At 47.6% G+C, this 72,089-nt stretch overlaps 1 protein-coding gene and 2 long non-coding RNA genes across 3 annotated transcripts in view; all 3 read left to right on the top strand.

Annotated features, from left to right (window-relative positions):
• Nucleotides 1-12,987, top strand: part of igsf3 (immunoglobulin superfamily, member 3) — a 46,245-nt gene extending 33,258 nt beyond the window's left edge. Inside the window, exons 5-9 of the mRNA XM_029258176.1 lie at nucleotides 1,095-1,499; nucleotides 5,326-5,739; nucleotides 6,820-7,260; nucleotides 9,085-9,501; nucleotides 9,666-12,987. Of these exons, the coding sequence (XP_029114009.1) occupies nucleotides 1,095-1,499; nucleotides 5,326-5,739; nucleotides 6,820-7,260; nucleotides 9,085-9,501; nucleotides 9,666-9,916 (1,928 nt within the window). The 3' untranslated portion in view covers nucleotides 9,917-12,987. The remainder of the gene's footprint in view (nucleotides 1-1,094; nucleotides 1,500-5,325; nucleotides 5,740-6,819; nucleotides 7,261-9,084; nucleotides 9,502-9,665) is intronic.
• A 27,049-nt stretch (nucleotides 12,988-40,036) lies between these two features.
• Nucleotides 40,037-45,827, top strand: LOC108926842 (uncharacterized). The gene is made up of 3 exons (XR_003798159.1): nucleotides 40,037-40,069; nucleotides 41,022-41,063; nucleotides 45,795-45,827. It is a non-coding gene; the product is annotated as an uncharacterized LOC108926842 (long non-coding RNA).
• Nucleotides 45,828-50,281: 4,454 nt separating this feature from the next.
• On the top strand, nucleotides 50,282-51,799 carry LOC114912233 (uncharacterized). The gene is made up of 4 exons (XR_003798163.1): nucleotides 50,282-50,358; nucleotides 50,523-50,567; nucleotides 50,870-50,911; nucleotides 51,730-51,799. It is a non-coding gene; the product is annotated as an uncharacterized LOC114912233 (long non-coding RNA).
• The last annotated feature ends 20,290 nt before the right edge of the window (nucleotides 51,800-72,089 follow it).

Raw genomic sequence — 72,089 nt, 5'->3', positions numbered from 1 at the left:
GGAGGGAAAATTTTTAAAAAATCAAATTGTTCAAATGTGAAAACCTTATAGGAACCTCTCGGTCTTTGCCAGAACAGTAGTCATTGATTCAGACCGTCAAACAGGTGGATCTTCTCATCTCATAAACACCTGATGTGAGAAGGGTAAGCAGAACATCAGTAGATACTGCGCTGGGCGAAACCTTTATACTCGTCACTGGCTTCACATCGTCTTCACAGACCATCTTCAGGCAGATCAAGGTAGAATCGCAGACAAGAATTTTTAAAAGCAGCGTAAACAGCGTTTCTGCACTGCAGCTTTTGCGATGGCTTCTTTATCACAGAAACGCAAAATTGAAACCGCTCTCCTCCCTGAAGGGGCATTCAGGTCAGCTGCACCGATGGGGTATCATGTGGTTGACCCTTCCGGAAGCGCAACTTTAATATTTCCTCCGGTATTCTCAGGTAAACCCATGATTTTAAGCTTAGTGCGCCGTTCTTCTTCTACGGCTTCTCTACTCTCACTTGGTGCAACCGAGCTTCTCGCTCCAGGGCACCTATTGATTCAGTTTGTGATTCGTCTGAATCCTCAGCAGCAGAAATCTTGTGTTCGGACCCAGCGGTCGCGTTTTCAAAACTACCCATGTGATCGGTTAAACTGCTACGTTCCGTCTGTGTTGCCGCAGTGGTGGATGAGCTCAGATTCTCTACCATGTTGCTGTCATGCGCGAGACCAACTCGTCTCTGGTGGTCACTTGGTTCTTCTAACAGCACAAAGAGCAGCCAGAACAGCAGTTTCTTCACATGTGTCTGTTGCAACCGGTCTGGCCTTGAAGCCCCGAGTCGGTTTAATTTCCACGACTCGTCCTTGAGCTTCTTGAGCCTGTCAGAGTGAGGTGTACAATGAGTTGGACGGTCCTTGTCCCCCTTGGAGCGAGACGTGGTGAGCTCTCACTATTGTCTTCTCAAAATCAACGTAGGGGAAAAAAGATGAAAATTGTGGGTTCCTCAAGCGGTGCTACAATTTAAGTGTCCGTCTTTGATCAGGTCATGTGATGTAACTAACTGCGGTGAAATAAATGTAATCTCATTGTGTGTCCCGTCCCCTCCGCACAGGGAGCAACATGACCGTCTCCTTGTCCAGTAACTCCACAGAGGTGGAGGAGGGACGGACCATCCAGCTGACCTGCGAGGCGCACTCGGTCTTGGACAAGGCGACCGGGCTGTCCGTTACATGGCGGTGGGCGGACGGGAAGGGCGGAGCCAAACAGGACTTGGCTGCGCTGGACGGGGAGGGTGTGGCCAAGCCGGGCCCCGCCTACTCCGAGCGCGCCGCTTACGGGGAGATCCGAGTGGAGCGAATCGGGCCGAGCGCCTTCCTGCTGGCCGTCCACAACTCGGTGCCCGGTGACGAAGGCCAGTACGAGTGCGCGGTCTCCGAGTGGGTCCAAGGCACCAACCGCTCCTGGGAGAAGATGGGGGAGAAATCAGCCACCAAGTCCATGAGTGTGAAAGCAGTAGGTAAGTCTGTGCGCCACGGACGACTTGAGCCCCATATCCGTTGCTCTTAAACGCTGCAAGAGTGTGTTTGCAACTGTTGCGTAAGGGAGGAAGTTCATTGAAAATGTCAGCGTTTGTTGTGCGGTCCTTTCGTACGTCGACTTAATGACCGCGGCTCCTTGGGGCTCTTTTCTTCATCATATGTTTACTGACTTAAGAGAGGTCCGAACCCACAGAGGCTGGTAGCTGTTACAGAACACACCACTCGTGTGTAGCGAGGCGTTACGAAGAACATTTGAAGTGGAACGGAAGGTAACGAGTCCAGTGTCGCTAAAGGCAGAACACGGCCGGTTCCCTGTGCGGTCGCGGTTTAAACTCCAGTTACTCTTCGGTGGTTGAGCCTGTAATACCACTGTTGAAATTGTGCAATTAAGGGAATCTGTCGGGTCCTAAAAATGAACGTTTATTTTCATAGGAGAGTTTAATAGGAGTTCGACTGCGCAAGGTTTTGTGTTCGCGTTGACCGTCCGAGGTTTTGTGTTCAGTCTGATCCCCCGAGAGCTCTGCTCACGATTCTCCCCTCCAAATGCTTTGTGCTTTCTGCCCCAGAATGATTGACAGGCCCTCCTGCCATTGACCAATCTTTATTCAGGGGTCTTTCCTGCACCACAGCTGGGGGTTGGGGGGGGGTGAGTTATACAGCATTCCATTACAAAGTCATCAGACGGTCATTCCTTTCACTGGGCGCCGCACCAGGCCCGTGACTGCGGCCTGTTTTTTCATGAAACACAATTCAAAAAGCCTCTATAATTCATAACCCATCTCCCCCTGTGTGTGAGTGTTTATTATAGGAAACTGTATAACAGACTCATTACTGATTGGGCTTCACACTAAATATCATGTAATATTTCTGAATTGAGGGGGATGTGGTGGCGCAGTGGGTTGGACCGCAGTTCTCCTCTTCGGTGGGTCTGGGGTTCGAGTTCCACCTGAGGTGCCTTGCGACGGACTGGCGTCCCGTCCTGGGTGTGTCCCGTCCTGGGTGTGTCCCCTCCCCCTCCGGCCTTACGCCCTGTGTTGCCGGGTAGGCTCCGGTTCCCCGTGACCCCGTATGGGACAAGCGGTTCTGAAAATGTGTGCGTGTGTGTGTGTGTATTTCTGAATTCTCACGGAGGTCAGAATACGTGCGCCTGCATGCATGTTTGTTAGAGGTACGTGTGTGTGTGTGGAATACACTGATTCCTCATGTTACAAATGGCAAAGTTTTGAATTTTTAAAGATACTTTCCAGTTTGTTGATTTTTTTTAAATTTTAACATTTTTCCACCACCAGTGAACAGAACCCGTGTTTAGCCTCCAAACTGCTAGATGGCGGTAAAGAGCCCCAAACGTAAGAGGAGCGTGGTACAGTACCGCCTCGATTCAACTCGCGTCCGCAGTGTTTACGGCTCCCGACTGCTGCTCCTGAGGGTCGGTGATCAGTCACAAGATGAGGAACATATTAAATTCTTACAGGGCAAATCAATCAACAATCAGCAGTTTTGTGGAATGATACATTGTTATTTTCAGTCATTTTAACACACACACACACACACACACACACACACACACACACACACACACACACACACACACACACATTTTCAGAACCGCTTGTCCCATACGGGGTCGCGGGGAACCGGAGCCTAACCCGGTAACACAGGGCGTAAGGCCGGAGGGGGAGGGGACACACCCAGGACGGGACGCCAGCCCGTCGCAAAGCACCCCAAGCGGGACTCGAACCCCAGACCCACCGGAGAGCAGGACTGTGGTTCAACCCACTGTGCCACCACACCCCCTACAAGGAAACAGCGTTGGAGTAATACAAATGGAAACAAGCACAGGTCACATTACATTCCCCAGAACAAAGACTATTACTCTAACTACTGCAGTGAAGCCCTTTTACAACCCAGTGTTATCAGAGGTGCTCTGAACTAATGCCTCCATGTTTGTGCTTTAACTGTAGTGTAAAGCCAGATTTGATCTAGAGGTACTTACGGTATCCATCACCGTGAGTGAGTGAGTGAGTGAGTGACAGTCATTTTAAATTACTTCTAATTATAATGGAGCTCAAATTCGCTTACAATATAGAAGAAAAATTTCAGGATTTTTTAAAAATTTATAATAGCTAAATCCAGGATCCTTGTGCGAGCTAACCTGTGAAGAAGTGAACCGAAGTGTTTACTACCGAGTGTTTATTAATTGTGATTTTGTGGTAAAAGTGACTTTGATGTACAAACAAACAGTTTCACACAGAGTTCAGTCCCAGGTGTGTTTGCAGGCGGTGGAGTCGCTGCACGGAATGAAAGGGGTCTCTTAATGTTCTCTCGCTTTCCTGGTGTCGCATGTTGAGGATAAGCATTAGGTGGGGTGTCGCTCTGAGTGTGTGTGAGCGTGTGTGTGCGTGTGTGTGTGTGTGTGTGTGTGTGTGTGTGTGTGTGTTTGGAGCCCCTCTCCACCCACTTAATCTCCTTGAACCTGACTTTAAAGCAGAGCACGGCTTTCATCCAAAGTCCCTCCAAACAGGATATTCACTGCACAGCAAATTCCAGGCCAAGTACACCCCCCCCCCCCCATGGTGGCCGAGCCTCCGAACCCGGGACCCCAGAGTCACTGCTGCACTTCCTAAACCGCCGTGCGTCGGTCTGTTTACTGACAAGCCCGCTGACCATTTAGCTGCCTGGAAAGGGATTAATTTCACCTCCATCTACACGTGAGATTCATGATGAGTGCAGGAAGGTTCCGGAAACGTTGAAGCAGAGAAGAGATGAGTGAGTAAATGGGCAGTCAGAGCAGCGCAGAGTCACACGTTCAGGGGTTTGACTGCTGCAATATTCACATTTATAAACCATTTGTGCACGATGAGCACGATGGGCTGTTTACTGATGGGGTGGATGGGCCCCCCCCAGTGATAATCCTCCCGTTTCATCCTCCTCTGCGGTAACGCACCTTTTCCGTCACGTTGCCGTTCAGTTTTTTGGACCCAGTTATGTCTGCAGTCTGATCTGATATGATTTAAACAAGATTTGTTCCAGGGAGGGAACCGGCACATTCCGGATGGTTCCGTTCCATCGCGCTGGGACAACGAAAGCCACTGCCTAATCCGCTTACCTGTTACCTGAACTGAGTGCTGCGGGCGGGTGGGGGGAAAATTCCATTTCAGGTCATGCTGACCAGGTGAAAGGGGGGAGAAGTATTTATGTACTGTGTTTACATACCTGGAGCAGCAGGGGGCGCAGTGGTTAGAGGCCCTGGGTGCCAACCTCATGATCAGGGTTCACACTTTGTAGTGATACAGTAAAAAATACCCAGCTGTGTAAATGGGTAAATAACAGGTAAGTAATGTAATGTAAGTCATTTTGGAAATAATTATAATAATAATAATAATAATAATAATAATAATAATAATGTTAAAGAATTCCTTAATGAACTGCATGACTTGGCCAGCAGGTGGTGTGGTATTTAAGGAGCCATGCATATATAAGTAACACTGCAGGGAAGGAAGACTTTATAGTTATTGTTTATTAATATGTACGGTGTTGGATGCTCTAAATATCCATGTCGAATAATAGTCAGAGCCATCAAACTGGAAAAAATGCGTAACAATATGCGAGATATAATGTCCTTTATTACACAAACTGCTGCTGCTGCTTGTGTTACTGTTTATTACCCTGTTTTTCTCATTACCCTGTTTATTTCGAGGCTGAATGTTGCTGTGCCTCAGCGTGCCAGATCCACCCGGTGGCCCATGACCGCCCTCCTCAAGTGCTCGTCTCTAACCGTGACCGTCCTCTCCCTTCTCGTCCCAGAATCCTCCTTCTCCGTGTCGGCGTCGTCACGGAAACCCAGCGTCACGTACGGCGACTCGTTCGACCTGCAGTGCATCGTAAAGCCCCGGCACAACCCGCGCGTGCCCGCCGCCGTCACCTGGCGCTTCAAGTCTTCCGAGGGCGCAGGCGACGCTCCCTTCCAGGACCTGGTGACCTTCTCGCACGACGGGACCCTGCAGTGGAGCAAGGCGTCGCTGGGCATGGGGGCCAGGACCACGGTGGACCGCACCGGCAACGTCAGCAACTTCCGCCTGAGCATTAGCCGCGCCGGGCCCGGCGAGTCGGGCACCTACCGCTGCTTGGCCCAGCTCTGGAGGAGAACCTACAACCGCACCTGGGCCAAGGTGGCCGAACGCACCTCGAACCCGCTTGGCATCAACGTGGTCAAACCAGGTGGGTCTACAGGGTGAACCTGGCACGAGTGGCGTTCACACTGATCCTCCCAGCTGCTCCCTCTCTTCGAGGGTCCTGTGACTCGCACGTTTTCCCAGCAGCCCCCAGGACTTCCACCCATGAGCACCGCGGCTCAGGGCCGTTGCCGTGGCGTCGGTTGGCAGGGAAACCGGAGCTAGAGGGTGGATCGCACTGCCCCCTGCTGGGCTTCTGTGGCACGAGCCTCCAGCCTGCATGGAGAGGACCCTGCTGTTAGTACGACTGTGTGTACACACACACACAGAGAGAGAGAGTTACACAGACACAGTCGCTCTCACACATTCACCTGCTGATTCTGTAGCTGAACGATTAAAATTAATGTTATAAATGCATTTAAATATATAGTAATTTAGTATGTGTGTGTGTATAGCAGGGGCGTGGTGCTGCGGTGGGTTGGACCGGGTCCTCCTCTCTGGTGGGTCTGGGGTTCGAGTCCCGCTTGGGGTGCCTTGCGACCTTACGCCCTGTGTTGCCGGGTTGGCTCCGGTTCCCTGCGACCCCGTATGGGACGAGCGGTTCTGAAAATGTGTGTGTGGCATATTGTAGTTCAAATATAACTGAATACACAGTAAATACATGGTACATGTAGAGAACTGTAGTCGGGTCCTGGGTCTTTAGCGGTAATTAGGGACCGCAATAAAATGATTATTTTCTCATTTTCCATGTTGTATTATGGGATGGATGATCAATTAGGTTCACATGATTCTGAGAACCGTTTAGTGTTAAATGCCGCTGATCTGCTCTGTGTTCCCAACACCTGGCTGTTTACATGGTTACATGGTAACGTTGAAAAAGTAGGGTATCGAGGCACTGAGCTGTGAAAACACGGTAAGTCAAGTTGTCGGATGCCGGCCGCTGAATATTAATGGTGAGGAGTCCTGGTTCTGCGTGTGTGTGTGTGTGTGTGTGTGTGTGTGTGTGTGTGTGTGTGTGCGTGTGTGCGCGTGTGCTGTGAAACGGACATTTTGGCAGCAACTCGCACAAGTGGACAGACTCAGACGCACCTCTCTCTCTCTTCCCCCCCACCCCCACCCCCCGCAGCGCCGAAGCTACGGCTCCACCAGAGCAACCAGAGCGTGGTGCTGGTGGAGGACGGCCGGGTTCAGATCAACTGCTCCATCTTGGCGCAGACGAGCGCGGAGTCGCAGCACACGGTGCTGTGGTTCGCCCGCCGGGGGGCCCCGGACGAGGCGGGGGGGCCGTCCGAAGGGGGGGAGGCTCAGGCCGAGCTCCTGCTCAAGATCAACCACAACTCGGCGTTCGAGTACGGCGCCTACGCCGAGGAGGAGCGTCTGCAGAGCCGCGTGCAGGCGGAGCGTCTCTCCGCGCAGCTGCACCGTCTCACCCTGCACCGCACCGAAGCCGCCGACTCCGGGACCTACTTCTGCCTCGTGGAGGAGTGGCTGCCCGACCCGAGCGGCGCCTGGTACCTGCTGGCCCGGGAGGCCTCCGGCTTCACCCGCGTGGTGGTGAAGCAGCCAGGTACAGGGGGGCGGAGCCGGGCCGCGTGCAGGTGTGCGTGTGCGGGTGTTGACAGGGGTGCGAGCGAGAGCGCGGGTCCGCGGTTGTCCGGCTGCGGTAGGACCCGAAGAAGGAGGGGGAAGAAAACCGGGAGCCGAGTCTCCCGTTCTCCCTAATCCCTAATCCTGGACGAGGTCCACGGTCACCTTCATCGACACCTTCGCCGTCATCATCAGAATCGGAGCCACAAAGTCAGACCCGTTACATATTTTTACCGCCATTTCTGAGCTGCCTGTGAACCTCCACCCGGTCCGACCCCCCCGGTTCCCGACGTCCTGGAGTTCAGGTGACGGAGCCGACCACGCCCGGTCCATCTGGTCACCCAGCCGATGCGCGTGCGGTCGGAACTCCGCAGCCAACGCACGGGGAGGCCAGCCGTGGACACGACTGCACCTGAGCTCCGCTCGAGGGACTGTGAGCGCAGCGGAGGGACAGGGGCCCTTAACCGCCCGCCGGGAACCACTGCACCCCCCACAGGGTCCGAAACACCTGACTGGGTTCAGAGAAAGTGCATCGTCAACATGGGAAAGATGACGGTCCTTTAGTTAGTGTCCTGGACCCCAGAAGTGGTGAATGTGGCAACAACAACAGTAATAATAACAGTAGTAATAATAATAATAATAATAATAATGATGATATTGATAACAATGCGAATGCTGTTACTTTGCTCAGTCTCATCCTGCTCTCTTGGCTCAGATCCAACCGATTAAAGAAAAACACTCAAACATTCATGGCTCTTTTCCTCCCTCTTTTCTCGAGTTTTTTCTCATTTTTGGTAAATATTCCCACCCTGAGTGCGGAACAATAATAAAGGTGTCACCGAACGCAAAGGAAAGGGGACTTTTGAAGATGATGTCGGTGACGTGCAAGAGGTTCAGGTGGGGGTCGGAGACCATTAACGGGAAATGGGGGCTCCCAGGTCGTGGTCATGGAGATGCCGCGTAAGGTCACTGACCGCATTCTGACTGAAAGGAGCGATTGGGGGGGGTCGTCAAGCCCCCCACCTCCTCAGTGTCTGGGGACTCCTTCCACGCTGCAGTACCAAACGCGAGGCAGCAGGTGGCACAGCGGTTAAGACGAGAAGTTCTGGGACACTTTGGTACCCAGCAGTGCAGAGGAACACAGTGCTGTACCGTAGTAAAGAACCCTGTTTCGAAGAGTAGTGCACAAATGTCATATTTATAAATTGTCCCCTTCATAGAATCTCCCCCAAACAGGATCATTTTGATTATTTATTTTAAACTGGATTTTAAATTTTTTGTATAACTTTTTTTGCTACCAGAAACTGTAGAGTCGAGAGAAGAGGGTGCGAAGGAGCGTCGCCTCGGTGCGCAATCCGGGACCGTTTTCCCACAATCCCCTGGTACTGAGGCGACCCCTCCCTCCGTGGCTCTTTTCTGTTCCCGGAAATCAAAGCAAAGCTCAAAAGAAGGAGACGTGATGATGCTGTAAACACTGCAATGATGGGAGCGCAGCACTTGCCCGCGTCACAGCCGAGGACCTCGAGCGCCAGGAAGGGTGGAGCCGGTGCGCCTCGTCCGGGGGGGGGCGCACTGCAGCACCCTGGAGGGTACAAACGGACATGCGGACGCGATTCTCTGAACCGAAGGCTAGGTCTGAGAACTTTTCGACTACACCCGGTTAGCGCTACTGAACACACACTGGCTCTCTCTTTGCTCCGTCTTCGTCGTCTCGGTCCAATGATTCCTGGTCTCTGTGGTTCCGTAGAGCGAGAATGAAACGGCCGATCGGTTCGCTCATCGCTGTGCGTCTCTGCCCCCCCAGAGGTCCGCCTGCAGGTGGAGGAGACCGAGTCCAACGTGACGGTCCAGGAGTCCTCGTCCTTCCGCCTCGGCTGCAGCATCCCGTCGCAGTCCAGCAGGGAGTCCCGCTTCTCCGTGTCCTGGTACGTGGCGAGGGCGGGACGCGACGGCGCCGAGGACTGCGTCTTCTCCATCGGCCACGACGCCGTCTTCGGCAACGGCAACTGCAGCCCCTCCGAGGCCCCCGGGCCGGACTCGCGGCTGCGGTTCGAGAGGACGACCTCGGACCTCTACAGCCTGACCGTCCAGCAGGCGCGGTCCGGGGACGAGGGCAACTACTCGTGCCTGGTGGAGGAGTGGCTTCTGAACCCTCGCAAGGCCTGGTACCGACTCGCCGCCAGCCGCTCCGGCGTCACCGTGGTTGCCGTGCTCCCCCAAGGTACGTCCGCACCTGAGTGTCTGAGCTGAAGCGCGGCGGGTTTTCATTGGGCCTCCTGCTCTTCCGCTCTCGTACGTGATGTCCTGCGTGAGGGTTCGAGTGCGGCTTCCGTTTGGTTTCCTCACACCCCCCCCCCCCTCTCTCTCTCTCTCGCCCACCCCCAGTGTCCACCCTCATGTCGGTCGTCTGCTCCAACGAGTCGCTCTTCTACTTCGTCTTCTTCTACCCGTTCCCCATCTTCGGGCTGCTCCTCATCGCCGTGCTGCTGGTGCGCTACAAGGCGCGCGGCTCCTCCAAGAGCCAGGAGGGCAAGAACGGCGCCCCCTTGCTGTGGATCAAGGAGCCGCACCTTAACTACTCCCCGACCTGCCTCGACCCCCCGACCCTCGGCCTTCACCCGGGCTCCGTGGAGTAGCCCCGCCCCCTCGTACGCCTGCAGCCCCGACACCCCTCGCTGATGGGGGAGGCAGGGGGCAGGAGAGGAAACCGCCGGGAAGGATTTTCCAGCCGTCTGGCCTGTCCAACCCCGTCTCGCTGTGTCTAAACTGTCCAAGTGTCTGCACGTCTTTGTCACTTCTGTCCTGGGCTGGACTCCCCAGGCCAAACTGCCCCCCAACCAACAAACACTGCCCCCCCCTCCCCGCCCCAGATCCCCAGGACCTACCCCAGTCAGACTAAGAGCCCCCTTGTTTACTGTTTACCTTCATGGATGGAAGAGCATTTCTCGACCAGCAGAAGGTCCACAGCAGACCACAGGACCGAAACCTGCGCTTACATGTTGCCATGGCAACGGTTCCTTGTTTTGGGAAGCTTCCTTTTCATTTTTCTCCATTTCCTGTGCAGTTTGTACCATTCGGACAGTTTGTCTGCAGTGATGCCCTGCTGTTTACTCTCCACACACAGTCCTTCTTCAGAATGCTTTCAGCACAGAGCGGGGAAACGAGCGCGAGAACATTCCGGTAAAAAGGGTCGATTCCAAATGCAGAGTTGCTCCGCGGCAGAAACCGCAAGAGAACGGGGTCGAACCCCTCCGTATGGTCACTCGAACCCTGGCCCCAGGACTGTGAGAAACATCAGTCTGAGTCTGGAGCCTCGGAATGAAAGCTGAGGATGCGGTGGGAATTCTCGAAATGACTCTGGCTCCCTGGGAGTTCAGTGACTGAACCCTGGTGTCTGTCGTTTCTGGCAGAACATTCCGGAGCGGCTATTCAGGAGAGACTTCAGCATATCATCGGGGTTAAAGCTGCCCTTTCAGACGCAGGGCCTGGTCCGTGTTGCTGCGGTGGCTCATGGGACACGCAGCCCCGCTCTCGGAAAACACGGTCCTTCACCCCAAAATGGATGTGGCGCCGGAAGCACTTCGGATCGAGAAGACTGAGCGCTTGTCTTTGTCGGCACGGTGCTAAAGGCGAAGGAATGTTAGAGGGGGACACTGAGAGCCGTGCCCTTGCGTGTGCAGCGACACGTGTGTGGCGCCGTCTTGAAATACAACCGCAGGTGAGCAGCGGGGAAGAGAAGAGGACGCAGAGCGTTGGGTTGTAGTCGACCGGGACCCGAACGCTGCCAGCAAGGACTGCGGAGGAGCTGTCGGTCTGCCACAGGGCGGCGCCGTTTTATTTATTATTAGATGTGGGTTTGGACTTTAGTTTTTATCTGCAGTTGCAGTAGAGCTTCACATAGTTGTGTGACACTTCCAGACTGTCCATGTACTGTGAAACAAAACACACACAAACACACACACACGTGTACAGTATGTCCTCGATTTAACGACCAGCTGGGGGAGGGGTGTCCAACACCGCCAAAGGTCCATTAGACCCAAATGTCCCTAAAATAGTGTCGATATGAAACTAAAAGTCCATTAAATTGTGTTTTAATTCACACCACTTATATTTATATCATAAACTACATATATTGAGGACCATGAATTGGAAAATAATAATAAACCTGTGCAGCAGCGCTACTGATGAAGAACATATATACCGACATATGAACCAGGCTGTTGCAGTGAAATATTCTCATATGAATCGTAGAATTTTGTCCATTCACTCCGAAAACCATTAAATCGTGGTCCATTAATCGAGGATTTACTGTACTTACTATAGTGCGGGCGAACAGGTTTACTTTGATCCGCAGTGAGAAAGTGTCACACGGGACGTCTTGGAATGGGTGCAGTGGTGGTGTTTTTAGCAGTGTATTTACAAGTGTGGCGTCCGATATGTTTGCGGTCACACTCAGCAGAGCAGCGGTCATGCATGTCTTCAGACTGGACCAGTCCGGCCATTGAGAAGCTGCGGTGATGTCCTCCTGTGGACACTGCGGTGGACGTCCTGCACCCTCATGTTCGTCCTTTACAGGTGACGGAAGACCTTCTCAGAGCTCAGCGATCCATCCTCTCCTCAAACGTGACTCGGGAAGTTGGTGAAGCCGGACCGACCGCGTGTGGAGTGTGGGCACGACCGCATCCCAGTCTCACTGTTCGAGACACAGGTGTGTCAGGTGGTCAGGAGAGCAGAACCTCGCTGAGATCCTGTGCTCACGGACACTTACGGCTCTCCCCCAACGAGGTGTTGTGTGACTAGAAGGAGACCCTTCAGTTGTACCATCGGACTCCGACCACCCTGTTCATGAGCCGCTGCCGTCCCAGGACATCTTACAAGATCAGCACCGACCCCTGCGGTTCCTTAACCATCCAGAGAGCTCAAACTGGGGGTTTAGGAATCGCTCATTTGGGGGATGGAGGGAGGTCTTCACACTGCCTTCGTGGTCTTTGGAGGTCTTAAAAGTGCAGTTAGTGTCATGCTGATGGTCCAGGTGTGAGAATGTTCTGGAAATGCTGAGTACGGCTGCAGCACGTTGTTGCGCCCTACTGCGGTAATTTTGAAGTAGTCAGTCTGGCCTCCAGTAGAGCGTTGACTTCTTCCTCGGTCCACATTTACATGGGGAGCCGTAGCATCGCGTTCCTGTTCCGGTTGCTGTAATAAACAGTGTAAAGCAGCAGGTCGACTCCAGACACCGCCCTCTGACTCCAGTCTGGTCCACCTGTGGTCCTGAAACGTGTACCTGGAGATGGTGATCAGTGGTGTCACTCATGGGTTTGTGGACCTTGGAGCAACGCAGTGTCTCAAGCAGCCTGTCCCTTTGGGTGACGCAGCTGTGTAACGAAATGCACGTCTTACTACGGTAAACTTAAATGCATCACGGAACGGCGGGAGAGCAGGGTCCCCTCGGTGCGACTGCACCCATTGGTTCTGAGTCGTGTCTCTGTCCCACTGTAGGTGCCCGGCGAACTCCTGACAGTGGTACCGCGCTGTACTGCGCTGTACCACGCCAACGTTGGGTGTTTGCTGTACGTGTGAAAGCGTCGTGGTCGTGTTCTCAGTTCTGCAGGAGCCGCTTTCTTAGGTGTTGTGTTTTCTATTTTTGTTTCGATGTACTTTGTACAGTGCACTGCGCTCCAATAAAACGTACAGGATCACATCTTCTGCACGTCCTTTCTATACATTTGTCATGGGGGGGTGGGGCATGGTGGAGCAGCGAGTAGCGCTGCCACTTCACAGCGCCTGGGTGGCGCGAGGGAACGTAGGCTCGATCCCCACTCGGTCTATATGGAGTTTGTGTGTGTTTTTGCTTGGTGCTCTGGTTTCCTCCCACAGTCCAATGACATGCAGTTCAGCTGGACTGGTGATGAGAAAGTGACTGGGGGGGCTACCCTGTCATGGACTGGTGCCCTGTCCAGGGAGCACCTCCTCAATCTTACCCCCCCAGGATTCCGGGATAGGCTCCAGACCCCTGTGACCCTGATCAGGAAACGTGTTTAATGAAATTGGGGAAAAAAAGAAAGGAAATTCATGGGTTGGGGGAAGGGGGATTGGCAAATTCAGAGAGTGCAGTTTCTCTTAAAAACAGTTTCTCGTGTAAAAGTAATGATCCAAAAATGTACTTGAGTAAAATAATCAAAGTACTGATGTGTGAAGAAACTTTGATTGAAATTGTGCTTTTTAATGTTCTGAAGCATCAGAAGTTTTTCAGCTTAAACAGACAGTTGGGAATAATACAGCTCTCTTTATACAGTATATCTTTATATTCATACACTATATTATTGCCAGCTGTCTGTTTAAGCTGTTAAAGCTGCTCGTAGTTCAGAACATTAAAAAGCACAATTTGAATCGATGCGTGTGTGTGCGTGTGTGTGTGTGTGGTCAATAAAGTCAATAATTCAGTCAGTTCAGTTTCCTCCCACTTGTCCTGTGAGCGTCACCATGGTAACAGGCTGAACATCCACCGTCTCTCAATGTCCTGTTCCCTTTTCCATCAATCCTCCACTGGGACACTTATTACAGTGATGATGATGATGATGATGATGTTTGGTGGTCGGATGGTAGTCAAACCACTGAGGCCCACGTGCCCTTAGCAGTCAGTGTGTCCCTCTGCCTGTTCTGGGACAAGTGAAGGTAAGTGGGTGACAGAAATGTGACCAAGAGATGGTACTTTTTCTGTACAAATTTACCAGAGAAAAAGTGAAAAGTATCGATTCCAAAAAGTTCCATTTCTCTAGAGTTACTTTAAGTAGAAGGAACAGAGTAAATGTAACCCATTCCCACCCACCTCCCGTACTGTTACTATGGTACAGCTGATGTTTTAGACAAATGTAATTTAACAAGAAATTTTTAAAGGATTCCTTGCACATGAATTATTGATTTTAGTTGTGTTTCATTCTCAGCGTGTGTGTGACAAGGACACACGTCACTCCATGTACATTTACACTCATGAAGGACTTTGTCCTCTTTCTGTTCACTCTGTCCTTTGGACGGACGGTCATCTTGCTGCTCTCCCCTTTACCTGCTTTTGTTAAGTTATTCACCTGAGAGGGAGCGTGTGAGGAACCCCAGCAGCTGTGTGAACATTTACAGTCAGTGGTGAGTAGAGGCCGCTGGGTGAGGAACACTGAAGCTTGGGGTAAAAGACGGTAAAAGTAGCAGAGTGAGCAGTGCATGTGGGGAGCTCTGGTCCTGACTCATGTCCCACACAGAGTCACAGACCCCGAAGCCCAAAGTGCTCGCTGTCCTCTTACATTTTACATTTATTCATTTAGCAGATGCTTTTGTCCAAAGCAATGCACATCCCAGTAAAAGTACAACTTATGCATTACATTGAGAATAAGAGACATAGCTGCAGACATGTGACTCCAGTAAACCCAGTTTGTTCCCTTCCACTTGCTACACCAAGGTTCATCGCTCAAGTAGGTGCATAAGACAAATAGACAAATCCTGATACCCACATTAATTTCTTTCTTTTTTAATGAAATATTAGAAGATACACAAATAAGCAAGTACAATGCCAGAGTAGTGGCTGAATAAAGGTTGTATCTGGGGATGCTTCTGGAGTTACGATGCGTGAACAGTTACACCGTAAATGAGCTGGAGAGATCTTGGGCGAAGTGGATCTGGAAAAGGTGGGTTTTCAGACCCTTCTTGAAAACAGAGTTTTTGCAGTTCTGAGTGACAGGGGAAGGTCATTCCACAACAACGGACCCAGAACCGAGAACCTCAGAGTCTTGCCTTTCGTGCGCAGGACCATCAAGAGAGCAGAAGTAGACGAGCGAAGGGGTCTGGCTGGGTTGTACCAGTTGATCAAGTCCTGTAAATATCTGGGATCAGTTCTATTGATGTATTTGTACACAGTAACCAGGGTTTTGAATTTGATTCGGGCAGCTATAGGAACCCAGTGAAGAGATGAGTAGAGGAGATACATGGGAGCGCTTTGGCAAATCAAACACAACTCGTGCAGCAGCATTCAGTAGAAGCTGCAGAGGTTTGATGGCATTAGCAGGAAGGCCACACAGGAGAGAGTTGCAGTAGTCCAGACGGGAAGTCACCATGGCCTGGACAAGTAGTTGGGTGGAGTCACTAGTGAGGTAGGGACGAATCCTATGAATATTATGCAGGATGTATCTGCAGGACCGGGTTGTGGCTTCGATATGTTGAGAGAATGACAGACTTGCATCAATCATTACTCCCAGACTCTTAGCGAAGGAGCTAGGCGAAATGAGTGAGTTGTCCAGTTTGATCGACAGGTTGTGAGAAGAGGATAGGCCAGTTGGGAGGTAAAGAATCTCTGTTTTGGAGAGGTTCAGTTGGAGGTGGTGATCATACATCCATGCAGAGATGTTCGACAGGTAGGCAACAATATGCGGAAATGTCTGACGCTCCAGGTGGAAAGGAGAGGAAGAGCTGGGTATCATCAGCATAGCAGTGGCATCTGAATCCATGGGAGGCTATGACCGGACTGAGGGAGGAGGTGTAGATGGAGAAAAGAAGAGAACCCAATACCGAGCCCTGCGGAACACCGGTTGAGAGAGGCAGAGGAGAAGAATGAGAGCTCCGCCAGACCACTTGATAGGATCTGTCAGAAAGATAGGACTCAAACCATCTGAGTGCCACACCTTTGATCCCAAGCTGGTTAAGAGAGGAGAGTAGAATCCGGTGATTTACAGTGTGGAAAACTGCAGATAGATCGAGGAGGATGAGGACCGAGGAGAGGGTGGCAGCTCTAGCAGCTTGGAGAGTGTCAGATACCGCCAGAAGGGCGGTCTCAGTGGAGTGACCAACTTTGAAACCAGACTGATAAACATCAAGGAGATGGTTCCTGCTGTAGCGCCACCCAGTGGTTCCCTGCAGCACCGGCAGGAATAGGAAGGTCCACACTGGAGAAGCACTGAGCTTCTGCTGCCTCTTTGTGAGCCCTGCTGCAGAGGGGGGTAAACAAGGTAAACCACATTATGGCGTTGTACCGCCACCTAGTGTTGAATCTTTGTATTTCACTTTTTCCAACTCAGCAGCGCCCCCTTATGGACGGTGATGTGCACTGAGTCCTCAGGTTACACTTTATAATGACATTGACATTTACCCCTTTAGGTGATATTTTTCTCCAAAGTAAATTTCAGTGTGAAACTACTTACAGACATTTCTCAGTTTATTTGTTTTTAATTGTATTTTCTTCAATGGGGGGGCGCAGTGGGTTGGACCGAGTCCTGCTCTCCGGTGGGTCTGGGGTTCGAGTCCCGCTTGGCGTGCCTTGCGACGGACTGGCGTCCCGTCCCGGGTGCGTCCTTTCCCCCTCCGGCCTTACGCCCTGTGTTGCCGGGTTAGGGTCCAGCTCCCCGCAACCCCACTCGGGAGAAGCAGTTTCAGATGGTGTGTGTGTGTGTTCTTCACATCTATTTTAGTGCAGTCAGCATTCTGTACCCGGCTGTTAGCGAACAGTAAAATACACCGAGCCACGGTAAGAACGTGGGACCTGATGAATGCAACTCACGTCCGTGGTGTTTACACGTATCTGCACGCTGTTCCTGAGTATCTGTGATCAATAACTAAATGGTTGTACATTTAATGGATAAATTAGTCAACAGTCCACATTAAATACCAGTTTGTGGAGATGACATGTTTTTGCTTATAGTTGTTTTAAATTAGTTTTAATTTTAATGTAGCTTCAAGTTAGTAAAAATGTTACAAGTTTTAAAGTGCAACTTCATTTATTACATATATATCTGAATCCCACTCAATGAATAAATCGAGGTATATACCGTATTACTGCGCTATAATTGATTGTGCTGAGAAAAGAGAAACTGAAAGTGGCCAGAAGCTGATGAATGGCACACGTGAACTGAAAAGGAGCTGATGAAGATGCTGTATCTTTACTTTCATTAATTATAAGGTAATTTTATTGTCATGTTCTCACTCATTCGCCCTGCAGTCTTTCTCTACGGCCTCTGAACAGCAATTGCGTTTTGTTCTCATTGTTCTTGCGTGTTGTCCCCTCAGAGCTGCTGAATCCCTTTCATCATTCAAGAAGGGTCTCAATGTGTCTTTCCTGTCTGTCCTCCACGTCATGTCCCATGTGAACTTCAACAGGCCAGAGAACTTGTTACTATCGGTCAGGTTTTTTAAAGGGAAGGTGTGCAGTGACAGCGACTCCGAAGGCACGAACATGGTGGAATCAAGGAGAGCTCACAAACCATTTTGAGGAGTGAAAAGAGAGGCGATCCACACTGCAGCTCCAACATCCTGACCCTCGTTGACCTTCAGAATTCAGTTAGAAAGCTTGTGGAAGACTGAGTGCGTGGTTCCGCATTTTCCGCACCACTGTGAGGTGTAGCTGATGATTTTACACTGTCTGTGGGGATTTTACACTGTCTTCACCAAGCTCCCCTGGCAGCTGCTCTTGCTCTCATCCTCCACCCCACTCGTTACACACAGACAGACCATCACAGCACTGACTAGTAACCCCCACCAGAGAGATTCTTTACTTTGTGATCAGATATTTAACCTGTATATAGCTGATTTAAGTCAAGTAGTCCAACGAGTTGTTCTTGTGGAACAGAATTACAGGGAAACCTGATCATCACGGAGAGATTCTGACATGGCACCTGCACCGGCTCCCATCGCTCTTTATACAAGAGCTCGCTGTGTCTGCGCTGTCCTAGTCCACTTCAGCTCATTCAGTACCAACCTTGGTAGTGTCACTTACTTTGTTTTTCATACCTCTAGATGGGTAGCAGGGGGTGCAGTGGTTAAAGGTCTCTGAAATGGGGGATGCAGCTTCAAATCCCACCTCCAGCTGTAATACCCTTGAGCAAAGTACTTACCCTAAATTACCCCAGTAAAAAAAATTATCCGGCTATATAAATGGGTAAATAACTGTAGCTACCTTAACACTGTAAGTCACTGTAAGTGTGAGCTGAATGTACACACAGTTTCCATTTTGAGCAACATCTTTCATTATCTCTGCCACTTGCACTTCTCATAAACATGTTAACATGTATGATTATTGTTTAGTGTAACACATCCTGCATACTTTACTATGGTACTTTCATTGCAGTACCACTTTTTCCTCAATTGGGGTCGGTGCTACAAGACCAGTGAGGGTGTCACCAGCACCAGGGCCGATTCCAGGATTTTTAATGAGGTGGCACAGGGGGGGACCAAGACCAGTTGGGGGTGGGGGGGCATGGGAAATCAGAGAATTCTATCATAAATACATACAGCGTTGAAAACTGGCTTATAAAACACTAGGCACGATTTTCAGGCAGCACATAGTATACCATGAAAACAGATGTGGTCTGGGTTCGAGTCATGTCTCTCCTCTTGGGAAAAACGTGGTACTGTACTGTGATTCCGCATGGCGAATCAAGCAGCTATTGACAGCACTCTCATCCAATGGCGTTGAGCATTGTAAGATTGACAGTACTCTAGTCCAATGGCGCTGCCGGGGCACCGGGAGAGCCAATCATATATGGGGGGGGGGCGATGCCACCCCTTTAGACACGCCCTTTATAATATCGTTTGTTATATATATGGGGGAAGAACGGGAGACCAAGACACTAACTGTACAGCTACGGTCTGAATTTTGCCGACGCGTTAATAAAAGAAGGTGATTTGAAGGAAGTTGCAAGAAAGAAATAAAACATAAATTTAGTGAGAAATTGCAAGGAATCTCAGCAGAAGAAAACAATAAGACCACACAGTAATCCTATGGATATGATGATGCGGGAGGGTGGGTTTGTGACTTTGTCAAACGATCAATAACGCGACACAATAAGTCAGTATTCGGTGAGTCGTCGTGTGTTTACAGAGTCGAAGAGTCTCGGAAATGAGTCGCTTTTCATCACACGCTGCGTTCTCCGCTCAGACTCTGGCTCACGAAGGGCTATAACCATCCCGGTGGAAGTGATTAAAAGTGTAGACGCGGTGACACAGAGCAGTAGGAAGAGTAAACAGAGCAGAATGCAGCGCAGTACCACTTTACGTCTTAGTTACGTGTGTTTCGTGTTGCAGCGCGACACTTTTAGTTTTACTTTCTGTTTCGGTTCCCGCGAAAAAAGATGGTGGCGGCGACTCGTTCCCTCCCTTTGCCTTAGCCTTTGTCTCACGTTATTCCGCCGTTTTACCACAGACTGTCTACCCATAAACAGACGAAGATGTGGACCGTACGTTGGCGTTGCTACAGAATGTTGCTTTTTCATCTCCTGCTGATTCTGCCCTTCGGTAAGTTTAACATCCGGGTTGCGATTGATAGAAATAATAATAATAATAATTATATTATAATTGCTGATTTTAGCGATTAATTTAATTAATCATTTTAACTCTTACGCAAGACACCTGCAGAACGAGGTGGCTAAGATATATTTTAGTTAAACTATTACTGTAAAAAACGCCGTTACGTTAGTGAGGATTTTCGCGCGGTCGCCAACATCATTAATTTTTTTTCTGTCTCAGAACTGCCTAAGTTTTCTTTTCAAAATTTCCAATTTAAATTTATATAGTTTCCCTTAATTCGTCTATTCGTTGTAAAATTAACTGGTTTTATTAAGCTGTTATAGCTGTAAAATTCAGGTTTCTTGAACCGTTTTTCGAACTGCGACTCGACTCGACGGGCCGCGCCCTCTTTTTTCCTCTGAGTGAAAAAGCTGCCTTTTTAAAAAATAGTTCTCTAACTTGGTTAGTATAATTTTTATCAGTCTATTTAATGTGTGAATAGTGTAACTAGTTTTACTGGAGTATTAATGTAAAATTAATGTTTGTCGTGGTCGTATATTCACCGGAAGTGGAAGGTTGTGCGCGCGGACGCCTTTTTTTGTCACACAAGAAACAAAGGGGAGGAACAGCGCGAGACAAATAATTGGGTTACTGTATCATTTCATATTTAATACATTACTTTTATTTAGTTTAAGTATGACATAACTCTGCTGTAACACGTGGTTATGGAATGATTTCAAGATAAGCTGCAGTGGAACAGAGTTGATATGATGATATGTGTGCATATTATTACCTTATATCTTCATCTTGTATATCCTACTGTAGGAGTGTAGTTGGGGGGGGAATCCACAAATGACTAAAAGTAGAGTAGAAGGTGTGTGCAGATGTTTTAGTGCTCACCCAGTTCAGGAGGCTCTCAGCAGGAGAAGAAGGAGGAGGAATAGAGAGACAGTGGTTCCCCACAGTCAGGCATCTTGAGAAACTTCCAGAATGACAGTGTGGAGCTCATGAGTCGCGACCCTCAGCCACTGGGTCTCCTGAGTCCTTGAGAAACTCTTCATGAGCCTCTCTTGTCCCCTGAGTGTCCGCCGGTCCTGCAGGATCGGGGGACAAGAGAGGCCCATATGAACTTGGGAGCGATCCCACCACCAACGGTAGGTTCACTCCCAAGTGCGGTGGGGTCGCTCCCCAGCTCATATGGAGTGCATTAAGTGTAAGGTGGGTGTGTTGGTTTAGTGTGTCACTTTGGAGGAAAACTGCTATTAATGAATAAATGTAGACGGAAGAGAATTCTGTGCCTCTGATCACTTTGTGTTTTAACAGCTGAAGGACTTGTAATTGTGAAGCCACATCCATAACGCAGTGAGTGCTCTTGGGGTTTGAAACAACAAATTGTCAGTGTGCGGCACATCACTTCGCGATATGTGACCAGCGTTCACATTTATTTGAGTCCACTCCATACAGTGGTCCCGTTAGCAGTGTGTTCGGACACCTGGACTTTTCTCAATGTGCTTGTATGCTATATTCCCAAGAGAAACGCACTTCTAAAACTACATTCACAGTATGTGCTTAATTTAAACTTTGAGGTTTTCATATTTATATAAAGTAAGACAGTTGGGGTATGAGGTTCCATTAGATTTCTTACCAAATTATACCTTTTTGTATTCTGTCCTTAATTCTTACTGTAAATAATTTTACTGTTGTAGTGATGGTGGGGGGAGGAAACACAAGTGTGGTTTCCTTAATGTAGAGTTTATGAAAATAAAGACTCATGTATCTCATCATATGAATCTCAATGGGATTTGCAGTCAGTTCATAACGCAGAACTGTTTGTAAGTTCAGTCACTATGTTACGATCAATAAAAGCTTAATAATACAACTAAACCCCTCGATTTCTGCACTGATTAGCTTCACTTTAAAACATGAGATTAAAGTAAAATTACTTTTATTACTGCATCTATCCATCCATCCATCTTCTGTCCTGCTTGTTCTAAAAGGGTTGCGGTGGCAGCAGGGAGAGCAGAGCATCTTTACAGCTTTTATTAACATGAAGCAACAGTAAAGCCTTCTTGAAAAAGACTGAAAATAAGAACTACACCATCTCCAGAACCTGTAGTTCAGTGTGTAGTGTCCCCCTTACACACGAGATGGGCTGTGTTTCTTCTGTGCTACAGGAGTATAAAACTGGCATTTCATCTTTTTCCAATTGCTTTATTATTTCCACTTTAGTTTCAGTTGTTTTCCTTTTCTTTGATGCATCACCATCACTTGGATCACATTTACGTTTTGGTGCCATGGTTAGGAGGGTAAAAACCAAAAAATTAATGCCAAATAATCCCTTGTGTTTGACTTGCCAAAGCACTTCCATGTATCTCCTCTACTCATCTCTGCACTGGGTTCCTATAGCTGCCCGAATCAAATTCAAAACCCCGGTTACTGTGTACAAATGCATCAATAGAACTCCTCCCAGCTATTTACAAGGCCTAATCAACTGGTACACCCCAGCCAGGCCCCTTCGCTCGTCTACTTCTGCTCACTTTGTGGTCCCGTGCACGAAAGGCAAAACTCGGAGGTTCTCTGTTCTGGGTCCGTTGTGGTGGAATGACCTTCCCCTGTCACTCAGAACTGCGAAAACTCTGTTTTCAAGAAGGTCTGAAAACCCACCTTTTCCAGATCCACTTTGCCCAAGATCTCTCCAGCTCATTTACGGTGTAACTGTTCACGCATCGTAACTCCAGAAGCATCCCCAGATACAACCTTTATTCAGCCATTATTCTGGCATTGTACTTGCTTATTTGTGTATCTTCTAATATTTCATTAAAAAAGAAAGAAATTAATGTGGGTATCAGGATTTGTCTATTTGTCTTATGCACCTACTTGATATCAATGAACCTCGGTGCAGTAAGTGGTAGGAAACAAATTAGGTTAGCTTGAGACTTTCATGTCTGCAGCTATGTCTCCTTCTCTCAATGCAATGCGTAAATTGTACTTTTGCTGAGATGTACGTCGCTGTGGACAAAAGCATCTGCTAAATGTAAATACAGTAACACATGAGACAGTAAATAAAACCATTAAAAGGGAAAGTTACCTGGCAACTCCACTGCTCAAGAAGAGTGATCGGTCCTCTGGTCTATTCCCAGTTTACTGTACACCTTACCTGATGTTTCTGATGGGTCTTTTCCTTTCGCACCACATGCCTACAGTTCCAAAAAGTGTGTGTGTGTGTGTGTGTACACGTACCAGTACAGAAACACTCTGAGCAGCAACTTACCCTGCAGACAGAACCACTTCAAGTCCTGCACATGATGGTCCACATGTCCTAATAGCACTCTAAAAGAACCACAACGCTGTAACCCCCTAGTATATGGATTATTATTATTGTCTCTGTGAACTGTGCAGATACCGGCAGACGCGTCTAGAGGAGCCCGAGAGCAGCGCTACACAGACTAGGGTACAATATGGCTTTGCTGAACAAAAAACATATTAAAGAAACGATAAATCAATCGCATTGGATATTAATTTGGTTCGGTCACTTATGTTCATTCTGTCAGAGAACCGAGAGTCTCAGAAATGAGTCTTTATTCTCACCCTGTTCATTGTGTTCTCTTTTTATTACAATTTTTATTAATACTACAAGACACCCCCCCCACACACACACACACACACACACACACACAGTCTGAAACTGCCTGTCCCATTAATAGTACAATATGAGTAATAAATAGTGTTATATACTGTATTTATACTCCTGTACTGAAGCACAAGACTTTTATTTCCATTTTTGCATAAAGCTGAGCTGCTTCAAAAACTCCACCGCTAACAGCTCTGTTTTCAGTTTGGTGTTTTATCACAAAAACACACGCTTTCTGACCCACTTGTCCCATACGAGGTCGCAGGGAACCGGAGCCTAACCTGGTAACACAGGGCGTAAGGCCGGAGGGGGAGGGGACACACCCAGGACGGGACGCCAGTCCGTCGCAAGGCACCCCAAGCGGGACTCAAACCCCAGACCCCCTGGAGAGCAGGACCCGGTCCAACCCACTGCGCCACCACACCCCCCTGTGTTTTATCATATTATAATAATAATAATGAGAAGAAGAATAGTAAGCGATTGCGTGGCTCCTACAGACAGAGACCCCAGGTTTATCTGGTTTTTTTAAAGTGATTTTGGTAGAATTTTGTGTCACTCTTGGTACGTTTATAACTCCTGTATCATTTATCAAATTTAAAACTAAGTTTATTACACACAAACATTGCGGTAAAACTGTGATAATATTGATGGATTAATGTAATGTGTTATCTATCATTTGTACAAACTAAAGTTGGGAATTTGACGTGTTCCCTGATTTCTTAGGAAAACAAATCCTTTTTTTCCTTTAATATCCATTTCAGTTCATTTGTTTAGTATAAATGTAGATTTGCAGTTATATTATACAAACTCAATTTCTGGAAAAGTTGGGATATTTTCTAAAATACAATAAAAACACAAATCTGCAATTTGTAAATTCTCTTGAACCTTTATTTCACTGACAAAAGTACAAAGAAAAGAAAATGTTTTCACTGATCAGCTTGATTGTGTTTTGTAACTATAAACAGATTTAGAATTTGATGCCTGCGACACTGAAAAAAGTGGGACGGAGGCCCGTTTACCACCGTGTTACATCACCTTTCCTCTGAATGACACTTTTGAATCGTTTCGGAACGGAGGATTCTAAGGGTTGCAGTTTTGCCCGTTGGAATTTTTGCCCATTCTTGCTCGATAAGAGACTTGAGCCGCTCAGCAGTCCGTGGTCGCCGTGCTGTGGTTCTCCTCTTCTCCTCTTGATGCACCAGACATTTTCAATAGGAGCCACATGCGGACCAGATGAGGCCTGGCGTTGTCTTGCTGAACCATAACCGCGGACTTCTCGGGTAAAGACGTTGCCTTGATGACATCATGTGTCTCTGTAAAACCCCAATATACGTCTCCACGTCAACAGGACCTTCACACATATGGTACAAGTCACCGACGCCGTGGGCGCTGACGCACCCCCACACCATCACGGATGTTGGCTTTAGCCAACAGATAACAGTGCGGATGGTCCTTTTTGCCTTTGGCACGGAGAACTCGATCACGTTTCCGCTGCCTTTTGGTCCATCTGAGATGAGCTCGGGCCCAGAGACCTCGGCGGGGTTTCTGCGTAGAACTGATGTATGGCTTCCTCCTCGTGTAACAGAGCTCCAGGTTGTATTTTTGGACCCAGCGGAGGACTGCGTTAAGTGACGACTGTTTTCCGAAGCGGCTGCATTTATCGCAGCAGCAGGACGGTTTCTCATACAGTACCGTCCGAGGGCTCCAAGGTCACGCACGTCCGTCGGTGGTTTGCGGCCTGCGCTGAGATTTCTCCGGATTCCCTGAATCTTTTCACAGTATTATGTACTTTCGATGGCGAAAGACCTAAATTTTTTGCCGTCTTGTGTTGAGAAATGTTCTTTTTGAGCCGATTGACGATTCTCTCAGGAAATTTGGCACAAAGTGATGAGCCACAACCCCGACTGTGCCTTTGGTGGAAGCTCCTTTTATACCCAGTCATGATACCTTCACCTGTTACCAGTTAACCTGCTTATTGTGGAATCTTCAAAAATGGTGTCACTAGAATATTCTATAAACTTTTCACTCTTATTTTACATCTCTCCACTTTTTTTGAGTGCGTTGCAGGCATAAAATTCTAAATTTGTTTATATTTACAAAATACAATCAAGTTGGTCAATGAAAACATTGAAAAGCTTTTCTACTTCTGTCGATGAAATAAAGGTTCAGCAGAATTTTTGAGATTTTTCAAGAGAAATTGCAGATTTTTTTGTATTTATTGTGTTTTAGAAAATACCCCACCTTTCCGGAAATGTGGTTTTTACGTTAATAGGAAGGAAGCAAAAATCTCCAGTATGTTCTGAAAAACCTGAAATGTTTATGGATGCAATTGTATTTAAAATTCATTTAGAATTCTTATATTTTTAAAGTAGCTGTTGTGCCTCGCAGTATTTGAGTGGTGCAAGAAGATGTGAGTTCGATCCCCCACTCAGTCTGTGTGGAGTTTTCTCATGGTGCTCTTGTTTCCTCCCACAGTCCAAAGACATGTAGTTTAGGTGGATTGGTGACACTAAAGTGGCTCTGGGTGCGTGCGTGCGTGCGTGTGTGTTTGGCTACCCTGCAATGGTCTAGCGTGTTGTCCAGGGTGTACCCCCTTTAGCCTTGTGCCTCGTGATCCTGGGATAGGCTCCGGACCCCCGTGATCTTGATTATAGGACAAGCAGTTGTTGAAATAGGATAGATGGATAGATGCCATGTTTCAGTAACTATCCACAGTAAAATAATTTCAAATCAGTATTTACACACTGCATGAAGTTGTTACACACATTTCGTGCTCTTACTTTAGTTTTTACTGTCGAACTCAGATGAATGGAAGCAGCTCTGGGTTTGTTAGAACTTCCACCGTTTCCCCGGCGTTCTTTAAACATTCAGGTGCCAAAATAATACAATGATTTGTGCCACAGGCGTATTTTTATTGTTCTGTCACCTGTTCCAAAAACAAACTAAATCAGTGTAAAAATTATTTACACATTTTATACACTGACCATGCATATTTCATGGCGTTAATGTAGTTTTTACTATGTTTTTCCCTGTCTGTGCAATGACACTTTGTGTCCTGCTGTTTCAGTGAACATGGTGTGTGTGTCTGTGTGTTTGATACCCGTGCAGGTGGAGAAGCTGAACCCGTCTATCAATTAATAGGAAAAGAGGTTCAACTGGATCCAAAAGTGGCTGAAACCATACGCAGCATCACATGGAGGAAAGAGAACAACAAACTAGCTGAGTGGATCAGTAATAAAGTGGATTATTATGGCAGATGTAGGACTAAAGACCAGTGTGACCTGAATTCCACTACTGGGGTGTTTATAATGAAAGGGTTAAAACCAGAAGATACAGGGAATTACTTTGTTGATTTAAATTCTCTAGCATCTGCAAAGACATTTCAGCTCGCTGTACTTGGTAAGTTGGATTTAAGTATTATTTGTATTAATGCGGTAAACAGTATTGAACGCAGTGAGACACACACAAGTATAAATATCGATATCGTACAGAGAACTTCGAGCTGCACACACACCATCGTGTCACATTTACTGTGGAACTCAGATGAATGAAAGCAGCTCTGGGTTTGTTAGAACTTCCACTGTTTCCCCAACGCTCTTTAAACACTCAAGTGCGGAAATATTACAGTGATTTGTGCCACAGGTGTATTTTTATTCTTCTCTCACCTGTTCCAAAAACTATGAATATTTACACCCTGTATAAACTGTCTACATACATTTCATGGTGTTCCTGTAGTTTTTACTGTGTTTCCCCCTTTTTTGATCATACTCTGTGTTCTGGTCTTTCGGTAAGATGGTGTGTGAACATGGTGTGTGTGTGTGTGTTTGTGTGTTTAATACCTGTGCAGGTGGAACAGCTGAACCCGTCTATGGATTAATAAGAAAAGAGGCTGAACTGAAACCAAAAGTGACCGAAACCATACGCAGCATCACATGGAAGAAACAGAAGGACAAAATAGCCGAGTGGGACGGAAGTGATAAACCGGAATATTATGGCAGATGTTCGAAAGACCAGTGTGACCTGAGTCCCACAACTGGGGTGCTGGTAATGAAAGGGTTAAACGAGAAGATGAATGGACATATTCTGCTGAAATAAATGGGAAAACATCTCAAGAGGAGTTTCTGGTGACTGTACTTGGTAAGTAGGCTTAAAGTTTAGCTTATAATTTTATATCTATTATTTCAAAAAATGTGAAATGAGAAAGCAGTGATTTGTAAATGCTCTTTTACCCATATTTCACTGAAAAGAGGACAAGGACAAAATAATGTTGTGCCTCATACATTTAAAAAAATTGTAAATATAAGCTAATTCCACTTCTGATGCCTGCAACATGTTCCAAAAAGCTGGGATAGACACCTGTTTACCTATGAAATGAGTGGGAAAAAAAACCTGTTTGGAACTTTCCACAGGTGAACAGGTAACAGGTGACAGGTGACACTGCCATGACGGGGTATACCAGGAGAATTCATGAAAAGCTCCGTTGGTTACAAACAAGGATGAGTCGAGGCTCCACGCTTTGCGCTGCACTCGTGAGTGAATAGTTGAACAGTTTGGAACCAACATTTATCAACATACGATTGCGAGGGATTTAGGGATTTCGCCATCCGTTGTGAATAACGTCCCTAAAAGAGTCCGAGAATCCAGGGAAAACGGTCAAGGGCATAAAGGTCAAGATCGCGACACTGAAGGTCGGTGATGTTGGAGCCTTCGGGCTGCACCGCATCAGTTTGGGTCCGAAATGTGTCTCTGTAATGAATGTAACCACATGGGCTCGGGACTAGTTTGGAAAACCGTTGTCATAAACACAGTTTGTCGCAGCAAAGTGGTCTCGTGAGTTCGCCTTTCGGCTTGTTTTTGGAGAAAATGGACTTGGGGGAGGGGGCGCGGCGGCGCGGCAAGGTTTGAGCTGGGTCTGCTCTGCGGTGGTCTGGGGTTCGAGTCCTGCTTGGGGTGCCCTGCGATGGATTGGTGTCCCGTCCTGGGTGCGACCCTCCCCTCCAGCCCTGGCAGGCCGGGCTCTGGTTCACCGTGACCCTTGCTTGGGACAAGCGGTTGTAGCCTCTGTGTGTGTGTGTGTGTGTGTGTGTGTGTGTGTGGACTTCATGTTCTCTGGGCCAGAAACAAAAAGGATCTCAATTTTTACCAAAGCCAAGTTGAAAATCCAGCTTCTGTCATGGTGAGTATGTATTTACCACAATAAACGTTCATCACTTTAAATTTTACATACCTTGTCTTTGAACTGTTTTCAGTTAAACATGGTTAAAGATCACTTATACTTAACAGTCACTGCTTTCTGTTTTTATTTGCATTTTAAATACTATCGCAACTTCCTTGGAGATGGGGTTGTGTAAGATTTTGGTTACTGATCTCCTTAGTACACATTTCTATAAACACACACTTGGACTGGAGACTCCACTGTGTGGTGTGTGTTGACCAGCAGGAGGCGCCGTTCACTGTAGAGCCATGAAAGAGCAAAGTGGCAGAGTAGTGAAGGGGACACTCTACTCTAGAGAGTGTTGCTACTGTCCTCATTTTATTTTTATAGAATGCTCTTCTCACACAAGCAAGAGGAAAAAAAAAAAATCCTCTGGGGATCCAAGTGCCAGTCGCTACCCATCATTCACGGGCATTCTAGATTTAAAAAAACTTTTAATTCAATTTACAACTAATAATAACATTATATATAAATATTAACTGGAGAAGAAAACACAACAATCTCAGCATCAGTGAGACATTGAGTCTTTAGAGCCCCCGATTTGATCGCATCTATTTTTTGCCTTGTTTACCTGAGCAGATCTTTTCCTCTACAGATCCTGTGTCCAAACCTAGAGTGAGCAGAGACTGCAGTAAGACCCAGTGCTTCTTGGTCTGTGTGGGAGAGGAGACTAAACACACGAAATACTCCTGGAAAGAGAACAATGAAACTGTAAAGGAGGGAAACACCTTGACAGTTCAGAAGAGTGGAGACCGGAGTAAAAGTTACATGTGTGTGTTCAGTAACCCTAAGAGTGAGGAGCACAGTGACCCTCTCACTGAGATGGACTTATTTCCAGGTCAGTAGTTGAATACAGTGTTTTGACTCTTTCATTATTACAGTATCTTCATACCACAGTGTAGATGGTGGTCCAGCTGTGGGTAAAACTCCTGAGTGGTAAAGGAGGGTAAAAGGTGGTATCTGTGTTTGATGAGCTCCATCCTGCTGAAAGTTGTTCAGAGAATCAGGAACATTTAATATTATAATGTGATAGACGTACGGTGATTTGTCAGGATTTACTCACCATCTTAATCATGTTTTAAACTCTTTTTTACCCAAAGATCCTCCCATTGGTGCTATCCGTGGTGGTATCTTTGCAGGGGTGCTGTTCATTTTAATTATGGCACTCCTGGTGTTTCTGGCAATACGTTGGTATCGCCTGAACAGAACAAAACGTTTCACAGGTAGGAAAAAACAAACTTTTAAAACAGTGTCACTTCACTGTGTTCACAATTTTTGTTCCTCCAACATGACAGGAACTGAACTTTGACTCAAGTGTGTTGATTGTACCTTTACTGAACTTTCACTGCATTCTGTTCGCTCTCAACTCCACTGGAGACCTCAGTGCAGCCCTTTGTGTGAATCGACACTTTCCTCACTTCTTATGAGTGAAGTAACAGCTCACGTGTCCTGTGAAGTTTACACCTCAATTTACACTAGTTTCACTCTTTACTGCTGGAGGACTCACAGTGTTGAGATGGTGGAGCAGATGGGAGTCAAGAGTTCTGAGCAATAAAGAAGAAAAACGCTTGTTCATAAGAGTCGATGAGCTACTGTTGTCACTTATAGACATAATAAGAAACTTTACTATGGTATCACACAAAGAATGCTGTAAAACATCCATATGAGCAGGAGTGTAGAGGGTGTGAGTTGCTGAGCTTTAAGCTGACAGTGACACACAGGTGAAGAGTGTCAGGTAATGAGGCCCTGAAGCCTGGTGACTCAGTAAGAGGAAGAGGACACAATGTGTCGCCGTGTACAAGATGTACAGTGTTTTTCCTCACGCTGATCCATGAGCGCTGCTCTCATAGCTGTTGTACGAGTAGAGCAGCCCCCACTGGAGGAGTCCTGTCTCTCTCTACGAGGGGATTCGTTCTGTGTTTATGTGTGTATTGTGGGTTGCACATCATGGAGCTTCTGTCTCATGGAGTTTTCTCTTCCTCTTTGTAGAGAGCAACAGACTAGGTAGCAGTTTAACGAAACTGAAGTCCATTGGTAAGTATGAAGAAGGTCATATTTTAATTTATTCATTTAGCTGACATCTTTCTCCAAAATGACTTACAATCTAAAGGTTACAATTGCTTATCCATTTATACAGCTGGGTAATTTGTACTGGAGCAAATGGGGGGGGTGGAATCAAACCTGCAGTCTTTCCACTGCACTACCAGCTGCCCCGTTGTAATTTACTATGGAGTGTAAAAGTGTGGTACCGACACTGTGTTGAGTGGTATTCCTACTGGAAGAGGCCCGTCTCTCTCTCTACGAGGACATTCGCTGTGTGAACGACGCTCACTGTTACTGTTTTTATTTAAAGCCTCTTATACCACACTGGAGGATCACAGCATCTGCTGCACTTTTTAAGGGACCTTTCAATGAACACTGACACTGGAGCTCTTACTGGTGTGTTACTACAGTACAATCCAGTGTACCTAATAGCTCCTTACCACTGGAGCTCTATTAATTAATGTCTTCACATTACTTTTTAAAATCTTTTATTCTGCTCTCATGTGTTTATGACATGGTTTTATATCATCAGAATTCATGTTACTATGCAGAAAAAACAGTTTATTAATCAGCAACATAAAGAGTCACTTCCTGCACTGACAGGTGACATTAAACTATAAGACGGTTTGTACAACTGGTCACTGGTGTAAATTTAAGTGGTTCCTCGTCTCTCTTTACCTCTGCAGGTGAAAACCTCCCTGAGGAGAAGAGGAGCGAGTTCTATGCAGGTAAAGTTACTGTGGTACAAATGTCCCCCTTGACAGTGAGAGTCCATTGAGCTCCATCTGTGGTCAACTGTCCATCTTATATAGATACTGAAGAGATTTCATTGAAAACACCAAAGTCACTGGTGTGTGTGTGTGTGTGTATGTGTGTGTTATGGGTTACACTCTGCACATCATGGACCACCTGATGGAGTTTCTGTCTCACAGTTTTCTCTTTCTCTCCTTGTAGAGATAATAAAAATGCTTGGGGTACTAAACAAACTGCGGTCCACTGGTAAGTCTGAAGAAGGCAGCAAATGACTATAGTGTAAAAGTGTGGTACAGACAGTGTGTTGTAGTGGCATCTCCACTGGTGTGTCCAGAGCGTCTCACACACCATCATTAAATAATCCAAGTAGAGTAGGACAGACAGAATTCCATTTGTACATCAGCAGTGCCCAGATCATTGATCCATATCACTGCAGTCCTTCACAGGACACACAACACAGAACAACTTTTTTGTTCACTTGCACTGTTTTCATAGAACACACATCCCATCAGTTACCTGTTGCTTACTATTGATTAACTGTTTTCGTTCTTTTTCGTTCTCAGCGTTTTGGATTTCCTGCCATTCAGGAGATGTTCAGGTCAGCGGACAGTTTTACTGCTCTGTCCTATTTAGTGCTACTTCCATCATTAATAAATGACACTCATTGAATCAGGTGTTTTTATTAAAGCACAACTGATCTTTAAACGACCTCTTCCCGTTTCTCATCTCTGCAGGTGGTAAAACAAGGAAAATTGTTCCAGCCAATGAGAACAAGCCCCAAGGTAACTACATCATCATCTCATGGACATTGTTTTATTTAGTGGACACTTCACTCTGCATAATCATGATGCTTTAGAAGAGCTGAAATGTAGAGTGTGCGCGCGGTGTGTGTGTGTGTGTGTGTGTGTGTGTGTGTGCGTGCGTGCCGTGCGCGTACTAATGATTAAATTGTCTGTCTCACTCTCTTCCTCCATGTAGAAAGTATCAGTTTGAACGTTACTCCTGAGGCTGCAGACACACAAAACAGCAGCGGTGGACATGATGAAGGCAAGTCAAACTTTTATTTTGTTTCAACTTTTAAAAAGTGGTGTTAAAATGAGATACAGTCAAAACAATTTATATTTATTCTGTCTCAGTGTGTGTGCCGTTTGCACGTTTTCCTCCTACTTCTGTTGGCCCCATGTGGGGTGGAGGTGGACACATGGCGGGACAAAGGTGTGAGGACAGTGGACCACACCTGCATTTCAGCCTTTAGCTTTGTTGAAATGTGGCTCAATTGGGAAACGGAGGACAGCGGACAATGAGCTGGGTGGTAAAACACGTGGAGCTGATGTGTGTGTGTGTGTGTGTGTGTGTGTGTGTGTGTGTGTGTGTGTGTGTGTGCGCGTGCATGCGTGCGTTTTACAAAGAGCTCACGCAGGGATGTGTCCATCTTTCTTTCTTACTGCTCTCTGGACTTAGAGACTCTGCTCAATCGCTGTCAGCTGTTCTACCTGCCCAGGAATTGTACCCTGGTATCCTAGGAGGAGTTTACATCCCTCCTCACACTGACGCTCAGTCTGCACTGCTGCTGCTCGCTGATCACATTCATCGTTTGGAGAACAAATTCCCCACAACTGTTGTTTTTCTGATGGGGATTTTAATGAGTCACATTTCATTGCTCAGCGGTTATGAAAAGCTTTGACCGTCCGATACGGACCGACCTCAAGTCCATCACCGATCCTCTCCTCGATCCTCTACGGTTTATTTATAGGGCAAAACTCTCAGCTGATGATACGTTCAACCTGTTCCTCCACTTCATCCTTCAACATCTGGCCTCCTCAACACAGTGTCAGTGTCAGGATCCTGTCTGTGGAATTTCAGCTCCACCTTTAACACTGATCTTCTGGAGTTCCTCCACAACAAAGTAACCCAGCTCTCTGTACCCCAGTACCTGTCAGTGGATCACTAAGTTCCTCACAGGAAGGAAGCAGCATGTGAGATTGGCCCCCGACTATGTGATCCGATAACCATCTGCACCGGCCCCCCGGCGTTGTGTTCTCTCACCTCTACAGATAAATCCAGCAACATCATAGCTTGTAGATGATATGACAATAATAGGCCCCATCAACACAATGGGACCTGCTACCATAGTAAGGTGGACCATCTAGCATTGTGGTGTGTTCACCATAACTTTGAGCTCAGCACCATGAAGACAGTGGAGATGTTTGTGTCAGTGTGAAAAGCACTGCAGTTCCTCGGTGTTTCATAGGAGACCCCTATGGAGCTGCTCACCATCCATTGTTCTCCTCTCACTTCCTCCATCTTTTCTGTTTGGTACCATAGACTGCAGGCTCTGAGGTTTTACCATGTTTTACCAGATTTGTGTGAATGATTAACTACTTGCTTAACGGTGTACTGTGGTTTTCTACAGTAAAGTCACTGGTGTTCAAACACAGATGTACATTTATTCAGAAAGACTTGAGTTGTTTGCAGCAGTTTGTAAAACATGTGGAGCTTTATTACCCTCTAACAGAACTATTAACCGGTAACTGGTAAGTGTTCTGGCTCTGTTTTCATGGAACGACCCCCCCCACCCCCACCCCCACCCCCCACTCAGAACTGCTGAATCTCTGTCCACATTTAAAAAGGGTCTGAAAACTCGCCTTTTCCAGACTCACTTTTTGCCCAAGATCCGTCCAGCTCATGTACGGTGTAAATGTTCACGCACCGTAACTTCATGCTCATCCTCAGATAAACCTTTATACAGCCGCTACTCCTGCATTGGATGTAAATGTTTGTGTACCTGCGGTGGTGCAGCAGGTTTGGGCAGGTACTGCTCTCCAGTGGGTCTGGGGTTCGAGTCCCGCTTGGGGTGCCTTGCGACGGACTGGCGTCCCGTCCTGGGTGTGTCCCCTCCTCCTCCGGACTTGCACCCTGTATTGCTGGAGTTAGGCTCTGGCTCCCCGCAACCCTGCTTGGGGTAAAGCGATTTCTCTGTGTGTGTGTGTGTGTGTGTGTGTGTGTGTGTGTGTGTGTGTGTGTGTGTGTGTGTGTGTCTACCTTTTTTAAAAAAAAAAAAATCTAGGATGGCGATAAGGACTCGTCTTTTCTGAGTTTTATGCGCCTATTTGTGCGATGAACAAACAAACTAGGCTTACTTAAGATTCACATCTGTAACTATGTCTCTCTTCCTCCTAAAGTAATGTTCACATTGTAGTTTCGCTGATATGTATATCGCTTTGCAGAAAAGTGTCTGCTGCATTAATAAGTGAATAAATGTAAACTGCTGTCTGGGAGGATCACCATGTTTCTTCCTATGTTTTGTATCTGTGAAGAGTATAATTAAATTATTATTATATTCTTTATACAAAGACATGTTTGCAATCAAATCACTCAATTAGTGATTGGATGTAGATTGTTGTTTATAAGAGCATCAATAGTGCTAATTTACATTTAATAATTTATCAGACACTTTTCTCCAAAGTGACTTCTTATGAACTCTATGTAGCGTTATCAGTCCACACACCTTATTCACCGTAGTGACTTACACTGCTAGATACACTACTTACACTGGGTCACTCAGCCGTACATCAGTGGAACACACACACACACTCTCTGTCTCTGTCACTCACACACTGTGGGTGAACCTGATTAATCAGCATTAACACAAAAAGTCCAACCAAAGGGCGACAGTTGCTGCGGTTTGGAGGCTGAGTATTTTTCATGTGGTCTGCAGTCCATGGTCAGTACTGTCAAGAGCTGGGTTTTGCGCACTGCGCTGGGGGGTAAATCCAGGCCCTGTGACTGCAGGGAGATGAACAGATGAACGGGGCTGTAAAGAAGGCGGTCGCTGGGTTGCTCTGTAGTGTGAAGAGAAGGGGATCGGTGTCGGAGTACTTCCGGTGACGTTGCCCTGCTGGCGACTCGCACTCGTGTACATTGGCCAACGATACCGGCGCAGTTTTTGCTGGTGTTGATCGGAAGGGAGATTTTCGCTTTGAATCGAGTGACACCTGCACGCTCTGTCGGCGTGCCACTGATCTACTACAATAGAGAGGAGCTGCTTTCGCTGGGAGGATGCAAGACGACGCTACTCAAGGACATACCTGACGATGTTAGGAGGCAGCGAGTTCGTTGGGGGCGACCCCGGAGAAGAGGAAAGAGAAGAGGAGTTCGACAACGTCTCCGGAATCGGGGACATAAACCACCGCTGCCGTCCGTGATCTTGAGCGACGTGCCGTCTTTGAGGAACAAAACAGAGGAACTGCGTATAAATTCAAGGATTTGTATGAGTATCGCGACTCATGCTTGATGGTGATTACAGAGACCTGGCTGCACCCTGATGTCCCCAACTCATCGGTTGAACTTGAAGGGTTTTCCCTTCTTCGAGCAGACAGGGATGAGACTTCGGGGGAGACGAGAGCTGGTGACGTCCGTGTCCATATCGGAGACGGATGGTGAAGCCGGTACGCGGCGAGAGTCATTGTGTAATGTAGGTGTGGAATTGCTTTGTTTATCGCTGAGGCCTTTTCACCTTCCACGAGAATTTGGAAATATCATTATTTATGCAGCAGCCTAGGGGTGCGGTGGCACAGTGGGTTGGACCACGGTCCTGCTCTCTAGTGGGTCTGGGGTTCAAGTCCCGCTTGGGGTGCCTTGCAATGGACTGGCGTCCCGTCCTGGGTGTGTCCCCTTCGGCCTTACGCCCTGTGCTACCGGGTTGGCTCCGGTTTCCCGCGACCCCGGATGGGACGGGCGGTTCTGAAAATGTGTGTATTTGTGCAACATACGTTCCGCCGAGCGGGAATGACGTTAAAGCGGTGTTCCCGTGCAACTAAAGCCTACTCCTGGAGCTCCGATTTTTATTCTCGGTGATTTTAACCGTTGCAGACTGGACCTCTCACTTCCAGGGTATGAACAGTATATCAAATGTGATACCCGAGGCAATAAGATTTTAGATAAATGTTATGGGAATGTGAAGGATGCATATGTTGCCAAGTCGATCATAACACGATTCACTTCATTCCTACCTATAGAACTCTTTTAAAAAGGATAAAGCCACAGACGAAGACTGTGTCCGTTTGGTCTGATGTTAGTATTGAAATTTTGAAGGGTTGCTTCGCTTGTACGGACTGGGAACTGGATGCCACAGAGACGATAACAGACTATATTAGCTTCTGTGTGGACACAGTTGTTGAGAAGAAAACTGTAACTGTATTTCCTAATAACAAAAGTTATATAACAAGGGAGGTCAAGGAGTGTTTAAACAGGAAGAAGCTGGCTTTTATCAATCAAGATAAAATTAGTCCAAAAGAAATTAAATGCTTTGTTGAAGGGGGCAAGAAAAAACAGAGATATTATAGAAGAAAATTTTATTTCAGGGGACTCCAAAAAACTTTAGGATGCTATGAAAATAGTAACTAATATGAACCCCCCGAAAAAGGCTCATAACTAGCAATGACCAACAAAGAGCAGATGACTTAAATGACTTTTTTCTTAGGTTTGAGTCACCTTCTGGGCGAATCGTAGATCAGAACTCTATTATATGTAATTCAGATCAGAGATTAGGTAGCCCAACATGTAGTTAGTTCGCTCTTTAGAGGCACACGAACCAAAAAATCCACGGGTCCTGATGGAATTTCTGCTTTTCTGATAAAAACATGTGCCAATGAACTTACTCCATCATTCTGCCCTATTTTCCAGAAATTATTTGACTCGCATACCAATCCATCTTTGTGGAAAAAAGTATAATTACGCCGGTTCCCAAGAAAAAATTGCCTAGTTGAGAATTGTGATTTTAGACCAGTGGCTTTGACTTCAAATGTTATGAAATGTTTTGAAAGACTTGTTATAACTGTTCTAAAGGACGAGGTTAAATTATCCCTTGACCCGTTTCAGTTCATCTTTAAGGCTGGACGGGGCACCGAGGACGCATTAATGTATCGCTCATTTGGTGAATAGGCATTTAGAAGATACCAAGCATATGCACCTTTACCTTTTATAGATTTTAGTTCTGCTTTGAACACAGTTCAACCCCAGCTATTAATTATGAAGCTGACAGAGTTAAAAGTGAATCCCTTTTGCATTAAGTGGTTTATTCATTTCTAACAAATCGAACGCAACAAGTCACGGTCAACAATTCTTATTCTGACGTGAAGACTACCAATATGGGGGGTCCCGCAAGGTTGCGTTAGCTCACCCATTTTATTTACGTTATACACTAATGAGTGTGTTACTAGTCAGGATAACACCTTTTTCATCAAATTTTCTGATGATACAGCAATATTGAGTTTATTGAACAGAAACGCCACGCCTTCGCGGTACTTTTCGGAAGTTGCCAGGTTTGTGGGGCGGTATGATGTTAATTCCTTGATTTTAAATGAAATGAAGACTGTTGAAATGATCTTCGACCCCAGATCTGTAGCGGATGGTAGCCCTGTAATAATACATGGTAATACTGTACTGTAATACTGCACAGGTTTCTTCATATAAATACTTGGGTTATATAGATAATTTGTTACGTCGCTCTTCTCCCATAAACAGTCTTTGTTCTAGATTGCAGCAGAGATTACATTTTTTGCGAAGGTTGAAAGTATTTGGGGTAAACCAGAAGATTCTGTTTCTGTTTTGCCAGTCTGTTTTTGAGACTTTGATAAGATATGGTATTACAGCACGGTGTGGAAACTTGACCGTCCAGTCAAAATCGAAACTTGCACGACTAGTACATACGGCTCTATGAATTATAGGGTGGGAAGAGAAATGACCCATACAGGAGTTGTAGGAGGTATCTATTTTAAAACAAGCTAAAAAAAAATGCTGCTGATGACACACATATTTTACATGAGAATTTTAACGTTACCCTCAGGGAGACAATTTAGGATTCTGATGTGTAAAGCAAATAGTTAATAAAATAATTTTTGTGCCAACTGCAGTTAAATTATTGAATAGAGAATTCCAAAACTGAGATTTTAGACTAGTATACAATAGGTTTTTATATATTTTGACTGTTTTATTTCTTATTAATTGTATGTTTTGGTGAGGGGGTGTGGTGGCGCAGTGGGTTGGACCACAGTTCTGCTTTCCGGTGGGTCTGGGGTTCGAATCCCGCTTGGGGTGCCTTGCGACGGACTGGCGTCCCATCCTGGGTGTGTCCCCTCCCCCTCCGGCCTTACGCCCTGTGTTACTGGATTGGCTCCTGTGACCCCGTATGGGACAAGTGATTGGTGTGTGTGTCATAGGTTACACTTTGCAAATCCTGAACCACTTGAAGGAGCTTCTGTCTCATGGAGTTTTCTTTTCCTTTCTTTGTAGAGATGGAGACGCTGTGTGAGAGTTTAGAGAAACTGCAGTCCTATGGTAAGTGTGAAGAAGGTGATAAACGACTATAGAGTGTAAAAGTGTGGTACAGACAGTGTGTTGAGTGGCATCTCCACTGGGTGTCCAGAGCATCTCACACAACATCATTAAATAATCCCAAGTAGAGCAGGACAGACCAGAATTCCTTTGTACAGCAACAGTGTCCAGATCATTGAGGGGGATCTGCTGTCCTTCACAGGACACACACACACACACAGAGATACATTATCTCTGCACTGAGTCCCACATTCCTGGGGTTCAATAGAAATAAATATTATTTAATTTTTCCGGAGAGTAACTTTGTCCAAAGGCACTGAAGGACTGTCTACATGGAGGGAAAGATTAATAAAATTAACACAATAGGTCCATTTACTGATGGCAATATACAATCTTAATGAGTTATTTAGTAATTCAGTGTGGTGATACATGCAAGGTACCGACTCAAACCGCACCCATAGCGACCTCCTGCATGGTTTTCGAGGAAAGTCAAGGAAGGAACAGGGAGGGGTTGCCAGGTCTTTCTTCTGCATGTTGAGGGAGACAAACACGGAGAAACACATAGCTGCTGCACACCTCAAGCAGGATTCGAACCCCAGACCTGCCGCACAGAGAGGCACCGATCAAACCCACCGTGCCACCACACCCCCCCTGAGCCTGCTGATAGGGGACGTAAAAGGTTCAAAATACTCTGACCAACCTCCTGAAGTAAAAGAGTGATCTGAAAATTGTGTTATTAGTGGTAAACAGGACCATATGTAGCCTGTTTATTGCCATCAGTAATTGTATGTGACTGTTGAGTAATTAATTCATAGTTCTTTTAAATGAGCCTCAATTAATGTGTAGCACTGCAGGAGGTATCCAACATTTAATAGTTATTAGTAACTAGTACATAAGTAATAATTAACTAATTGTTACTTACCCCAAACGCTGCCTACTGATTAATCACTCTTCCTTATTAGTTGTCAGTAGTTACTGCAGCGTTAATGACGCACTACCGTTAGTTCTGCATTAGTTCCTGCATAACTACCTATTAACTACCCATAAAATACAGAAAAGTATTCTAAAGTGTTTTCCATTTTTTGTTCTCAGGTATGTATGACATGGTTTTCATGTCAGAACAATTTATGTAAACCATGCAGGAAAAGGCAGTTTATTAATCAGTGATATAAAGAGTCACTTCCTGCACTGACAGGTGACATTAAACTATAAGACGGTTTGTACAACTGGTCACTGGTGTAAATTTAAGTGGTTCCTTCTCTTTACCTCTGCAGGTAAAAACCTCCCCGAGAAGAGGAAGGAGTTCTGTGCAGGTAAAGTTACTGTGGTACAAATGTCCCCCTTGACAGTGAGAGTCCATTGAGCTCCATCTGTGTCAACTGTCCATCTTATATAGATACTGAAGAGATTTCATTGAAAACACCAAAGTCACTGGTACATCTGTGTGTGTCTGTCTGTCTGTCATGGGTTACACTGCACATCATGGAGTTTTCTCTTCTCTCTTTATAGAAATCAGCAAGATGTATGTGAGTTTACAGGAACTGAAGTCTGAAAAAGGTGAAAGATTACAAATGAATGTAAAACATAATATTTGCTGTGTTTCAGCGCTGTCCCATTACAGTGATGAGCGCAGGTCTCATAGCTACTGTACGAGTAGAGCGCCCCCCTCTTCTACGAGGACATTCACCACGTGAACGACACTCACTGCTGTTTTTTAGCCTCTTATACACACTGGAGGATCACAGCATCTGCTGCACTTTTTAAGGGACCTTTCAATGAGCACTGACACTGGAGCTCTTCCTGAACACTAACAGGGTGTGTTACCATGGTAAAAGCCAGTGTACCCAGGAGCTCTCATTGTGTACATTTACATTTATGAGATACTTTTGAAGCATACACACACACTTTTTGAACCACTTGTCCCATATGGGGTCACGGGGAACCAGAGCCAACCCGGCAACACAGGGCGTAAGGCCGGAGGGGGAGGGACACACCCAGGACGGGATGCCAGTCCGTCGCAAGGCACCTCAAGCGGGATTCGAACCCCAGACCCACCGAGAGCAGGACTGTGGTCCAACCCACTGCGCCACTGCGCCACGCACCCCCTATTACTTTTGAAGCATTTTCCCAAAATGTGACACAAGTGATTGAACCATCTTGTATTTGATCGACACACAGAGGAGTAGAACACACACACACACACACACACACGATCACTGAAGCGCGGGTTGTTTGTGCTGTACAGCCGTTGCTATAACCTACACCAGAGCTCCCTAAGCTTTTTTGCTTTTTATTAGTGTCCTCAGAACTCCTTCATGGGTTTTTCTCGTTTGATTTGTAGTCATTAATAATGGGTGAAATGTGCTTTAAATGTCCAGTTTGCCAGAACAATAGTTTTACTGCTCTGTACTATTCAGTGTCACTTCCATCAGCAATAAGTGACATTGAATGATTTTATGTGACAGGTACCGATGTTAATGTTAAGTGTGTCTTCTTCTCACCTCAACAGGTGGTAAAATTGACAAGGAGAATCATGACCATCTTGCTGAAGGTAACTGTACCTCATGATCTGGGTACTTAGAATAGAATAGATAGAATCCCACCTCCTGCTCTAGTACCCATTACAAGGTAAAAATAAAAAATACCCTGCTGTATAAATGGGTAAATTAGCCTGAGTATCTCACCATTGTAAGTCGCTTTGCAGGAAAATATCAGCGAAATGTGTAAGAGCTGTTTTGTCTCCAGCAGCTTGTTAAAAAAAGAAATACGGGGCCTTACCGGACAGCTGTTTTGGATTGTTATCAAATTTCTTTCAAGATTTGACCATAACATTGCTTCTCAGCTTTCACACAGTTACACTGATATTTATTCATGTAGCAGATGCAGTAACATTGGCGTTTATTCGTTTAACTGACTCTTTTCGCCAAAGCCAATTACAATGTTAAAGTTATTACTGATACGAGCTTACAGTTATTTTCCCATTTATACAGCTGGGTAATTTTTATTAGAGCAATTTAGGGTAAGTACTTTGCTCAAGGGTACTACAGTCAGAGGTGGAGATCAAACCTGCAACTTTTGGGTCCGAAGACGGTGGCGCCGACCACTACGCTACCAGCCGTCCTTAACAAGATCCCTTTGCTCACAGTCAGTTGAGTGATGAGCTGTAATGAGTTCAGTGCTCTTAAAAGGAGTGTGAGAGCAGAGGAGCTGAAAGTGTTGAGTCATAATTTTTACTAGTATGTCTGAGGGGTGTAATAATGTCAAATACTGTGGATCAGTGTTTTATAAGAGCATCGTTAGTGCTAATTAACTGACACAAAAACAGCTCAGACAGAGACCCTGCAAACAGATTTGGGAGCTGCCGCAGCTTGGAGGCTGTACGTTTTTTATGTCCACGCTGACACCGGCTGATTTGTGTGCAGTGCGTATTGGGTATGGACAAGGTTCCAGTTCTGTGCAGTGCATTGTGGGAGTGAGCAAGACCTCTACGGTAGAGTACAGTCACAGACATACTGTACATACGCTGCACAGTGGGGGCGAATGAGAGTGTAGAGGAGAGAGCTGTGGCCTTTGGCTCTGAAGGTCACAGGTTCAAATTCCACCTATTGCGTACTCTCCTTGAGCAAGGTGCTTGCCTTAAATTGCCCCAGGAAAATATCCCACAAATCGCTTTGGAGGAAAGCAAGGTAACGTCATGTTCCAGCAAGGAGTCAGCGGGCGGGACTCGAGAGCAGTTGCGTTTTTATTGAAGGACAGGAAGGAGAATAGTCGGAGGCAGGTGAGGGTCAGTGATCGTCAGAGGGAGTATGCGGGGACCGGAGTCAAGGGGAGTGAGTAACGGGTCAAGGAGCAGGGAAGAGCACGGCCCTGATTCGTGCAGGTGTGGTGTTGGGCATGCTGTCGGGGGCGTGACAGGTAAATGAAGAAATTAAAATGTATAGCGTAGCGGGTACAGACATACAGTGTCCTCCAGAATGATTGGCATCCATGTTAAGATGAGCAGAAGAGGGTATAAAAATGTTTGTATTGTTCGTTAGCTTGATCTTGCGCTCATAAGAGAAATCTTACCTTTCACTGAGGCAAAATTTTTGAAAGGAAGAAACCTCATATAAAAATGAAATGTTTCATTAATTTATTAATTAAAGCAGGAGCTGGACGGTTGTGTGTGCGAGGTGTACTCTGGTGAAGAGCACGATGGTGGACTTGAGTTGCCACTGGATATATCCCCATAGGGGAGATGAAGTGGGAAATGGACGTGTGCCCCCCGAGGTGGGGAGAGGTGCAAGAGGTTGTGCGCGGGCAACGGCCCAAACGGAGTACCATAGCGGGTGTTACATGTGCACCAGAAGTACTGACATTTTTGTGGAGGTTGATGGCTGTTGTGTGGAAGAAGGGGGTCGTTCCAAAATCATGGCGGAAAGCCGGAGGGATTTTTCTTCCTAAGGAGAAAGATGCTGTTGGGATAGGCCAGTTTAGGCCTGCAAGCCTTCTCAGTGTTGAAGGGAAAATTTTCTTTAGCACCATGGCAAGGAGGTCGGTAACATACTTGAAGCCCAACAGGTTGATTGATGCCTCTATGCACAAGGCGAGGCTTCCAGGATGCTCAGAGTGCTTGGAGCACACCAGTATGATTTGTCATCAGATTCACGCTGCCAAGGAGGAGAAAAGAGATCTCCGTGTGCTGTTCTCGGACTTGGGAAATGCTTTCGGGTCGGTTCTGCACAGATTGCTGTGGGAGGCATTCGGGTTTTTTGAGGTCCCTGGAAGCATTACCTGGATGGCGAAAGCCTCCTTTGGAGCTGTTCAGTTTTGTTTTAGTACAAAAGGTTATGCAACATCTTGGCATCGGTTGGAAGTTGGAATCATGGCTGGATGTACAGTTTTGCCATTGGCTTTCGCAAAGGCAATGGAAGTTATTATAAGGGCTTACAAATGGGTTGTTGGCGGTGGAGGGTGCGGGATGGGACGAGCCTTCCCCCTGTTAGAACACTCACGAATGACCCGACGACAGTTACGGCTGTGGCTCCTTGTACTTGCCATTTGTTGTCTAAGCTCTATGATGATGGCAAAGGCAAAGCAGGAGAGCGAGAGAGATTTTGGTTACGGCAGAAGGTGACAATGGGTGTAAAAGAAGGAGAGGGGTTAGTGGTCAGGCATGGTTGGAAGGAGATGAAATGATCGGAGAGATGCGGCGGGAGTAACAGAGGACAGGACAGCCACAGTTGACGAGAGAAGACAAGGTCAAGGTGATTGCCAGCTTTGTGAGTAGCAGGGGATTGGGACAGGGAGGAGTCAAAGGTCAAAGGAGTGCAGGAGCAACAGAAGGCCGCTTGCATGAATGTCCTTAACATGCAGGTTGAAGTCACCCAGGAGAGTCAGCGGAGCGCTGTCCCTTGTGAGAGAGCTCAACAAGATGTCGAGGTCGTCCAGGAAGAGGCCAGGAGGGCCATAGAGGACAACCACAACGGCCGTGACCAGGACAGTGATGGAGACGACATGCGGTTTGAAGGAGGACGGGTCATGCAAGCGGAGAGGGAGAACAGAATATTCCCACCGGGGAGAGATGAGCAGCCTGTGCCTCCACCTCTGCCGGAGAGACGAGGGGTGTGAGAGAAGGAGTAGTTAGTGGAAAGAGCTGCGGATGTGGCTCCGTTGTCTGGGATGATCCAGGGTTCAGTTCTGCTGTAATTTGAAGCTCGTTAATTAACATCAGTTGAGAGAAGAAAACGGAAACTGCTCGTCACGCCCGCCAGTTCGCCCAAATCGACCACACCTGCCCAAACCAGAGCGGCAGGGTATAAAGAAGCCGTTCCTGCTCCCCTGGGTGCGGAATCTCCTGCGCTCTGAAAGAATCGCGGTCTACTAACCCTTCCTTCCCCGAGCCTCGTTTTCCTCCGTCCCTCGTCCCGTTTTCGACATCCACGGCTCCCGACTCCAGCATCGCTTCCTTAACGTCGCCTCCAGATTCGCCCCGAGAACCACGTCTGCACATTGGCCTACCCACGCTCGTCCCAAACCACCACTTTGCCTGTTCCTCTGTGTCAGTAATAAATATGTGCCACTTGGATCCACACAGGCTCCTCGGTGCCCTGCTCTCGTCTTTGACACTACTCATGATTAGAACGAAAATAAAGGGGTGTTACGATTAATGTGAATACCTGATTGACACGCAATCTACAGTATACCGACAAAATGCAAATGAATAAATAATCAACGACTGCATGACACACAACAACAAATAACTTTGGTCTCTTTACAGAATTACACAATGGAAATGTGTGCCGGGGTATAAAGTTGCTGTAGGAAACAAATTACAGAAAACTCAATGAACTGCAGCAGGAATATAATGTACATTAAACTGTAAGATGGTGTAAATTTAAGTGGTTCCTTGTCTCTCTTTACCTCTGCAGGTGAAACCTCCCTGAGGAGAAGAGGAATGAGTTCTGTGAAGGTAAAGTTACTGTGGTACAAATGTCCCCCTTGACAGTGAGAGTCCATTGAGCTCCATCTGTGGTCAACTGTCCATCTTATATAGATACTGAAGAGATTTCATTGAAAACACCAAAGTCACTGGTACATCTGTGTGTGTGTTATGGGTTACACTTTGCAAATCCTGAACCACTTGATGGAGCTTCTCTCTCATGGAGTTTTCTTTTCCTTTCTTTGTAGAGATGGAGACACTGTATGAGAGTTTAGAGAAACTGTGGTCCTATGGTAAGTGTGAAGAAGGGGATGAATGACTATAGAGTGTAAAAGTGTGGTACAGACAGTGTGCTGAGTGACGTCCCCACTGGGTGTCCAGAGTGTCTCACACAACATCATTAAATAATCCCAAGTAGAGCAGGACAGACCAGAATTCCTTTGTACAGCAACAGTGTCCAGATCATTGGGGGATCTGCTGTCCTTCACAGGACACAGACACACACACAGGTCCTCAAACAAACAGTATTTCATAGTAGACCCCCCACCCACTCCATATGAGCAGGAGTGTAGAGGATGTGAGTTGCTGAGGTTTAAGCTGACAGTGACACACAGGTGAAGAGTGTCAGGTAATGAGGCCCTGAAGCCTGGTGACTCAGTAAGAGGAAGAGGACACAATGTGGTAAACAGGGGTTTATACCATAAATTTCACCATGTTTTCATGCGGAAAAAAAACAGTTTATTAATCAGTAATATAAAGAGGTACTTCCTGCACTGAGAGGTGACATTAAACTATAAGACGGTTTGTACAACTGGTCACTGGTGTAAATTTAAGTGGTTCCTCGTCTCTTTACCTCTGCAGGTAAAAACCTCCCCAAGGAGAAGAGGAACAAGTTCTATGCAGGTAAAGTTACTGTGGTACAAATGTCCCCCTTGACAGTGAGAGTCCATTGAGCTCCATCTGTGGTCAACTGTCCATCTTAAATAGATACTGAAAAGATTTCATTGAAAACACCAAAGTCACTGGTGTGTGGTGTGTGTGTGTGTGTGTGTGTGTGTGTGTGTGTTATGGGTTACACTCTGCACATCATGGACCACCTGATGATGTGCTACTTTTTCATGGAGTTTTTTTCTTCCTCTGTTTATAGGCATCAGCAAATTTTATGGATGTTTACAGGATATTGGTAAGCGAAAAGATGATCCATCCATCTTCCTCCGCTTTTATCCGAGGCCGGGTTGCGAGGGCAGCAGTCCGAGCAGAGTACTCCAGACTCCCTCCCCGCACACCTCCTCCAGTTCCTCTGGGGGAACCCCAAGGCGTTCCCAGGCCAGCCGGGAGACATAGTCTCTCCAACGTGTCCTGGGTCTGCCCCGAGGCCTCCTCCCAGTGGGACAAGCCCGGAGCACCTCCCCAGGGAGGCGTCCAGGAGGCATCCGGAACAGATGCCCGAGCCACCTCAACTGGCTCCTCTCGATGCGGAGGAGCAGCGGCTCTACTCCGAGCTCCTCCCGGGTGACTGAGCTCCTCACCCTATCCCTAAGGGTGCGCCCAGCCACTCTGCGGAGGAATCTCATTTCTGCCGCTTGTATCCGCGATCTCATTCTTTCGGTCATGATCCAGAGTTCATGACCATAGGTGAGGGTAGGAACGTAGATTGACCGGTAAATTGAGAGCTTCGCCTTACGACTCAGCTCCCTCTTCACCACAACAGACCGGTACAATGACCGCATTACTGCGGACGCCGCACCGATCCGTCCGTCGACCTGCCGCTCCATTTTTCCCTCACTCGTGAACAAGACCCCAAGATACTTAAACTCCTCCACTTGAGGGAGCAACTCCCCCCTAACCCGGAGGGAGCAATCCACCTTTTTCCGACTGAGAACCATGGCCTCGGATTTGGAGGTGCTGATTCTCATCCCCGCCGCTTCGCACTCGGCTGCAAACCTCCCCAGTGCACGCTGCAAGTCTTGACTTGATGAAGCCAACAGGACCACATCGTCCGCAAAAAGCAGAGACGAGATCTCGCAGCCACCAAAACAGACACCCTCCGTTCCCTGACTGCGCCTAGAAATTCTATCCATAAAAATAATGAACAGAATCGGTGACAAAGGGCAGCCCTGGCGGAGTCCAACATGCACCGGGAACAGGTCTGACTTACTGCCGGCAATGCGAACCAAGCTCCTGCTCCGGTCATACAGGGAACGAACAGCCCGTAGCAACGAGCCCCGAACCCCATAATCCCGAAGCACCCCCCACAGGATGCCACGAGGGACACGGTCGAATGCCTTCTCCAGGTCCACAAAACACATATGGACTGGTTGGGCAAACTCCCACGAACCCTCCAACACCCTAGTGAGGGTATAGAGCTGGTCCAGTGTTCCACGGCCAGGGCGAAAACCGCATTGCTCCTCCTGAATCCGAGGTTCGACTATCGGTCGGATTCTCCTTTCCAGTACCCTGGCATAGACTTTCCCAGGGAGGCTAAGGAGTGTGATCCCCCTGTAGTTGGAACACAATCTCCGGTCCCCCTTCTTAAAAAGAGGGACCACCACCCCGGTCTGCCAGTCCAGAGGCACCGTTCCCGAACTCCACGCGATGCTGCAGAGGCGTGTCAGCCAAGACAGCCCCACAACATCCAGAGACTTGAGAAACTCGGGGCGGATCTCATCCACCCCCGGAGCCTTGCCACCGAAGAGTTTTTTGACTACCTCAGCAACTTCAGCCAGGGTAATGGACGAGTCCCCCTCCGAGTCCCCAGCCTCAGCTTCCTCTACGGAAGGCGTGTCGGAGGGATTGAGGAGATCCTCAAAGTACTCCTTCCACCGCCCGAGGACATCCCCAGCTGAGGTCAGCAGCGCACCACTTCCACTGTAAACAGTGTTTGTGGAACACCGCTTCCCCCTGAGTCGCCGGACGGTTTGCCAGAATCTCTTTGAGGCCGACCGAAAGTCTTCCTCCATGGCCTCACCGAACTCCTCCCAAGTCCGAGTTTTTGCCGCGGCGACTGCCAGAGCCACGCTCCGTTTGGCCCGTCGGTACCTGTCAGCTGCTTCAGGAGTCCCATGAGCCAGCCAGGCCCGATAGAACTCCTTCTTCAGCTTGACGGCATCCCTTACTTCCGGTGTCCACCACCGTGTTCGGGGATTGCCGCCGCGACAGGCACCGGAGACCTTATGGCCGCAGCTCCGAACCGCCGCACCGACAATGGAGGAGCGGAACATAGTCCATTCAGACTCAATGTCCCCCACCTCCCTCGGGACCTGGTTGAAGCTCTGTCGGAGGTGGGAGTTGAAGACCTCTCTGACAGGGGCCTCCGCCAAACGTTCCCAACAGACCCTCACTATGCGTTTGGGCCTGCCAGGTCTGTCCAGCTTTCTCCCCCGCCATCGAATCCAACTCACCACCAGGTGGTGATCAGTTGACAGCTCAGCCCCTCTCTTCACCCGAGTGTCCAAGACATATGGCCGAAGGTCAGAAGAAACGACTACAAAGTCGATCATCGCCCTCCGACCTAGGGTGTCCTGGTGCCAAGTGCACTGATGGACACCCTTATGCATGAACATGGTGTTTGTTATGGACAAACCGTGACTAGCACAGAAATCCAATAACAACTCACCGCTCGGGTTCAGATCAGGGAGGCCGTTCCTCCCAATCACGCCCCTCCAGGTGTCACTGTTGCTGCCCACGGGGCGTTAAAATCCCCCAGTAGAACGACAGAGTCCCCAGTGGGAGCGCTTTCCAGCACGCCCCCCAGGGACTCTAAAAAGGCCGGGTACTCTACACTGCCGCTAGGCGCATAAGCACAAACGACAGTGAGAGACCGTTCCCTGACCCGAAGGCGTAGGGATATGACCCTCTCATTCACCGGGGTAGACTCCAACACATGGCGGCTGAACTGGGGGGCTATTAATAAGCCCACACCAGCCCGCCGCCTCTTACCTTGGGCAACGCCAGAATAGTGAAGAGTCCACCCTTGATCGAGTAGAGTGGTTCCAGAACCCAAGCTGTGAGTGGAAGTGAGCCCGACTATATCTAGACGGTATCTCTCAACCTCCTGCACTAGCTCAGGCTCCTTCCCCGCCAGTGAGGTGACATTCCAAGTCCCAAAAACCAGAGTTGGCGCCCGAGGTTTGGGTCGGCCGGGCACTCGGCCCGACCACCGCCCAAATCACAATGCACCGGCCCCTTACGGTTTCTCCGGCAGGTGGTGAGCCCACCGAAGCGAAAAGATGATGTAAAGTATAATTTGGTGGAAAAATGTGATACAGACAGTGTGCTGAGTGACGTCCCCACTGGGTGTCCAGAGTGTCTCACACAACATCATTAAATAATCCCAAGTAGAGCAGGACAGACCAGAATTCCTTTGTACAGCAACAGTGTCCAGATCATTGAGGGGGATCTGCTGTCCTTCACGGGACACAGACACACACAGGTCCTCAAACAAACAGTATTTCATAGTAGACCCCCCACCCACATCCATATGAGCAGGAGTGTAGAGGATGTGAGTTGCTGAGGTTTAAGCTGACAGTGACACACAGGTGAAGAGTGTCAGGTAATGAGGCCCTGAAGCCTGGTGACTCAGTAAGAGGAAGAGGACACAATGTGGTAAACAGGGGTTTATACCAAATTTCACCATGTTTTCATGCGGAAAAAAACAGTTTATTAATCAGTGATATAAGAGTCACTTCCTGCACTGACAGGTGACATTAAACTATAAGATGGTTTGTACAACTGGTCACTGGTGTAAATTTAAGTGGTTCCTCATCTTGCTTTACCTCTGCAGGTGAAAATCTCCCTGAGGAGAAGAGGAGCGAGTTCTATGCAGGTAAAGTTACTGTGGTACAAATGTCCCCCTTGACAGTGAGAGTCCATTGAGCTCCATCTGTGGTCAACTGTCCATCTTATATAGATACCGAAGAGATTTCGTTGAAAACACCAAAGTCACTGGTGTGTGTGTGTGTCATTGGGTTTTCTCTGCATATCCTGACACCTGATGGAGCTTCTGTCTCATGCAGTTTTCTCATCCTGTCTTTGCAGAGATCTCTAAAATGTTTTTGGTAACAGCGGAACTGTGGTCCTATGGTAAGTGTGAAGAAGGGGATGAATGACTATAGAGTGTAAAAGTGTGGTACAGACAGTGTGCTGAGTGACGTCCCCACTGGGTGTCCAGAGCATCTCGTACAACATCATTAAATAATCCTAAGTAGAGCAGGACAGACCAGAATTCCCTTTGTACATGTTACCATGCAGAAAAAACGGTTTATTAATCAGTGATAAAGAGTCACTTCCTGCACTGACAGGTGACATTAAACTATAAGACGGTTTGTACAACTGGTCACTGGTGTAAATTTAAGTGGTTCCTCGTCTCTCTTTACCTCTGCAGGTAAAAACCTCCCTGAGGAGAAGAGGAAGGAGTTCTGTGAAGGTAAAGTTACTGTGGTACAAATAGATCTTGAAGAGCTTTCATTGAAAACACCAAAGTCACTGGTGTGTGTGTGTGTGTCTGTGTGTGTTATGGGTTACACTTCGCACATCATCAACCAGCTGATGGAGCTTCTGTCTCACAGTTTTCTCTTTCTCTGCTTGTAGAGATAAGAAAAATGCGTGAGATACTAAACAAACTGCGGTCCACTGGTAAGTATGAAGAAGGCAGCAAATGACTATAGAGTGTAAAAGTGTGGTACAGACAGTGTGTTGAGTGGCATCGCCACTGGGTGTCCAGAGTGTCTCACACACCATCATTAAATAATCCCAAGTAGAGCAGGACAGACCAGAATTCCTTTGTACATGTTACCATGCAGAAAAAACGGTTTATTAATCAGTGATATAAAGAGTCACTTCCTGCACTGACAGGTGACATTAAACTATAAGACGGTTTGTACAACTGGTCACTGGTGTAAATTTAAGTGGTTCCTCGTCTCGCTTTACCTCTGCAGGTGAAAACCTCCCTGAGGAGAAGAGGGACGAGTTCTATGAAGGTAAAGTTACTGTGGTACAAATAGATATTGAAGAGCTTTCATGGAAAACATCAGTCACTGATACATCTGTTTGTCTGTGTTTGTGTGTGTTATAAGTTATGCTCTGCACAGTATGAACCACCTGATGGAGTAAAAAGTTGCATCATGTAAAAGTGAGGTACTGATAATGTGTTGAGTGCTCTAAGTTCCATACATTGTGAGACATGATTGTATGAAAAGTACAACATGGTTTCAGAAATGGTACCATGATAATATGAGGCAAATTGAAATCAGACAGTAAAGAAGGTGATGCAAACTAGGACATTTTTTTAACGGAAGCACCAGTCAGCAGACATGATCATGTTAGTTATAAGAAGCATTAGTCCATAAAACATATTTGGGAAAGATCCTCACTCGTGGCCAGCAGGATACCGTGTTCAACGTGTGCATGTACCATGCTTCCCCATGGAAGAAAACGGAGAAATCTATAGGGGAAAATGTATCCAGCATCTCCTCCATTATGTACCTTACAGATTTTCTCACCAACCTCGGCAGGTGAGTCAGGTTCGGCTCGGGTGTCATACAGCAGATTCTCAGCAAGTGGCTGGAGGCGAGGTTATGCTTTACAGGTGGTTGGTGGAAGGTGCTGAAATGCAAAAATCTGTTGCTGTTTGTATCTTTTTTATCCTCTTTGCGAATGAAAGGGTGTTGTTTTGTTACGTGGACGTCCAGAAAAGCTTCTAGAATAGTCCGAGACAATGCTGCAGTAACCCCGGTCGTGTTTTTAACAATTTTGGTTTTCAACGCGAATGAAAACTCTGTTTTTCCTTTATTTTCAGAGAACGAACATCAACTATAGAAACTTCCCACTGTGCGGCACCTATAAAATGAGCTGTGACTCAGGTGAGATGTGGGAGGAGCTCAGAGATGAGGACTGGAAATGTGCTCATGAGTCATGAGATCACAGCATTTTACTGTTACTCTTTTCTTTCTAATAAATGTGTGTAACGAAGAAGCGTCGGCACAGTCATGAGGGTTGCGAGAGAAGGGGGGGTTCATTCAAAGTTGTGGGGGTCGACAGACGGGGGAAAGGGGGGAAACGGGGGCACGGGAAACCGGTAGGTCGTGGGGGCACTCGGAAGGGGGGGTCGCGTCCGGGGTCGAGGTCGTGTCCTGATTCGCCGACGTTTCGGGGTCGCCTCTGGCGTCGGCTTCTCAGTCGCGCTCTTCCTCGCTGACCGGGCCGGGGAAAGAAATAGAGGCATCGATTAAGTTCAGCCGCTGTCGTTCCGTCCCCGGCTCGCCCCCTTCAGACCTCCTGCTACAGTCTCTTATTAATAATGTGACACCGTATTCGCTGAATCCAGTGATAATATTCACAGTGTAATTCTTTTTATCACGGGCAAATATGTATGTATATTGCACACTGTTTTCCAGTTCAACCCGGACTGTTAACGCAGTGATACTATAGTACTAATACTACAGTAATATGTATGACACACTTTTGTACAGTAATATCTGGTCCATCACAGAGTCGCCACTAATATCTTGTAGTCACACTTTTCAGTGCTCTTGTGTGTAAATATTCAGCTTCAAATGATTCATTATAGGAGCCTTTTCAGTGTTTGCTCTTTTTATATTTTTATTGCTTTTAATAACATTAAATATCAGTTTGGTCACATTTTCCCCAGTTGTGGAACAAATCATAGCGAGCAAAGTGTGTGCAGTGATATATCTGGGAATGTTGGATAAATCTCAGCTTTTGTGTGTGTGAGTATATCAATAAATTCTTTCTCACAAAGGTTTGTTGTCTGCAATATTCTTGTTGAACACAGTGACCGTATCCTCCCGCGGTCCTGCGGAAACACCTGGGTTTACCTGTCCTGTGGTACAGATGAGCACCTTTAAAAAGACACAATACATGGAAATGTTTTTCTCCTCCTCCACAGTCTTGGTCCCATCAGCTCTTTATGGAGAGACTAGAGCCACAGTCGTCTTTTATTCCACTCTTGACTCTGAGTGCAGGAACACGAGACTGAGATGCAGCTCCTTCTCTCTCTACACACATTATTACAATACTCTTACACTATTATGTACCTTATTATACGCTGCGTATGAATCCGTGTCGGGGCTCTGGCTGCAGGAGCGGTGAGCTCACGGTCACGGTGTCCGGTGTGTCCGCCGTATGTCCGCTCGGCTCTCGTGGAGATCAGCTCGTCGGCTCATTTGGTCTGAAGCGTAACCGAAAAGCGTTGGGTGTGAAGCAGGGCAAACGCTGAATGGGATGCCAGTCCTTCGCAGGATGGAGACGGACGGCCTGTGGCACACACGCGCACACACCTCATGGCTGGAGGGTGCAGGAGCCCAAAGTAACACCAGAACTTCCTGCTCGTTCTCGGAGTGAAAATGTATTTTTTGAGGTAATCCAGTGTCCACTTCACACTCAATCACCACAACCCCTCCCTGCCATTCATGGTCAAAGTGGAGACCTCACTAGTTGGGGTAGGGGCTGTTCTTTCCCAACAGCATGGGGGCCTGCCTAAACTGTATGCCTGTGCTTATTTCTTCCGCAAGTTTTCAGAGTGGTACACACACACACACACACACATTTTCAGAACCGCTTGTCCCATACAGGGTCACAGGGAACCGGAGCCTACCCAGCAACACAGGGCGTAAGGCTGGAGAGAGGGAGGGGACACACCCAGGACAGGACGCCAGTCGTCGCAAGGCACCCCAAGCAGGACTGAACCCCAGACCCACCGGAAAGCAACTGCGGTCCAACCCACTGTGCCACCGCACCCCTCCAGAGTGGTACATTTACATTTATTTATCAGACACTTTTCTCCAAAGCGACTTACAATGGATACTGTGTAGTGTTACTATCAGCCCACATGCCTTATTCACTGCAGTGATTTACACTGCTAGATACACTACTTACATGGGTCACTCATCCATACATCAGTGGAACACACACACTCTCTCTGTGTCACTCACACACTATGGGTGAACCTGACAGCATGTCTTTGGAGTGTGGGAGGAAACCAGAGCACCCAGAGGGAACCCACAGACACAGGGAAAACACGCAAACTCCACACAGACTGAGCGGGGATCAAACCCACATTCTCTCACCCCACCCGGGTGCTGTAAGACAGCAGCGCTACTCGCTGTGCCAGCGTGCCTCCCGAACATACGTGAATGTAAATGTAAATGCGGACTTGCAACGCGGCGCTCCGTTCCCATCTAGCGTCCTACTCCCATCGTGCTTGTTTCCTTGGTTCTCTGATCTTTTGCCAGGCTTCACCGACCACGATTCCTGTTACTTCCTTTGACGACATTCGCTAATCGCCCGGCCCTCGCCTGCTCTCTGACTCCTCTTTTGCCCGACCCCTTCGGCACAACAAAATGACATCGAGCACCGATCTTGAGTCCGTTGCTCTCTTCCGTCCGGCGACATGACGGCGGCCTTCCTCGTCCTCGGTGTCTTCCTCCCGGTTTGTGTTTCCCTCAGCCACCGTGTGTCATTTTTACGCTTGAGACAACTGTGACTCTGCAGGGGAGTTGCGTTTCTCCGCGCTAATTCTCGTTAGAAATCCAACACTTTGCAAAGGGACTTGGGCCGGGGCCAGACTTTGGGAGAGGAACCAGTAGCCTGGCTGAGCACAAAGACTTTTTAGCCGCACACGGCTTCTTGGCTTCTTCTTTACAGCGGCGCCAGGTGCTCGCCCACCTGCGGTCCTTCGCAGTGTCTCTGCGGCCGCACAGCCTTCTTACATTTCCCAGCAACCCTCGTCGGGGGGAGCCGCGGTCGCACCGAGAAGCCTACACGTGGGCGTAAAGGTGTGTGCGGAGCGTTGGAAAGGCAGCGAATCGGGCCTGAAAGCCGCGTTGAAGCAGACGGCGTGTTCGTAGTTTTACTCCGGGATGCCAGCGTGAGCAGCTGAACCGTGAACGCTTCGCTCTTCATTCAGTCCAAGTGTCCAAAGGAGAAAAAGCGTCCGTGAGAGGAGCGGTTCCCAACGGCAACTGTAACATACGGAAATAATTTGGTGATTTTTCCAAGATTCGGTCGGTGGCAAAACCGGCGAATAAACTTTAAAGGACATTAATTGTACATTAGGACAGCTGTGTCCTTCACAAAAAGGACATAAAACACAGTGGATCCATTGACCGACGGTAAATATGGTGACCTCTGTGCCACTCGAAGTAAAAACAGAGCGGAGCTCGGAGTCAGAGCACCTCAACCGTGAAATTGTACGTAACTGAAGAGGCGCCGCGAATCACTGTTCGTAAAAAGTGAAATCAGTGCAAACAAGTATTTCGCGGTAAGAAGACGAGGAGTGACACACAGACAGACACACAGACAGACACACAGACAGAGCTTCTTCTCTTTCTCAGAACTAGTCGGCAAAGTGTGTCTTCGGTCACACCTGGCTGTGTGACGTGTAAATCTGTGTAAGTCAGTCAGAGTGTGTGTGTAAATGCGTGTGACCGTGTGTGTGAACGCGTGTGTGAACGTGTGTGTGTGTGTGACCACCCCGTGTGTGTGACCACTGTGTCACTTCCGTTGCTCTTTTTAATTATGCGACAAACTGCGGCCCGGCCGTTTGTGCTCATGATGGAGTAAAACACCACGTTTACCGCACTCTCAGCTCTTCCATATCATAATATGACAATGATGTGAAAAGCGATGAAGCTCGAGGTACAATTTCTACAAACGGAGCGACTCGACATTTACTGCGTTTTTCTCATCATTTTGCTGCGATTTTGTGTCACATTCGGTAAGTTCATCCTTCCTCTCTGTCTGTGTGAGTCTGGCCGACGACAGTGTAGCACTAAACACTTTATTAACAAACTGTTTGTTATTATTATTATTGTTGTTGTTGTTGTTGTTGTTGTTAAGTAATAAATAATTCTTAATAAACTAATAATAATAATATTATCGTGTACAGCTGAATTGAAGTATCACCATGAGTCGTATGGCGACACGAACCGGTCCGTTTCTCCGTTTGTCTGGGATAAAAAAAAAGCCCTTTAAAATGAAGCACAACGTGTTGGTGTTACTGTGTTATTTACTGACATGTTAAACCAGCAAGGAGAGCAGAAACATGAATGAATGAATATGAAAGCCATATTTCCACTGGCCGAAAAAACTTCATCTTTTCATGGTAAAATCATGGTATGCACTTTAAAGCGTCTTTGCAGTGAAGAAAACTCTGAATGCAGCTGATATGGGCTTCTATTGCATTGTAACGTAACATTTACTATAGTACAGTACTGAAAATATACATTAATATTGAGCCGTTACACCAGTTTGTTGATGTTGCCATGGAAACGGAATTAGTTGCGCGAACATCAATGAAATGACACACCGTGGAACAAACAGCCCTGCTCTCAGGTCCCACCCAGAGTTCTGTTCCGTTTACTGTGTTTTTACCTCAGTTATAGTAGTCTCTCTACCTTTCAGAATGAACTCAATTCACAAGAACCAGGATTGAAAAACAGTTCAGAGCAATTTAATCACATTTATTTATTTGTATGACACTTTTCTCCAAAGCAACTTACAGTGTTGAGGTACTTTACACTTATTTACACAGCTGAGGAATTTTACTGGAGCACTGTAGGTTCAGTACCTCTCAAGGGTAATACAGCAAGAGATGAGATTTGAACCTGCAACCTTTGGGTCTCTCACTAGTTGACCTGAAAACATATTTCAATGACACTTTATTGATGTTCTCATTGGTTCCTTCAAAGGAATCATTCACATCTTTCATTGCAAACATTCACTTTATGAATTTTGGAACACAAAGACAATTTTTGAGTTTCCTGCCTGTTTCCATGAGCAGTTGCTGTGTGAACTAGAGTGTGCGGCGATCGCTTGGATCTGCGTTTACCCTCCGAGAAGACAGATGGCGGTAAAGAGCAGAAGCGCAATAGCGGCGTGGGGCCGCATTCGTTCAACTCACTTCCACGGTGTTTACGCCTCCTGTCTGCCCTTCGCAACGTTGTTTGTGTTTATGGGACAGCTGGGTCAACAATCACCACGGAATAGGAGTTTGCGGGCATCTTTTCGTTGATTTCAATTGCTTTTGCGTTGGCTTTGTATGCGGTAAAAGCTGCTACTATTACTGATTACTGTGATTTTACACATGTTGTGAGTTACACCCAAATCTTTTTAATTCCTCTCTTACTTTGTAGCTTTTTCTCTAGTTTCTCATGTATGAACACAGCAGTGTCCACTTTTTTCTAATACTTCTCAGTGAAAAAGGTCAAAGCACAATATTGATGTGAGTTCCACACACACACACACACACACACACCTTTAGGGGACGGTGCTCAGTGAAGGAGTCTCCCTTAATGTGGATTAATCAGCAACATGTACATAAAGTGTCTAAATGTGGACGTGTCACTACGACTGTGAAGACCTTCCTGGTCCTGCAGTGTTACCGTGTGTGTGTGTGTGTGTGTGTGTGTGTGTGTGTGTGCGTTTACTGTCTTCCGCCCACCCTTGACTCGACTCAGCTTTCAATTCCCCCCCTTCTCTCCGCCCCACAGCCCAGCAGTGCGATGTGACCGCTGTTTCCGGAGACGCTGCGATCGTCCGCTGGGTTATTCCGAGTTCACGCCGGACAATGATCTGGTCTGGAGGCGCAACGGCGTGACGATGTTTGACAGGTACAGAGGAACGGTCCTTTTAGGCAAGGAAGGAGATGTAACCAGCAATGGATCCCTTGTGCTGCTCAATGTGAAGAAGTACCAGGAGGGAGAGTATTCTGGGGAAATACGTGACGGATCGAGACCCATTTACACGACAGCGAAGTTCTTGTGTGTGACAGGTGAGCGCAGCAGAATATGGAGGAAGCGATGGATTGCGGCAGCAAAAAAATTAATAAAATGAATACTCACGTGAGCCTTATTAGTGCTGTCGCAGTCATTCGACAGCCACATATTTTTGATCTCTTTCGTATTTATTACATGTGGATTTTTTTTAATGTAGGCATAACTGTTATGAAGATCTTGAACAATTACTGAAAAACTGAGAGTTCTGCCAAAGAAAGGAGGCAATAAATACACTTTTTTTTCGAGGATAAAAACATAAATACAAAATACACATGCACACACACACGCAGACATTTTTTCAAAAAATAACTAAAAATCTGCCATGAAAATGTTATTACCGTGTTCACAACCCAAGGACTCATGGAAAGAGACCACGGTAAACCACTTTCCTGTGCCCTCCCTTACCTTGCTGAAACCTAACCCAGCACTTACTCTGCCTGCTCTCCTTCTCTCCACGGTGGGGCCGCAGGAGTGGATAAGGAGATCCGAACCAATAACCTTCAGGTTACCGAGCCACGTTGTGCTGTTTCTTTCGTGTCTCGGCAATAACCCGCGCGTGATCTGGTCGCCCTGTGAAGATGATGTTCTGCTTGTGCAATAACTGGTTTCCTGTCCTCGCTGCACAGCTGAGCTCCTCTATGGATTAATAGCAGAAGAGATTCTGCTGGATCCGAAAGTGGACGAGACCATCGGCAGGATCACGTGGGAGAAAGAAAAGGAAATAATAGAAGAGTGGGTCACTGGCCGTGCGCTGGGATATTACCCCAGATGCAGGAGCGCAGAGCAGTGCGTCCTCGATCTCACCACGGGGGCGTTGGTACTGAAAGGGTTAAAACCTGAAGACGAAGGGAAATACACCGTTACCGTGAACAATAAAGGACGCGCAAGGGAATTTACCCTGACGGTACTGAGTAAGTTGTGATTTATTGGTTGACGATGGAATAGATGTGTGCGTTTGTGCCGATGGAGCACGTGACAGCGTTGGTGTGGTATTAGTGCGGCATTAGTGCGGTGATAGTACAGCGTTGGTGTGGTATTAATGCGGTATTAGTGCAGTATTAGTGCAGTGAAAGTACAGCGTTGGTGCATTTTTTCTACACTATTAATACAGTGTTAGTACAGTATTCATACAACAGTTGTACAGTGTTACGGTCAATAGGGCATCAATACAGCATTCAAACAGTGTTACTACAATATTAGTACTGTGCTTCTTCAGTCTTAATAATGTTAGTACGGTATTAGTACAGTCAAGAGCGTTTCTGTCCCTCCGCAGCCCCCGTGTCCAAACCGACCGTGACGCGTCCTGCAACGAGACCCGGTGCACCCTGACCTGCGTGGGCCTGGAGACGAAGAGCGCCACGTACTCTTGGAAGGAGAACAGCGACACCGTGAAGGATGTGGAGGGAAACACCTTGATGGTGGAGAAGAGCGGAGACCTGCATAAAAGATACAGCTGTGTGTTCAGCAACCCTAAGAGGGAAAGAGAGTGACCCTCTCACCGAGATGGACTTTTTCTTGGTGAGTCATCTTCTTTCAGCTTTGTCACCAGCTCGCTGTACGATTGACCGATTTCCAAAAGCGTGTAGAAACGCTGCCGCCCGCAGAGAACCGAATGCTACGAATCGCTGTAAATGGAGCCGAGATTCCCCAAGGCTGTTGCATACGGCTGTGCTCGAGTCGATGTCCTAAGAACACCTGAAGCCTGTGGTGACCGCGGTGACCAGTGTGTCAGAGGCTGCTGTCACCCTGTGTGCTGCAGTACCGTGGTCCAGGTGAAACTGTTCTTTGTTTTTTAGTTACTTTTTATAAGAGTGGAATGAAACAGCGAACACTGACCTTTTAATCTCTTCATCATCCCGCTGAGGAGCTTTACCGAGCTCACGGAACCAACGTCTTTCAGGTCCGAGCGAAAGAAAATAGCATCGCGCCGCGGGTTCTGTAACAGGAGCCCTCAGGGTCACTGGGATCGGTGGGAATCAAGCGAAGAGGAAGAGAACCGAGGGAACAGAACGGAGGGAATTGGATGGGACCGCGAGGGCGTAAAGGTGATCGGGTTTCGGCCCAAGGTGCAGACCGCCGGGGGGCGTGACGCACGGTATCGGTGTACTCGGCCGCGTGCGGGCGGGTTCCCTCAAAACCGAACCGCCGACCGGGTGGTTTTACGAGTTTTTCCGCAAAGCAAACGTTTCCTCTCTTCGCTCGTTGCTGCAGCCTTTGGTTTTTTTGCAGAAGCCGTGTCCAAACCTCATGTGAGCAAATCGTGCGGCGAGAGCCGGTGCACCCTGACCTGTGTGGGAAAGGAGACGGAGTACGCCGAGTACTCGTGGAAGAAGAACAGAGAGACGCTGAAGGAGGGAAACACCTTGACCGTCGGAAGGACCGGATTCCTGAGTCAGAGTTACACCTGCGTGTTCCGTAACCCAAAGAGTGAGGCTAAGAGCGACCCGGTCTACGAGATGGACTTATTCGCATGTCAGTACATCAGTAAAGTGCTTCGGTGCTTCTCCCGCCACCGTACGTTCGTAGCGCAGCGGGGCCGGCGGTCCGGCTGCGGTCCAAACCCCTCGGTGATCATAGATACTGTATTTACTCGAGTCGAACTCGCACCTTTTCCCCAAAATTCGAGTCGAAAAATGGGGCCGTGAGGTTTTTGCGGGATGTTTCGGAACCTAAAGTTCTTCAGGGAAAAGTCAAACTGACGTTGTTTGGTGCGTCGTGTCAAAATCGGGCGGTTTGATCGCCATCAGCTATTTGCGATGACGTAGTTATTGTTCTTCCAAGTCGAATCGCGTGGCGATGAAAATCCATCACTTTATCCTGAAAATCTTTCGGCATCCGTTAGCAAAGAGATGTCCTTCGACGAAGGGAAACGCTTTTTTACTCTTCGTGAATCTCGTGATGCAACTTTCAGATCCGGCGACCGATCCCTCGTTTTGCCACTTCGAAACGTCACATTTCGTGCGAAACACAGCGACCGTCTTACGCAAACCCGACACACGTAGAAATAACTCGTCCTCCAGCGCAGCACACTTTGCACACGTAGGTCCTCGGAACGCTCTTCTTCGCTCATTGCTCTTTCGTAAAGCGCCTTTCTGTTTGCGCCGATATCGCACCTTAAACTCGCTCGCTGTGAACCGACGCCCTGCTGCTCCATTGCCATGTTTTTCCGCAAAATCAACAGGTTTGAGTAATTTGAACGTTTCTCCATATTTCAAGCACAAATTGCCAGTAATTGAGAAAACCTGAGATACATCGGGCAGGGCGCGGTGGCGCAGTGGGTTGGACCGGGTCCTGCTCTCCGGTGGGTCTACGGTTCGAGTCCTGCCCGGGGAGCCTTACGACAGACTGGTATCCCGTCCTGGGTGTGTTCCCTCCCCCTCCAGCCTTATGCCCTGTGTTGCCAGGCTAGGCTCTGACTCCCTGTGACCCCAAATGGGACAAGCAGTTCAGAAAATGTGTGTGTGTGAGATACGCTGGGAAGAAAGCTTCATGAGTGACTGATGAGAAGTGATGTGAAAGCAGAGGCGAGACGGACAACAACGGTCGGCTTCTACGCACACGAGCGGTTCGCCATTAACAAAAATTTGCTCTACTCAACAACAAAGGCGGGCCGATGATCGTTGAAATGCTGATTCTCTTTAACCGAATTCCAAAATACCTGAAACTGCCGGACAACATCGCTTATGTGTTTCTTACACTTTTAAACTTTGTTCGTGTGCGAGGTATATGGGAAACGTTTTAATTTGTTTTTTCGTACGGTAAAATTAGGGCCGCGAAACACATGATGAGGGCGAGTTCCACTGGAGTAAATACGGTAATGAATGCTGCGGTCTGCCCATGCGCTTCGATGAGCAGATGATCAGGAACACTGAAAGTTGTCGTTCCACAGCCGTGCGGTGATTTGTGCTGATTTGTGCTCTAAGTTACCGTTGGACATTTAATCTGTTTCGCTCCAAAGGTGCTTCCCACGATTCCACCGTGGCCATCGTGCTCTCGGTGTTCGTGACCGTAGCGGTGGCCGGAGCCGTGGTCGGGACGTACTTGAAAAGAAATCCCTGCAGACGTAAGTGAAGCCGAACGATCGACGCCAGACACGCTGAATTGCGTGCGGATTTCGTGCGCAGGAGTCGCAGCGTGAAGGTCGAGCGCCTGAGTTTGGGGCGGGTGCTTCTTCGTCGGACCTTGAATCCAACTTTAATGCACATTGTCAAGTGATGTTGGGCTGGATCGGACTGACGTCTGAGACCAGAACCACAGAGGTTCGCTCCTTCAGCAATGTTTCATAGGAGACCCCCCACAACCCAAGTGTAGAGGGTGTGAAGCGCTGAGCTGTAAGCTGACAGGGACACACAGGTGAAGAGTGTCAGGTAATGAGGCCCTGAAGCCTGGTGACTCAGTAAGAGGAAGAGGACACAATGTGTCGCCGTGTACAAGTCGTATGTCATGGATGGACAGTGTTTCCCGCACTTCTCTCGTAGCTACTGTACGAGTAGAGCGCCCCCACTGGGGAGTCCTGTCTCTCTCTACGAGGACGTTCGCTGTGCGAACGACTCTCGCTGCTGGTGTTTTTATTTAAAGTCTCTTATACTGGACTGGAGGACATTCGGCCTTTCGTAAGGTGTTTTCTACAAATCGCCGCTGTGTATTAAGTGCCGTCTGTCTCCGCTGTCGGCCGCACAGGTATGAACTGCCTGAGGAAGAGCAGGGTCGACCCGTGTAATCAGGTGTCAACCACCGAGCAGGTAAGGTAAACTTCCGCCTTGTCCCCATCCACGTCTTCATGTCTGCTTTACAAGCTTCAACAAGTCGTCACGTCTCACGACGGGGGGTTGCTCTGCTTCCGCAGGTTTCTTCAGTGACGCACAGGTAACCGAAACTGTGGGACTCCTTTATAGGACAGGGCCACTCAAACCAGCAACCACATGTCATCACATTGACTGGAAACCCAGACTCCAGTGACCCTCTGTTCCAAGAGGTTCACACACTTCTCCTTGTTTGTATCACACCTGGACGCATCATCGGGGATGTAACCTAGGCTCACTGGGTGTTTTTACTCTTTCAACATCAGACACCCTCGCCCAGGCGACCGGACCTGGGTTGATCCGACCCCCACCTGCGTCCAGGTCGTGTTGCTTTGTACCCAAGGCTCGTCTCTCCTGATCTACAGCCATCTAGATAGCCCCTCTGCAGCCTCAGTGACCGCTTCCAAAGTTTGTCCTCTGACTGCCTGTAGGCCCTACTGTACCTACTGTGGGCAGAGCCAGCACACTTTACTTCCGCTCAGTTCCCAGGTGCTTTTCTCCAAAGCGACATTCAGTGACTCCGGTGTGTAATTTTTTTTTTTTTTTAGCTCACATGTTAATCCAAGGTGATTTACATTGCTAGATGTACTATAGTACACTACCTATAACCATTCACCTGCATATATACCCTAGAGTAGTGTATAAAACACACATACGCATTGCAGATGGTTTAGAGGAAACATATCTCCGGACTGGGGAGGAAACCAGAGCGCCTGGAGAAAATCCACACGAATGCAGTGAGAACAAGCAAACTGTGCACAGATCGATCGGGGATTGAACCCACATCCACCGCCCCCTGCAGTCTGACTGTGTCACCCCACCCCGAATACGTATTGAACCAGTACGTTCAATAAAGATGTACCGTATCCGCTTTGTACCTTTTCATGGGCCATTTGTTTAATCACATATTCTTTACCTACTATGTGTGACAATGAGAATCTGGCAAATGAGTTCTAGACAAAATGTCTTCTCACCACTACTCTGTTTATATCTTCATTTATTCATTTAGCGCACACTTGTAAGTGACACACAACGCAGACCAAAGAAACAGAAGTGTATTTCACCAACGGAAGGAGAGGTACATGTGCAGATATACGATATTCGCAACACAGTCATTCAGTGTAATGCAACTTTTTCCAGCACAAATTACAGGAGTAGTTGCTTGTAACTGCTGGGACATACATTTTTTAAAGAGATAATACAGTTCAAGTTTAAGTATCATTTAGAAGATCAGGAGAGGAGTTGCTGTGAAAGAGATGAGTTTGAGATCCTTCTTGAGTGCTGGGAGGAATTCAGCAGCTCTGAGGGACACAAGGAGCTCATTCCACCACGATGGAGCCGGAACTGAGAACTTGCACGTTTTTGATTTCGGACCTCTCGGAAACTACGTCGACGGAGAGAGACGAGGAGGGAGATACAGGAGGTACGTCGTGACAGAAATAGGAAAAGGAGTTTAATCTTCAAGTGACTGAATCACAGGGGGTGCGGTGGCGCAGTGGGTTGGACCGCAGTCCTGCTCTCCGGTGGGTCTGGGGTTCGAGTCCCGCTTGGGGTGCCTTGTGACGGACTGGCGTCCCGTCCTGGGTATGTCCCCTCCCCCTCCGGCCTTGCGCCCTGTGTTGCCGGGTAGGCTCCGGTTCCCCGTGACCCCGTATGGGACGAGCGGTCTGAAAATGTGTGTGTGTGTGTGTGACTGAATCACAGTTTGAAACACCTGCAATGGTCAGTCATATCAGGCTGATTGCCCATTAGCAGTGTGTGTGTGGCTGTAACAGCTCCGACAATCAACACTTTTCATGTGAGTTTTCAAAGCCACATGAGGGAACTAGCAGAGTTACAAAGAGGGCAAAAGGTCAGTGCCCAAACTGCACTTTGGTTGTTCACAAAAATTTATTATGTAAACATGGGGACGGTCTGAGAAATAAAGACGGCATATGGCAAACGTGGAGATGCTGCATCGACAAAGAGGAACAGCGGTCAAAAGTCGCAGCTCGTCGGCAGGGACTGACAGACACGTCAGAGGATAGTTGCAAAATGCCCCAAAAGTACAGCCTCAAAAATTACCACAGTATTGTATGAGGACCTCTGTGAGTCAGTCTCAACAAAAATGAACATTGGGAGCTTCGCAGAGTTGGAATTTATGTCAAGGCTGCCATTCGGACACCGTTCGTATCCAAGGCCGGCATTATAATGACACATAGATGGGTCTATAGTGGTTAGAGGTGCTGGTGCTGCCTTTGGACCCAATGGCCACAGGTTTGATGCCCCAGCTGTAGTACCCTTGGCTATGGTACTTACTTTGAATTGTTTCAGTAAAATTATCTGGCTATACAAACGGGTAAATAATTGTAGCCTTAACATTGTTGCTTTGGAGAAAAGTGTCAGGTAAATGTGAGGAACACTACCTATGCGCATACACATTCTCTGAACCACTTGTCCATAGAGGGTCATGGGGAACCAGAGCCTAACCCAGCAACTCAGGGCATAGGGCTGGAGGGGACACACCCAGGACAGGACACCAGTCCATCACAAGGCACCCCAAGTGGGACTCAAACCCCAGAGCCACCGGAGAGCAGGACCCGGTCCAACCCACTGTGCCACCGCATCCCCCACTGCCTACACTGATTGCTCCATTTATACTTGAGTAATTGAGGGTAAAGACCTTCCTCAAGGACATTACAGCAGGGGGTGGGATTTGAACTTGCAACCTCTGAGTCCAGACAGAGTAACTCAGTCCTTTGCACTCAGGCCCACACTTCAAGGTTTTCTGTATGAAGGTTCAGGACCCATCAATGAGAGAAGTGAACGATGCACCGCATGGGAGCACATCTCTCCTTTCATGTTGGGACACAGTAGATGAAGACGACGTTAAGATCTGGGACTGAGGCTTGACTGACTTTCCACTCCAGTGAGCAGCAGAGCTTCTTGTGACCGTTTGCCACTTTTCCAGGAAATGTAAACGAAATAGAAATAGCGGCTAAAACGTTCCTGCGGCCGACGGCCGGGGGCGGGGGGGGGGGGGGCGAGACGAGGCCTTTGCTGCTTACTGAACTACAGGGCTTTGGTGAAAAATACAGGTTGTGGACAAATAGTGCAGTACTGTAGCGTACGTAAAGCAGCGGTGCGCAGAACAGCTCAGCTACACGGATCTTTTCTGTTTCACACACCAAGGAACCGATTGCTGTGTGAAACAGGCTGGAGATTCACTGAACTGGGTGCGTAGCCAGTTTACCGGCAGCTGATGCTGGAATCAAAGGGATGCATTTAAGTAAAAACGTACCAACTCCGAATAAATGTACCATGATGCCGGCGTATAAGTCGACCTCCAAAATAATAGGTGTGATTATAGGGTTAGGCCTCTATTTGCAAGAAAAGTTCATGGTCTCAAGGTTTTACATTCACCCATCCATAGATGATTCTGTTGAGAACAATATGGGCAGGTCCCTGTCACCTGGTGCTCCCACAGCACCTGCTGTTGAAGGATTTTGCTCCAGGTGAGCTGGACAGCATCTCTTTGGACTGCGGGAGGAAACTGACACAAACATCTGACCACCCCACAGAGACTGAGGGGGATTGAACCCACTTCCTCTCACACCCACCAGGTTCTGTAACCCCACACCACTACTAGCAGTATCCCCAATTGCCCACATTTATTTATTTTGCTCTTGGGTTTCTGCACAGTTTCTTACCCAGTTGGGTAATTTTACTGGAGCAATTTAGGGTAGGTACTTTGCTCAAGGCTACTGTATATGGAAACAGGATTTGAACCTGCAACTTTGTGTGTAAAGGCAGTAGCCATAACCACCACACCACCAGCTGTCCCTTTGCACTTCCCACTTAAGGAGCTTTTCTGTCAAGAACTTGTGGGATTTTACTGGTTTTGACAACTCCGGCCTTCCCTGGGCAGCGTACGGAAACACACTGAGTTGTGGGCCTTTCTTTGCCACGGTGGCACTGGTGCGAAGCGATGTGTTGATTGCCTCTCCTCGCAGACTTGTTATATTAGTGTATATTATTTTATTTTTTTTTAGTGTATATTTGTTTGAGGGGGGTGCGGTGGCGCAGTGGGATGGACCACAGTCCTGCTGTCCGGTGGGTCTGGGGTTCGAGTCCCGCTTGGGGTGCCTTGCGACGGACTGGCGTCCCGTCCTGGGTGTGTCCCCTCCCCCTCCGGCCTTACGCGCTGTGTTGCCGGGTTAGGCTCCGGTTCCCGTGACCCCGTATGGGACAAGCGGTTCTGAAAGTGTGTGTGTGTATTTTGTTTGTGTCACTGTCCTTTCAACCAGTTTATTCGCTTATTACTTATGACCACCAAACACTTCCGCAAATACGTGAAACAGTGCGATCACACGCAATTCTTAGCATCAGAGAGCTGAATTCGCTACCTTCGCTCTGCCGCGAACAGCATCATGACCGCGTCCCACCTGAGATCACGCAGAAGACGCGAGCTCGGAAACAGGGCCCCGGGGCCGGCGTTCAGACGAGAGCAAAACGCCGCAGGCAGTGCAGCTCCTTGTTGCTGTTGGACACCACGGCCACTAGAGGGGGCAGTTGTTACATTACATTACATTACACACACACACACACACACAACACACTTTCTGGAGGAGGAGGGGACACACCCAGGACAGGACCAGTCCATCGCAAGGCACCCCGAGCAGGACTCGAACCCCAGACCCACGGGAGAGCAGGACTGTGGTCCAACCCACTGTGCCACCACACCCCCACGTTACATTACATTACTAATTGACATTACATTACATTTAGTTACTCGAGCACCAGCAGTCACTCAGAAATGCAGCATGTGAGCTCCTCCAACACAGGGAGGGTTATGGACTTATTTACGCTGAATTATTATCTGAGGTTTTTCTAAACGCAACTAACAATGTTAAGGTACTTATAATAAATTACCCATTTATACAGCTGGGTCATTTTTACCGGAGCACTTCAGGGTAAGTACCTTTCTCCAAGGGTCCTACAGCCAGAGGTGGGGTTCAACCCAGTCACCTGTGGGTTCAAAATGGAGGAGCGCTAACCACTGCACTACCAGGAGGGTATTGACCCATACTGACGCTCTTACTCAAAACCTTGTATTGTAGGATATTGGAGAAATCATACAGTAATTTTCAATGACCATTCATCCAATTTATTTTCTTTTACTCTGTTCTGCTGACGGGTTTATCAAACGTGATTTACACTTGTTCACCAAACTACTTACAGTGACTTACCCCTTTGTACACCACGGTCATTTTTCAGCCATATATTGTTATCAAACTCTTTGTAATCGGTGGAGTGGACTGACCGGTATCAGTCAAGTTATCCTTATTATCAACTTATTATTATTATCCGTCCATCCATCAATCAATCCAATTTCAATAACTGCTTGTTCTGATCAGGGTCACAGTGATCTGGAGCCTATCCTGGAAGCACTGGGTGCAAGGTTGGGGGGGGGGGGGTACACCCTGGAAAGGACACCAGTCCATCAGAAGGTATTACGATTATGATTATTGTTATATTAAATTTATGCATCCACATGTCTTTATTTTTTCATTATTGTGCATGTTGTTCCTTCATGTGCAACATATATATGTCTCTTCTATGAAAGACTTTTTACAATACGTATATATTTATAAACACATACATGTAAACACTAGTTTTATCTAATTATACAGCATATACTCGCTCCAGCCATGTATAGAATGATCAAAAAGGTGTGTGCATATATACATTTCAGCAGATGAGGTTTTACACTGCTATTGGGGTGTGTTCATTGTTACGTGTTAGACAACACTATACTTATTGTATGGCACAGCTGGGGGTGTGAGAGGAAGCGGGTTCAATTCCCACTCAGTCTGTGCGGAGTTTGTGTTTGTATGAGTTTCCTCTGGGCGCTCTGGTTTCCTCCCACAGTCCAAAGACATGCTGTTTAGCTGTACTGATGTTTAGTAGAACCAGTATTTCTGGGGTTTTTCTCTTCATTCTGCTACCGGGGCCACACCTGGACCAGGGACCGGGTGTGCAGAAGTCCAACGTCTGAGTTTCTGTCCGACGGCCTCATCCCCGTGGAGATGCTCGTTTTCCAAGGGTCGCGCTGTAAGAACAGGTTCGTAGGGACAGGATGTCGGAACCCCAAACCCAAGAGCAAACTTTGAGTAAATGCCATAATAATCTGTGCTCCACAAAACTTCAAGAACCAAGAATTTTTTGGTTGCTGTTGTTTTGGCTGTTTTGGAAACATGCTGCTCAAAGGCCGTTGCCACTACCTGCGCTTCATAGTAGTGCTGTGGAGGATGTTCATGCATCATTCGAAGAGCTTCGTGAAATATGGGAGGAGCTCATGCGCACCTCCTCTGTGTCGTGTGGAATATTTCGAGGTTTAACAGCGAGATCATTGCTTTCACTTTACTCTCAAGTGGGAACTTTGACAAAAAGGCCAAGCTCAGCGAAAGGAACATCAGGCTTCTGCGGCTGAACATCCTCTCAGCCCACAAAAACTGGAAAAAAAGGGGGAAAACAAAATTTTGTTCCGAAACAATAACCAAGTTGCAAAGAAAAAAAATCATTTGCCTGTTTAAAGTTACTTTTGCTGTTTTCAACAATGACTTCTCATGCTTTCGATGGGATTTTACCTGGAGGGTTACAGAAAGTCAGGGCAATCCTGATGACCTCCGCACTGCTCGCCGTTTGCGTTCTCATCAACTTCCTCCTCAAAGCCGATTACCACTGCATCTGCAGTGATTTCTCGGTCAGAGGCACAGCGTTTTTTATAGTTTACATTCTTTTACCAGCACTGAGTTTGTTTCTCCTCGTTCTCGTGACCAACAAGTCCTGCATGGCACCAAGCCGACTTCTTTGCTGCTGCTGTCCATCACGGCGCAGTAAGGAAATCCTTTGTCTGTGCTGCAGGAACAGATGCACACCAGTTACGAAGGGTTTGTTTGCAGCGTGTGTGTGGATAATATCGGTCCTGTTTGATGGGGACTGGTATGTGTGTCTCCGAACATCACGGAACATCGCCGAAGTCCGTCTGCCCTGCGAGAGTAAAGAGAGTCGCACAGCTGAAGAAAATTCCATGATCACTCAGTATTACAATGAATCAATGGTAAGTAACGTACTTTCATTTAGTATCTATGATACTTCAATTTCTGTACGTTATGAGACGTTATTTTCCAGACGCCGCCTTTCTTGACTGCTGTACCGAACACCTACCTGTTTAGACGCAGAGTGGGGTCCACTAGTGAAAATGTTTCTATTTTGCTTTTTTTTTTATTTACTAAAAACATTTCTCATTACACGTCATATTCTCATCACAAAAATGTCAGTAAAAGTACAACGAATGTACGTGACTGTCAGAATTTGGCACGTGACCCTTTTGCTCTGACAGCGTCACTCCAGCTGCACGAACTCCACGGGTTTGTCCGAAACCTGGCGATCCACGTGATCCCACGATGAACTGAGAATTTTTCAAAGAGCATTTTGTGATGTTACTGGACAGCTTGGCTTTCTTGGTCTTCAAGCGCCCACATAAATGTTCAGCGGGGTTGAGGTCAGGAGGCTCTGTGTGTGTGTGTGTGTGTGTGTGTGTGTGTGTGTGTGTGTGTGTGTGTTGGGGAGGCGGGGGGTAGCTGAGTCCATTACGGCTAAATACTAAGAAATTCTGAACTTTATGGTCTGGAGACTGAAGGAACCTCTCTGGACTCAAGGTTCCTGCATGTCAGTTCCGTGAGCTCATAATTTGCACGATTTCTCGGTTTTACCCTGTTAACTAGCTACCCATCCAGATTGTCGCAGCTGTGACCGCGGCTCCCGTCTTCCGTTTCACAAAAGCCGGCAGGGAAGCAAGGCTCCTGGTGTCGGCCCTGGTGTCGGCACAAGGCTGCCTGTTGGTGCTTGACTTAAGAAGGCGAATAGAGCTTCCATCCGCTGCCACAGAGACCGTATCTGATTCCGGACGGTGCGTTGCTCCCGGAAGCCTCTAGGCAAGTCAAGCTGGAACTCACAGTTCCTTGGCAAGAAGAGATGGAGGAGGACAACGAATGAAGGACGGTGAGGTGCGAGGAGCTGCCGGAGGGGTGCTGCCCAAAGGCTGGAGGACGAGGAGGACGAGGCGTGCGTCCATCCCAGTGACTGCAGGGGGTCTGCGGGGCCTGCAGTATGGTGGGTATCACAGACAGTCCAACGGAAGGACATGAGAGCTGTCGCTGAGATTGCGCAGAGGACATCCGGATGGCTGTGGACCGGGAGAGGGAAACCGCGGCTTCGAGGTAACACTACGGCGTGCGATCGACCCGGGTCGGGTCACCTGGACGAGGTGTGTAACGCCGAAAGAGCTGAAACACCCATGATCCCAAGGTACATCGCTGACGATGTGGCCAGGAGCATCAGAGCACGTGTGGAAAAAATACTCATTTTTAATCGCAGAATTCTCAATTTCAGCAAACAGTTTGCAATATAATCACTCACCCACATCCTTGCCGTGTTTCTTGAAGCCAAAATGTGTCCGGCCCCTCCCCCGGGGAGAGGTTGTGTCTCACCTGCACGGACAGCTGCTGTCGCTGGGCTCGCGGTGAACAAGGGAGGCAAACCAAACGCCTTCAGGCGGCTGTCGTGGCGTTACATGAACCCCGACCGTGAGAAGACGCTCGGTCACAGTGGTGAGCTTCAAAATAGCAACATGCAACATTGCAGCACAAGTAATTTGAATGATTCATATTTAAAAATTCTTCCCAGTCACGTTACTGCGTGTATTGAAGCAGTTCTTGGTTTTTCAGGTGTTGCTCATTTTAATGACCTTTGTAGAGTTCGGCTGTTTCACGTGAGAACGGCTGCGTTGCGTGTACATTATGTCTGCGGGTGTGTGTGCAGAAACCGAAGGTCTTTAACCGCGACCCTCGGGCCATCTCGTGCAGTGGCACAGCATCTAAACCACGCGCGGCGCGGCGCGAGTGAGAACCTCGTCTTTGGGTTCCGCTCGCGCGGGTGCCTGCAGGAAGTGCCCGCGTCGCCAGTTCCGGCAAACTGAGCACAAGTAGCATCAGCGTGAGAAACGGTTCGATTTTCCCTCTGTGACGCGTGTTCATCCCCCGCAGCACATTGCAGTAGCAGGACTGATGGCAGCCCTGGCCCCTGAGGAACCTCTCGGATATAAAGATATATTCCAAAGGCTGCCTGCAGTGCATCCCAAAAAATGGAAATTACTTTTAAACACACACACACACAGGCTGAAGCCACTTGTCCTGAGCGGGGTCACGGCGAGCCGGAGCCTAACCCGGCACAGGGAATAAATGACACTTTTGTATCATGTCCAGCAGTAAAATATCTCAAGCTGGGTCAGCGGTAATAGGAAGGAGGAGGGGACACGATGCCAATCCACTGCAAGGCACCCCAAGCGGGACTCGAACCCCAGACCCGCTGTAGAGCAGGACCCGGTCCAATACATTGCACCCCTGCGCCCCCAACATTTTAAACATGGTCATAGCTATATGGGTTTGGAGCTCATGTTTAAAGGTGGGAGGAAAGTGACTCGGATGTCATGTTGTGTCCAGAAGAAGGTTCTGAAA

This window comes from Scleropages formosus, chromosome 14 (genome assembly GCF_900964775.1).
Source record: "Scleropages formosus chromosome 14, fSclFor1.1, whole genome shotgun sequence".
Classification (NCBI taxonomy): Eukaryota; Metazoa; Chordata; class Actinopteri; order Osteoglossiformes; family Osteoglossidae; genus Scleropages; species Scleropages formosus.
The sequence above is the reverse complement of the archived record's forward strand: the minus strand, read 5'-3'. Positions and strand labels throughout refer to the sequence as shown.